This window comes from Gigantopelta aegis, chromosome 15 (genome assembly GCF_016097555.1).
Source record: "Gigantopelta aegis isolate Gae_Host chromosome 15, Gae_host_genome, whole genome shotgun sequence".
Taxonomy (NCBI): domain Eukaryota; kingdom Metazoa; phylum Mollusca; class Gastropoda; order Neomphalida; family Peltospiridae; genus Gigantopelta; species Gigantopelta aegis.
In genome coordinates this window covers 1,666,564-1,735,667 of record NC_054713.1, presented here as the reverse complement: position 1 = coordinate 1,735,667, position 69,104 = coordinate 1,666,564, and the positions used below count along the sequence as shown (strand labels likewise).

Here is a 69,104-nt window from a genome sequence, read left to right as displayed (position 1 = left end):
GAATGGCCAATACAGCACAAATTGAAGTTTAGAGTAAAATTCGGTGTCCATGATATTTGTATTTGTATTTTTGGCACAGTTCTTTACACTGTTTTTGTTTAAACATTGAATTTTTATATTGATGTTGATCATCACGTTATTTATTTGCATTATCATAGTTTGACACCCAATAGCCGATATATTTTTCGTGCCGATGTCGTTAAACATTCATTCATTCATTCATTCATTCATTCAGTGCAGTATCACCCTCTCGCACCATGATAGTCGTAAAGCGTAAAATGAGTTTCCACTTATTACGATGTGTGGTCTTTTGTCGAGCAGTCAATGCAGTCTTTCAAAGTTTCAACGATTCAGAGAGGAAACATATATTTTACTCATTAAAAAAAATATCCCTATTGACAACAGCTGGTGAACGGCGTAATGACACGTGAAGTGGTGATCCGAACTTCCGGTTGAATGAGTCTCCCGTGATGGTCCGTTGACACAACCTTTTCTTACTACTAACATTTTCGGACTATTTTTTTTTAAATATTTAATTTCCAAAGCCGCACTTCAGCTAGCATAAAGTTTGATGATTCGTGAAAATTTAATAGTGCATTTAATGGGGAAATGATTTTAAAATGATTTGCCCTTTGATGCGGAAGAAAAAAATATAATGAAGCGCGATAATAGATGACGTATACAACAGTACACATCATTAAATAGCTTCTTGTCAAAATGAACATGCATGACTATAATCATATATATATATATATATATATATATATTATTTTTGCAGTTGTTGCAGTCACAGATATTTTATAGGTGATAATGACAAAGAATTCCATAAGTGTATCCCGGTGTAATGTAGCATTCACTTGAAAACGTGTGTGCTTGTTTGGAGCACTAAGCTTTTTCGAACACCTGGCAGTGATTAACCGCGCATGTCATCACACGCTGTAGTTATTTCAGTGAGCTCCATCCCGTGCTAGTTTTGATTTAATAAAATAGTCTGGGAGTGGCAGTCCTCTTGCGGCGGTGCAAGAAGGATGTGTTGTCCAGTAAAGGTTTTCCTCGGTAGTGGTTGTCCTCCTGTAGGCGAGGCACTGGACAGAGATTCAAGGAATGAACCACTATTTTGCGAAAAGCCCATTTGACGCCGAATGTGCAGATATACGGTTATGTTCGCGAATAAAGGTTTTGTCGTTCAGATTCACATTTTAGACAAACAGACAGACATATAGACAGACAGACAGACTGGTAAGCAGTCAGTCAGGCAGGTAGGCAGGTAGGCAGGCAAGCATACAATTATTCAGACAGACAGACAGAAAAATAGCTATATAGATAGATAGATAGATAGATAGATAGATAGATAGATAGATATAGACAGATAGGTATATACATACATAGATATATGAAAAAAGTAAATAGAGAGTGAAAAGAAAGAAGGAATAAGAAACAAACACACAGAGAAATAGAGAGGAGGAGCAAGATAGAGAGAAAGAAATGGAGACACATAAAAGTACACACAAGTACACAGCCACGTAGGCCTACCCATAAACACACGCACATACAAACGTACACACAAGTATACATCCACGTAGGCCTACACATAAGCACATGCACATACAAACGTACTCACAAGTACACACCCACGTAGGCCTACACATAAACACACGCACATACACACGTGCACACAAGAACACCCACGTAGGCCTACACATAAACACAAGTACACACCACGTAGGCCGACACATAAACATACACACGTACACACAAGTACACACCCACGTAGGCCTACACATAAACACACGCACATACACACGTACACACAAGTACACACCCACGTAGGCCTACACATAAACACACGCACATACACACGTACACACAAGTACACACCCACGTAGGCCTACACATAAACATACACACGTACACAAAAGTACACACCCACGTAGGCCTACACATAAACACACGCACATACACACGTACACACAAGTACACACCCACGTAGGCCTACAAATAAACACAAGTACACACCACGTAGGCCTACACATAAACACACGCACATACAAACGTACACACAAGTATACATCCACGTAGGCCTACACATAAACACAAGTACACACCCACGTAGGCCTACACATAAACACAAGTACACATCCACGTAGGCCTACACATAAACACAAGTACACACCCACGTAGGCCTACACATAAACACAAGTACACATCCACGTAGGCCTACACATAAACACAAGTACACACCCACGTCGGCCTACACATAAACACACGCACATACAAACGTACACACAAGTACACACCCACGTCGGCCTACACATAAACACACGCACATACAAACGTACACACAAGTACACACCCACGTAGGCCTACACATAAGCACAAGTACACATCCACGTAGGCCTACACATAAACACAAGTACACACACGTAGCCCTACACATAAACACAAGTACACATCCACGTAGGCCTACACGCACATACAAACGTACACATCCACGTAGGCCTACCCATAAACACACGCACATACAAACGTACACACAAGTACACATCCACGTAGACCTACACATAAACACACGCACATACAAACGTACACACAAGTATACATCCACGTAGGCCTACACATATACACACGCACATACACACCTACACACAAGTACACATCCACGCACACATAAACACACGCACATACACACGTACACACAAGTACACATCCACGTAGGCCTACACATAAACACACGCATATACACACGTACACACAAGTACACATCCACGTAGGCCTACACATAAACACACGCACATACACACGTACACACAAGTACACATCCACGTAGGCCTACACATAAACACACACACATACATACACACGTACACACAAGTACAAATCCACGTAGGCCTACACATAAACACACGCACATACAAACGTACACACAAGTACACACCCACGTAGGCCTACCCATAAACATACACACGTACACACAAGTACACAACAACGTAGACCTACACATAAACACACGTACATACACACACACGTACACACAAGTACACACCCACGTAGGCCTACCCATAAACATACACACGTACACACAAGTACACAACAACGTAGACCTACACATAAACACACGCACATACATACACACGTACACACAAGTACACATCCACGTAGGCCTACACATAAACACACACACATACATACACACGTACACACAAGTACACATCCACGTAGGCCTACACATAAACACACGCACATAGAAACGTACACACAAGTACACATCCACGTAGGCCTACACATAAACACACGCACATACACACGTACACACAAGTACACACCCACGCACACATAAACACACACACATACAAACGTACACACAAGTACACATCCACGTAGGCCTACACATAAACACAAGTACACACCCACGTAGGCCTACACATAAACACACGCACATAGAAACGTACACACAAGTAGACATCCACGTAGGCCTACACATAAACACACACACATACATACACACGTACACACAAGTACAAATCCACGTAGGCCTACACATAAACACACGCACATACAAACGTACACACAAGTACACACCCACGTAGGCCTACCCATAAACATACACACGTACACACAAGTACACAACAACGTAGACCTACACATAAACACACGTACATACACACACACGTACACACAAGTACACACCCACGTAGGCCTACCCATAAACATACACACGTACACACAAGTACACAACAACGTAGACCTACACATAAACACACGCACATACATACACACGTACACACAAGTACACATCCACGTAGGCCTACACATAAACACACACACATACATACACACGTACACACAAGTACACATCCACGTAGGCCTACACATAAACACACGCACATAGAAACGTACACACAAGTACACATCCACGTAGGCCTACACATAAACACACGCACATACACACGTACACACAAGTACACACCCACGCACACATAAACACACACACATACAAACGTACACACAAGTACACATCCACGTAGGCCTACACATAAACACAAGTACACACCCACGTAGGCCTACACATAAACACACGCACATAGAAACGTACACACAAGTAGACATCCACGTAGGGCTACACATAAACACACGCACATACTAACGTACACACAAGTACACACCCACGCACACATAAACACACACACATACAAACGTACACACAAGTACACATCCACGTAGGCCTACACATAAACACAAGTACACACCCACGTAGGCCTACCCATAAACACACGCACATACCCACGTACACACAAGTACACACCCACGTAGGCCTACCCATAAACACACACACATACACACGTACACACAAGTATACATCCACGTAGGTCTACACATAAACACACGCACATACACACGTACACACAAGTATACATCCACGTAGGCCTACACATAAACACACGTACATACACACGTACACACAAGTACACACCCACGCACACATAAACACACACATACACACGTACACACAAGTACACACCCACGCACACACACACACGTACACACCGCGTACACACAAATACACACACACACACACACATACATACGAGTACACACCCACGTACACAGAAACACACAAACACACACACACACACACACACACACACGTACATACATGCAAGTACACACAGCTACACGTACACAAATACATACACGTACACACCAGTACACACATACGTACGCACAAACAAAAAACCACACATGTGTACTTGTGTGTACGTGTGTATGTACGTGTGTTTATGTGTGGGTCTACGTGGATGTGTACTTGTGTGTACGTGTGTATGTGCGTGTGTTTATGTGTAGGCCTACGTGGGTGTGTACGTGTGTATGTGCGTGTGTTTATGTGTAGGCCTACGTGGATGTGTACTTGTGTGTACGTGTGTATGTACGTGTGTTTATGTGTAGGCCTACGTGGATGTGTACTTGTGTGTACGTGTGTATGTACGTGTGTTTATGTGTAGGCCTACGTGGGTGTGTATGTGCGTGTGTTTATGTGTAGGCCTACGTGGATGTGTACTTGTGTGTACGTGTGTATGCGCGTGTGTTTATGTGTAGGCCTACGTGGATGTGTACTTGTGTGTACGTGTGTATGTGTGTTTATGTGTAGGCCTACATGGATGTGTACTTGTGTGTACGTGTGTATGTACGTGTGTTTATGTGTAGGCCTACGTGGGTGTGTACTTGTGTTTATGTGTAGGGCTACGTGGATGTGTACTTGTGTGTACGTTTCTATGTGCGTGTGTTTATGTGTAGGCATACGTGGATGTGTACTTGTGTGTACGTGTGTATGTGCGTGTGTTTATGTGTAGGCCTACGTGGATGTGTACTTGTGTGTACGTGTGTATGCGCGTGTGTTTATATGTAGGCCTACGTGGATGTGTACTTGTGTGTACGTGTGTATGCGCGTGTGTTTATGTGTAGGCCTACGTGGATGTGTACTTGTGTGTACGTTTGTATGTGCGTGTGTTTATGTGTAGGTCTACGTGGATGTGTATTTGTGTGTACGTGTGTATGTACCTGTGTTTATGTGTAGGCCTACGTGGATGTGTACTTGTGTGTACGTGTGTATGTGCGTGTGTTTATGTGTAGGCCTACGTGGATGTGTACTTGTGTGTTCGTGTGTATGCGCGTTTGTTTATGTGTAGGCCTACGTGGATGTGTACTTGTGTGTACATGTGTATGTGTGTGTGTGTTTATGTGTAGGCCTACGTGGATGTGTACTTGTGTGTACGTGTGTATGTGCGTGTGTTTATGTGTAGGTCTACGTGGATGTGTACTTGTGTGTACGTGTGTATATGCGTGTGTTTATGTGTAGGCTTACGTGGGTGTGTACGTGTGTATGTACGTGTGTTTATGTGTAGGCCTACGTGGGTGTGTACTTGTGTGTACGTGTGTATGTACGTGTGTTTATGTGTAGGCCTACGTGTGTGTGTACGTGTGTATGTGCATGTGTTTATGTGTAGGCCTACGTGGATGTGTACTTGTGTGTACGTGTGTATGTACGTGTGTTTATTTGTAGGCCTACGTGGATGTGTACTTTTGTGTACGTGTGTATGTACGTGTGTTTATGTGTAGGCCTACGTGGGTGTGTACGTGTGTATGTGTGTGTGTTTATGTGTAGGCCTACGTGGATGTGTACTTGTGTGTACATGTGTATGTACGTGTGTTTATGTGTAGGCCTACGTGGGTGTGTACTTGTGTTTATGTGTAGGGCTACGTGGATGTGTACTTGTGAGAGAGAGAGAGAGAGAGAGAGAGAGAGAGAGAGAGAGAGAGAGAGAGAGAGAGAGAGAGAGAGAGAGAGAGAGAGAGAGAGAGAGAGAGAGAGAGAGAGAGAGATGGAGAGAAGGAGAAGAGACACAAAAACATAATCATATTATTGATGTTTATTTTAAGTATACTCGGTATGAGCTAAATTAAGTTCACCACTGTGATATGTACATTAAGTGTACCCGTTATGAGGTATACATTAAATATACCCGCAATTTAATTTAAAAAATGCATTATTATAGTGTATTTTGTTCTGTAATGTTAAAGTTATACTTAATACATGGTAAATGACCCGCAACAGTGCGTCATTAATAAAAGACAACACTTGAATAGTTTTTATAATTCTCTACTTGTGCTAGCAAGATTTGTCTTTACGGCAGTACCAATATCCGTTGTTGCTCCAACACAGTGAAAGACAGAAAGAACTGTTTTAATTAACGACGCACTCCACAGATTTTATTTACAATTATATTGCGCCGGGCATATGGTTAAGGACCACACAGATATTGAGAGAGGAAACCCGCTGTCGCCACTTCATGGGCTACTTTTTTTTTATTAGCAGCTAGGGATCTTTTATATGCACCATTCCACAGACAGGATAACACATACCACATACCACGACCTTTGATATGCCAGTCGTGGTGCACTGGCTGGAACGAGAAATATGTTAATGGGCCCATCGACAGGGATCGATCCCAGACCGACCGTGCATCGAGCGAGCGCTTTACCACTGGGCTACGTCTCGCCCCTCCACACAGTGATGCTTTATACATCAGTAACTGTTATAGTCGCTTAGATCTATACATTAATGATACATGGTATGTGCTATCCTGTCGGTGGGATGGTGCATATAAAAGATCCCTAGCTGCTAATCATCAATGGTACTCACTATGATCGACACATAAATTATATTCGCTGTGAGTTACCCATTAAAGACACATACTGAATGGTAAGGGACTTAGATCAGTCGTAAACCACTCGCCTGAGTTGCTTCCGTCGCAGGATCGAACCACCTCGGTGGATCCATTCAGTTAATTAGCTTTTTTCTCGATCCATCCAGTACACCACAACTGGTCAAAGGCCGTGGCATGTGCTTTCCCGTTGGTGGGAAAGTGCACATAAACGATCCCTTGCTGCCAGTGGAAAAACCTAACGGGTTTCCTCTGATGACTACGAGTCAGAATTACCAAATGTTTGACATCCAATAGCAGATTAATTAACCAATGTGCCCTAGCAGTATCGTTAAAAAAAGAGAAAAAAAAGAGAAAAAAGTAAATTTAAACAATGTATACATGTTATTTACTAGGATCGCTAAACACATCTAGACCACATTGATCTACTAATCATCAGCTATTGGATGTCAGGCATTTGGCAAGTTTAACATAAGTCTTGGAGAATAGAATGGATGTTTAAGGACACCCCCATCACGAAACATACATCGGCTATTGGGTGTCAAACTATGGTAAATGCAAACAAAGTGATGATCAACATCAGTATATAGTGGTAGTGAGGAAACCCGCTACATTGTTCCATTAGTAGCCAGGGATCTTTTATATGCACCTTCCAACAGACTGGATAACTCATATCATATTGTTTGATATACCAGTCGTGGTGCACCATCACTAGCGGCCACCTGTGTTAACTATCCCTATTTGTTTTCCTCCCAAATCATGTAACATAGTATACTAAAAAAAAGAAAGAAATGTTTTATTTAACGACGCACTCAACACATTTTATTTATGGTTATATGGCGTCAGACATATGGTTAAGGACCACACAGATTTTGAGAGGAAACCCGCTGTCGCCACTACATGGGCTACTCTTTCCGATTAGCAGCAAAGGATCTTTTATTTGCGCTTCCCACATGCAGGATAGCACAAACCATGGCCTTTGTAGAACCAGTTATGGATCACTGGTCGGTGCAAGTGGTTTACACCTACCAATTGAGCCTTGCGGAGTACTCAATCAGGGTTTGGAGTCAGTATTTGGATTTTAAATCCCATGCCTCGACTGGGATCTGAACCCAGTACCTACCAGCCTGTGTATACATTGGACATGGCTGTGTTGAACACACCACTAAATATTAAGCTCACGTATATGCCCGTTGTCGTAACACAGTCAATACACGACTTGTATATATGCATAGTCATATTGAGCATTTATTCGATACCGCACTTTTAAATAAACACGTTTCTTTGCTATGTCGTCTAGCGTCATTAAAGACACACATACACACACTTGATGATACAGCTGTGTGCGCGATGCGAATGGTCCATTAGTGACAGGTGTGATGCAGCCGCTGAGCGTGTTTCGGTTACCTCCAGTGGAGATACACCAACCAGCCTTCAATACAATCGAACAACGGAGTCTGAGAAGTAAGCGATGCTTAGGTAATGACATTGTAGATTAGCCGTAGATTAGTATAAAACACGATGGTCATGTTGATAAAATGATGATGATGTTATTGATGATGATGATGATGATGATGACGATGATGACGATGATGATGGTGATGATAATGATGATGATTGTAACAACTTTCATGACGGTTGTGATGTTAAAAGTGATGCTGGTGATGGTGATGAAAATGATGGTTGTGATGATGATGATGATGATGGTTGTGATGATGATGATGATGATGTTGATAATGATGATGATGATGGTTGTGACGATAGAGGTGGTGATGATGATGATGATGATAATAACGGTGATGATGGAGACGAAGTAGAAGAGGATGATGATGATTATGGTAATGATGATGATGATGATGATGGTTGTGACGATAGTGGTGGTGGTGGTGATGATGCTGATGATGATGATGGTTGTGACGATAGTGGTGGTGGTAATGATGATGATGATGATGATGGTTGTGACGATAGTGGTGGTGATGATGATGATGATGATGATGGTTGTGATGATGATGATGATGATGTTGATAATGATGATGATGGTTGTGACGATAGTGGTGGTGATGATGATGATGATGATGATAATAACGGTGATGATGGGGACGAAGTAGAAGAGGATGATGATGATTATGGTAATGATGATGATGATGTTGATGATGAAGTAGTGGTGATGATAATGAATACATTGATCTTGCCGACCATAGTAATGGTGGTGGTACTACAGGAGTGGCCGTTATATATTATCTGTCTACCAACGAACTCTTTTAAACACGTATTTCACAAGTGGAAGTGACTTGGATACATTTTTAAACAACGAATGAATGAATGAATGAATGAATGAATGTTTAACGACACCCCAGCACGAAAAATACATCGGCTATTGGGTGTCAAACTATGATAATGCACATAAATAAAGTGATGATCAACATCAATATAAAAATTCAAGGTTTAAACAAAAACAGTGTAAAGAACTGTGCCAAAAATACAAATACAAATATCACAGAATTTTACGGACACCGAATTTTACTCTAAACTTCAATTTGTGCTGTATTGGCCATTCTCAAAGAGAATGTTACACCCCTGCACCACGGTGAGGTTACAGCACGCGCAGGGGTTTTAAACAACGAGTTGTCCGATACATAATATCTAACAGACAAGAGTGCTGTAGCATTCTAGTTCTAGCATCCTCAAATATCTCGTTTAAAATAAATTTAAATATCTTATGTCTTCCTACTAAATCTTTCACGTCCCATAGCAATCAACTTCGGTCGCGCTTATTTCATTGGATGGTGTGGCTTTGGCGTTCAATTCTTCACTATGGAACAGTCAATCGTATGTATTTAACTCGACAGCACACATGTGTGTTATTGTCGCATGATATCATAAATAACATATGCTGTTCTCACCAATGGTTGCTTAACAAATTCAAATTTATTTGCTTCAATCATTCACTGATCTTCTTTAAAGAAACAATTTTATTATTAGAGATTAAGTCTCAGGATTTCAATGTGTTTTATTTGTTTGTTTGTTTGTTTTTATTTTGTTTGTCACCAATGGTTGCTTAACAAATTCAAATTTATTTGCTTCAATCATTCACTGATCTTCTTTAAAGAAACAATTTTATTATTAGAGATTAAGTCTCAGGATTTCAATGTGTTTTATTTGTTTGTTTGTTTGTTTTTGTTTTGTTTGTTTTTGTTTTTGTTTTTGTTTCTTGTTAGTTTGTTTTGTTGTTGTTTGTTGTGGGGTTTTTACATTTAAAAAAAAGAGTAAAAAAAAAGTAATATAACTTTCGCAGCTTTTAAAAAAGGTCTTTAAAAAAGTCACAGATAAATAAATCATAAATTCATCACCAATACCATTTTTAGACCACATAGGAAGACAGCCATTAATAAAATACCACCGTTTGTCGGTGAATCGCATTGATCGACACATTGTAATGGTAAAATAATGACAGGAATATGTTTCTCCAAAAGAATGTCCTGCATGGATGATTTGTGCCGGACTTTTACTGAATAAAATGGCCCAATGTCTCGTTTCTCGGAGCGATGGTAGCGCCAAGATCACCTTAAGTGCATGAAGACCACTCCGTAGAACCAGACCCTGGTCTCTATAGGTTGTACTACCCCAAATAAAATCCCATAGGCGACCATGTTAACTATGTCCCATAAATATCAGTACTACAACCCCTACCTCAAAGTAATAAGTGAAGAAAATGGTACCTTTCAAGGCTCATTTTCGGTATAACCAGATGTTTTTACAACAGCCCTAGATTCGCACAAAAGTTGAGTGCTTTTTGTTACAGTCACCACATACATGTTTCAAGAATAAGGCTGCTTGACACAGTGGTACTTGATGAAATGAAATTGCATACATTGTTTCGTTCAGAAGAAACATGTTGTTTTATTGTTTTGTTTTTACAACCAACACAGTCACATTTATCACCAATGACAGGATTTGTAGTATTAACTGCTCTATGAAAAGTTCGGTGCACCTCGAACTTTGACCCAGCGGATGTTATTTGGGTTAGTACTACCTATAGTCACGATCTTAAATTTAAAGAGACGTACAACATATTTTTTCCCCCGAGAAACATTCATGCAATTGTTTTGTCGGTGATTAGCTGAATACAAATGGCGAAATACTATTGATTAAATCAAAAGGATTGCAAACAACAACAGTTAGTTAGTATGCACATCACTGCGATTGTCTACTAAATTTGAATTGTTTCCTAGCTGCACAACGTCAATATTGATCAGTATTATTATTTCAGCTACCCTACAACTTAAGCTAATTTTATTTTTATCTTTCGATATGAAAACCTGGCTAAAATTTTATGTTGCTAACATATTACTTATTGGAATTTCGCTAAATTTTTAAATCGCTAATGTTTTATGATTTACAATATAGGGTGTGAACAGACTATTAAAAAGGGACAGGTTTCTTTTTTTTTTTTTTTTCTTTCTTTTTTTTTTTGGGGGGGGGGGGGGTAGGACCCCGTCGGTATCATTTGGTACACTCCTTGTTTCATAGTATGATCAGTGAAATCTAGCTAGTGTGTACACAGTTTGACCACCTGAAAACTTTCTCTTTGAAATTGCCTTTCTTCCGCGATGTCTTGTGTTGAGTAATTCCCGAGGGTGTAGAAGTATTTGTAACGTGTTCATCTGTTCGTGTGTTCTGTAACTTAATAGTCCAACAGGTGAAATATAAATATTTTGATATCACAAGTATCTGCTAAGGTCAGACGAGGTCAAATTTCTTCTTTCTTGCAAGTTCTAAAGAAGGCTGGCGGAGAGGGGAGGTGAAGGCGAGAGCAATTTACCGTAAACCCTAAAACAATTTGCAGAAAACAGAAGCTTGCCTCATTAATAACATACGTGTAAATAAAGATGTATTTAATGTTCTATTTAGTAAGATAGTTTTCATAATCACAGCAGTTTACAACCTTAGTAACATATGTGTAAATAAATATTTATGTAGTGTTCTATTTAGTAAGATAGTTTTGATAATCATAGCAGTTTACCACCTTAGTAACATATGTGTAAATAAATATTTATTTAGTGTTCTATTTAGTAAGATAGTTTGATAATCATAGCAGTTTACCAACTTAGTAACATATGTGTAAATAAATATTTATTTAGTGTTCTATTTAGTAAGATAGTGTTGATAATCATAGCAGTTTACCACCTTAGTAACATATGTGTAAATAACGGATTTGAAATATGTTATTTTGTAAGATAGTTTTCATATTATAAATCACAGTAGTTTTCCACCTTAATAGTATGTGTGTAAATAACGGATTTGAAATGTGTTATTTTGTAAGATAGTTTTCATATTATAAATCACTGTAGTTTACCACCTTAATAGTATATGTGTAAATAACGGATTTGAAATGTGTTATTTTGTAAGATAGTTTTCATATTATAAATCACAGTGGTTTACCACCTTAATAGCATATGTGTAAATAACGGATTTGAAATGTGTTATTTAGTAACATAGTTTTCATATTATAAATCACAGTAGTTTACCACCTTAATAGTATATGTGTAAATAACGGATTTGAAATGTGTTATTTTGTAAGATAGTTTTCATATTATAAATCACAGTCGTTTACCACCTTAATAGCATATGTGTAAATAACGAATTTCAAGTCTATTATTTAGTAAGATAGTTGTTATATTATAAACCACAGCAATATACTACCTTAATAGCATAATATGTGTAAATAACGAAGTTCAAGTCTATTATTTAGTAAGATAGTGTTTATATTATAAACCACAGCAATTTACTACCTTAATAACATAATATGCGTAAATAACGAATTTCAAGTCTATTATTTAGTAAGATAATTTTTATATTATTAATTATTGTTCAACGCGTATTACGAATATACGTATTCTGTGATAAAAATGCTTGAATCGTATCTCTGCTCAAGGCAGAGTCAAAGGAGAGAGAGAGAGAGAGAGAGAGAGAGAGAGAGAGAGAGAGAGAGAGAGAGAGAGAGAGAGAGAGAGAGAGAGAGAGAGAGAGAGAGAGAGAGAGAGAGAGAGAGAGAGAGAGAGAGAGAGAGAATCAAAGAGGCAGACAGCTAGAAAAATAGAGAGATATCCGTCTGTATACTACACCCACCCATACCACCCTGTGACCCTGGTCCTAGATCTCGGTGTTGGCGATTCGTGACGGAACAGACGTAAGCGTTATTAATTAACACAACACAGATCCGTGCAGACAGTGTTATCTTTGTTCGCGTATTACTTTCCTCCCTCACATCTTTGATCCTGTCTCGCAGATTTTAAAAGGCATCATTACGGTACCTGGTGGAGCGGTCTCGCACACGACTTCGCAAAATCTCTCTGTCTTATAAACACACTCTGCTTGATCAACATTGTATTTTTCTCAAACAAGCGTCATCACTGTTTTAATGTTTTCGGGTACATGGGTGTACAAGGGATACTATGATTATGTTTAATGTGTTCAGGTATGGATGTAGGTTACTATAATAAGTATATACAGGAGCGCCGGAAATTTTGACTTGAAATGTAATACTTTATATGTATGTTGGGGGGGGGGGGGGTGCGGGATTTAGCCAAATCTGTTGAGTGTTCGCTTGAGGTGCACGCGTCGCAGGATCGAACCACCTCGGCGTATCCATTCAACCGATTGGGTTTTTCTCGTTCCAACCAATGTAACACAATTGGCCAAAGGTCGTAGTATGTGCTTTCCTGTCAGTGGGAAAGTGCATATAAATAATCCCTTGCTGCATTAGAAAAAATGTAGCGTGTCCGAATTATCAAATGATCAAATGACTGATTAATTCATGTGCCCCAGTGGTGTCGTTAAACAAAACAAACTGTATGTGCATGTTGGTCGAGGGTCATTCGACAACTGCTCAACGCAAAATGTAATATGTTACACCACCTCGCTTGAAACTCGGTCGGTCTGGGATCGATCCCAGTCGGTGGGCTGATTTGGCTATTTTTCGTCACCACGACTGGTATATCAAAAACTGTGGTATATGCTATCCTGTCTATGGGATGGTGCATATAAAAGATCCCTTGCTGCTAATCGAAAAGAGTAGCCCATGAAGTGGCGACAGCGGGTTTCCTCTCAATATCTGTGTGGTCCTTAACCACATGTCCGACGCCATATAACCGTAAATAAAATGTATTGAGTGCGTCGTTAAATAAAACATTTCCTTATTTCCTTATGTTACACCCCCTCCCCGTGTAACGTTTTGTATGACCGAGGTAACCCACTTCTTAAGTTACGTATCACCTGTAAACTGCCCATTACTTGCATGCCACTATGACGCAACTTGATCAACACTATCAGATTTTTCTCTTTGTATTTCTGATTTCTCTTCTTTGCTAATAAAGGATAGGAATACTCTGTTAAAAATAAAATGGCCTTAAATGGTTGCATATGATTTTATAAAACTTGATTTTTTTTAACGTCACCGCCTGAGTACATTGATTTGTTAGTCATCGACTATTGAATGTCAAACATTTGATAATTTTGATATATAGTATTAGAGAAGAAACCAGCTACATTTTCCCATTAGTAGCAAGGGATCTTTTATATGCACCATCTCACAGACAGGATAGCACAAAGCACAGTCGTGTAGCACTGCTGGAACGAAAAGTAGCCCGATGGGCCCAGACGACTTTGTGAACACAAAAGAGCCATTGCTTTGAAAACGTTACGCTTGACAAATACTACCTCCCCCACCTTTTGACGCCATTTGTCGTAACGAACGGGGGTGAGAGGGAAGGGGGGAGGGGGGACCACCGGGGACGATATTGTTGAGTCTGTTTGAGACGTAGACTGAAACATTTCACAATAATAATTTTTTTTTTAATAATAACAACAGCAACAACAAAACAACAATAATAAAACTACTACTACTACTACTACTACTACTACTATTACTACTACCACTACTACTACTACTACTTCTACTTCTACTACTATTACTTACATACTACTACTACTTATATACTAATACTTATATACTAAAACTACTACTACTTCTAATACTTATATATTACTACTTATATACTACTACTACTACTATTACTTATAAAGTACTATTACTAAAACTACTTATATACTATTACTACTACTTATATACTACTACTATTATTACTTATAAATACTACTACAACTACTTATATACTATTACAATTACTATTACTACTACTACTACTATTACTACTACTACAATAATAAAATCCAAAAAGAAAACCCCACACGCCTTAAAAAAGAAGAAAAAATTAATAGAGACACACAACAAAACAAACACACAACCACAGAGAGAGAGAGAGAGAGAGAGAGAGAGAGAGAGAGAGAGAGAGAGAGAGAGAGAGAGAGAGAGAGAGAGAGAGAGACACACACACATACAGACACAAACACAGACGCAGTCAGGCAGACACACACACACACACAGACACAAACACAGACACAGTCAGGCAGACACACACACACACACACAGACACACACACACACACACACACACACACACACACACATGTATATATATATAGAACACGCCACCTTTACACAGCGAGAAAAGCGAATGGCAATGGCAATTGAACATAATTTTATGAATGACTTCTCCTGAAAAGTCGGCTAGATGTTTTTTTAAATGTTATAAATGTTCTGTCAATTGGGTGCAGTGGTGCGTGACTTGACCCAGGCCTAATACGTTACACACAGAATTCAACCATTGAGAGCGAGAGGAGTGGGTAATTATATTAATATGATATATTCGTTATGCCATTAAACGACGGATCGCTACCAATGTCGTGCGCAGGTTTAAACGTCTGAGTAACCACTAACAGTGTTGGGCCATTTCACTGTGTGTATTTTGTTGTGAAGCACCCGCGTGAACAAGAGTTGAATAAGAAGACACAGTCGGCGTAGAACGGGTACGCTTTACTCTTGTTTCTTCTTGTTTAATAATTGACTGTCCGTATCCAGTTATGGTTCGAGTACGCTGTCCTGGAGACATAGGTAACCAGTGGTTGTAGGTAGGTGCAGATTAATTTAATATTTTAACCTTTTACTCAAGGCGCACGTGGAAATGAAAAGAGAAATATATTCAGTCTATACAGTTTTTGTTTTGTTTTATTATTTTATTTTGTTTTATTATTATTTATTTTTTTAACTGTTTCTGTGTGTAGTTTTTAATTTAATTTATTTATTTATTTATTATTATTATTATTATTTTTTTTTTTTTTTTTTTTTTTTTTTTATTATTATTTCTTTTTAATGTTTTTTTTTTTTTTTTTTAAATTATTTTTATTTTATTTCATTTCATTTATTTGTTTACGCTATATCTGTATGGTTTCACTGTGGCACGTGACATGTTTACATAATCAAAGCCAAACACTCACTATTCCCTTGTGGTGTTGTTAACGAAAACACCGTGGAAGACCAGACTTAGAAGGTACAAACCATAAGGGCTAAATACAGAGGGCTGACTTTGTATGTCTTCACCGTGAGACCACTCAATGAGATTAACCTGTTTTATTGCTTTAGTCAAATATAGATAAGAACGCGTAAACTAAAACAAGAACTCGAGTATAAATCTATAAAATACTGGTCCGATGCTATTCAAAACAATGATTTTAAACTCAGAACATACAGACAATTTAAATCAGCACCTGTTCTGCACACCGAATTTCAAACAACATAGACAATTTACTAAAATGAGAAGCTGTGTATACAATGTTCATCTTGAAATTAGGCGATTCTGGAAATATAGAAACCCGATTGTTTGCAATTTCCAAGCTGTGGAAGATGAAACACGTTTTATTTTAGACTGTCCTGTTTATAGAAAGGTAACAACTAGTCGTACTCTTTTACTAACTTTTCTACTCCTAAATTTGTATAGTTATTATGGTTCACAATAATGGTGACATTGAAATGCTTAACCATGTATTAATATTTATTGATACATGTATTTCTAAAATTAAACGACATGTTCCGTCTATCAAAGGGGCAATAAATTAATTATTTTATGCCACTGGCGTAGGAAGCGGGGGGGGGGGGGGGGGGGGAGCAGCGATGGTTTTTGTTATATATATATATGTGTGTGTGTGTGTGTGTCTCTTTGTGTGTTCGTGTTGTCGTTATTGATGATTATGTTACATAATTCCAGGGGCGTAGACTGGGGGGGGGGGGGGGTTGGGGGGGGTCGGACAACCCCCCTCCCGCTGAAGCAAATAGGTCCGCTTTCAGAACTAAAACATACAGGTTTTTGCATATGGAGTTTCTGGTGGTGCATTATGGTATATTGGATGCAAAGCATTTAATGATTGTGATCTATGGTGTTCATGTAAACTTCCTTTTCTTTAATATACTAACACAGCGTGGTTTTAATTTATTTATTTATTTATTTAATTAACATTTAATACATCTGTATTACATATGTTAAATATTTAAAAAAAAGAAAAGAAAAGTTTTTGAATGTTAATGAATTTGAATGAATGAAAAGAAATCTCAAGTTGGTGTTGTAGGTTCGTGTATTTTACTTTCCAAACATGAAACATGATTAACAAATTACCAACATGGTGATACAGATACAATATATATTATCTAAGCTCTTAGATGAACGATAGAGTTGACACTGCGACTGAGACCTCAAGGGTCTCCCCTAGGTCTCACCTCCTCTCTCTGTCTCTGGGTATCTATATTCTTCTGTTTCTTTCTGTTTTTTCTTTTATAACACTCAGCTAAAATGGTTACGTCTTAATGTTCCTTGGGTATTTATTTCGCGTCAATAGCATTTCCCTAGGCACAATATCCAGAGTAAGACCTCTTTGTGAATTGTGTCACATGATAAATTATAACAGTTAACTGCCGACATAAGAAGTAATACTTAATTGTTGGCAGACCGGGTATTAGCTGGGGACATCAATTAAAAATCTGCAGTGTCTTGTTTGCAGTGATTTAGTTTCAAACTAATTGGTCTGATTGCTAGCCCCTTAGTAAATAAAGTCCAAGTTATTGCATAATCGACAGGTGACACCCTAACAATTAATTGAATCGTATATGAACGCTAAAAATATTTAAAGTACATTTGAATATAGTTGCAAATCGTCCACTGTAATAATGCAATTAAAACAGGATTAATTAGTTAATTAACTAGAGCACACTGGAGGCAAATAAAGGAACAAAAAACCCTAAAAAAACCCCTAAAAAAACCCTAAAAAACCCCTAAAAAACCCCCTCACAACACATCTATAAAAAAAAAAAAAAAAAAAAAAAGGAAAGGAAAAGAAATGTTTTATTTAACAACGCACTCAACAGATATGCGTCGGACATATGGGTAAGGACCACACAGATGTTGAGAGAGGAAACCCGCTGTCGCCACTTCATGGGCTACTCTTTACGATTAGCAGCAATGGATCTTTTATATGCACCATCCCAAAGACAAGATAACACATACCACGGCCTTTGATATACCAGTTGTGATGCACTGGCTGGAGCGAGAAATAACCCAATGGGCCCACCGACGAGGATCGATCCCAGATCGACCGCGCATCAAGCGAACGCTTTACCACTGGGCTACGTCCCGCCCCCCCCCCCCGAAAAAAAAATCCCCCAAAACAAACAACAACAACAAAACAAAACAAAAAACAACAACAACAAAACAAAACCAACACCAAAAGCCTGCAAACAACAACTACAACAAAGAAAAAATATTCCCCCACCCCACCAAAATCCCCAACACAAACTCCACAAAAACAAAAGTATAACCTAGAGAATATTCATAAATGAATCATCCGATATTGCAATAATAAAAAATGGCAATTTTGACACATGCAGTATTCAATATCGGAATTCAACTACATACAGTAAAACCTGTCATAGCGGTCACCTGTCTTAAGCGGCCACTTTTTTCCTACCAAAACAAATATAATGTAAATGTACCTGTAATAAGCGGTCACCCGTCTAACGCGGCCAGCGACCACCTAAATCGGATCCAAATCGCTAAAATACCTGTATTAAGCGGCCGCAGTAAATGTTTACTATTATACAAAAGGGATATTTTAACAATAGCGATAAGGTGCAGCAAACAACCGATCTTCACACCTTCAGGAATACTAGTACCTATTCAGTCCCGACATCTCCACTGTGTATCAACTAAGAAAGACTCTGCAATGCATTTAATTGCCTCTGGGCAGGCTACGCTTGACATTTGTAGATTCACTTACTATGACAATACATCGCATGAAGTCGGAATTAAATAATTAAATAGAAAAAGAAAACTACCGTGTTGAGAACGGTTAATTTAATACATTACATTTGCATTATTTCTGAAGGAGACATGTCATAAGTTGATTTATCTGTGAAGCACAAATCCGTTGATTAGCAGTACAGACGGAAACACAAGAAACAACAAATGTCTTAAAGACTATATATGTGGCAACCTGTAATCAGCGGTCACCTATCTTAAGCGGCCACTTTTATCTACTCTCTTGTGTGACCGCTTAAGGCAGGTTTGACTGTATATATATATTTTTTTTCCCATGTGCAGCAAGGGAACGTTTATAAATATTGTACTTCAGGACGGTCGAAAATAAACAGCATGTCAACATGCTCATCCCGTGACGTCAATTTGTTATTTTAATGGCATATATAGGCATTGGAAGCGAGTCAAGCGGTTACCACAATTACCACATCAAAAACGTTACACTGAAATTTTTTGAATTAACCACTCCGTCGCTCAACAAACAGGTTATTATATGAACACATCGGGAGGGGGGATTAGGGTGACCTTGACCTACACGCTAGAGGGTATGAGAACTCCAGTAGTGACTGACGTCTTTAATGCGTTCAGGTTGGATTGCTGCATCTGATCTTCGTCACCTTTTGTGAGATCTACATCTACATCAACATTAATCATTATTTTCATGTGCCACTCCGCTATCACCGTCCTGCGGCTCACGGTATGAGATCCCAGTTTTGTGGAGGAGGAGGAGGGGGTAAGGGCAGGCTGATGCTTGACCGATTTAAACCAAAATGCCTGAATCTGGATTACATTTATTCATATTAGCATTTCAGCCGAACAGGTATATAGGGTTGCATACGAATTGCCATACATTTTTACATGGATTCAACTAATATTGTGGGTGGAATGGTAGACATACAGTCATAGTGAAAAGTTTTCAGGCCATGTTGCCCGAATTTGTCTATCGTTTTTGTCCGAATTTGAGGATTTTCATCAGGACCAGGAGGGGGGAGGGAAGTTGCACTATTGTTTGTTATCAATATTAATCATTATTTACATCTATATCTATCCTACTACCGTCCTGGATAGTTCACTATCATTTTATATCAATATTAATCATGGTTTACATCTATCACTCACCTATCACCATCCCGGGTAGTTCACTGTCTTTTGTCATCAAAATAGTGAAACGGGAAGGGGTGGGGGTGTATATAAAATGTTTGTGAACAGAAATCCGAATTCACAATGGTATTTATTCTAGTGATCTCTGTCCGGCCGGTGATAGTTTTGATACAGTAAGCTGGTCGGGGAGTGACAGTCCTCTTTATGACAATGCAAGAGATGCAATCTCCAATAAATGATCTCTCCACGAGTGGCTGTCCTCCTATAGACACTGGATAGAGATGCATAGAGTGACAATCCTCTTTGTGACAGTACAAGTGATGCAATCTCCAGTAAATGATCTCTCCACGAGTGGTTGTCCTCCTATAGACACTGGATAGAGATGCATATAGTGGCAGTCCTCTTTGTGACAGTACAAGAGATGCAATCTCCAGTAAATGATCTCTCCACGAGTGGTTGTCCTCCTATAGACATTGGATAGAGATACATAGAGGGGCAGTCCTCTTTGTGACAGTACAAGAGATGCAATCTCCAGTAAATGATCTCTCCACGAGTGGTTGTCCTCCTATAGACATTGGATAGAGATACATAGAGTGGCAGTCCTCTCTGTGACAGTACAAGAGATGCAATCTCCAGTAAATGATCTCTCCACGAGTGGTTGTCCTCCTATATACACTGCATAGAGATACATAGAGTGGCAGTCCTCTGTGTGCGTTCGCTGTTTTCTGATAACCGTTGACGTGTGTTTGGTTGAATCATTGTTCACACTGACTATACAGAATTGTCCTATATTATGCCAAGTGACACTATATGTATTAAGATACAATCTACAAACAAGGAGCTACCTTTCTATCAAATAAGTCAAATCAACCATTTTCAATTTTGATCAACCATTCTAAATTATGCGTCAAAATGATCATAGAGAAATTACTCAATATTTTCTATTTGGCTTTAATCCTACGGGACATTTGCAAATTCAATAGCCCGCTACCGACCCTGGTCAGGCTGCTTGTGGTCCCTTGCACATGCCAGGGCGGGTGACCCCCTTTCCCACCCATCAGAAACCTTTTCCTGTCCTGGACGGAGGAGCCGGCGAAAGTCGACACCTGCGCCCATGACAGGCGTGTGTTTACAACAGTTCTGAATGTGCATGTTAAAGCCTATAAGCTGACCTGACCTGACCTACAAACAATATTATATTAACATACTTTGTGTTTACTTCTTTCAGGGTCTTCCAAAATGAAGGCTGTGAAGACGTGTCTCCACAACACTGTACACAATCGTAAAATGAGACGATACAGCTTCTGGCTCGTGTGTGCGACACTGTTCTGTCTGGTCCTGTTCTTTAACCACTTCACCATTCACAGCATTTCAAAATACATCACAAAGTACGATGCTTCTAAAGTGGTGGAAAACACAGACGGAACAAAAGACAGAGTGCGACACCAGCGGTCAGTAGACATGCCATCAGAGTTATCTCTACCTAAGTTAAACATTGAATCACAAAATGCTTACCAAGATTTGCGGTCGGACCTGTCTCCGTCTATTGTTCATTACATCTGGAGTAAACGCGGCTATTTTGAATTCAGACACTATCTGGCACTAAAACGAGTTATAGACATAGTGAATCCGGATGCAGTTTTTTTTCATTTTACTTATCTTCCGGAGACGGATGCAGAACAATATTACATGTGGTTTAACCGGATACAGAAGGAAGTTTCTCATTTTGTCATGCACAAGATCAACACAACTAACGAACTCACTCCTCTAACTCGGGTTCGTCTGGCAGTGATGCTGGTGCACGAATACGGAGGAATTTACGTCCCGGAAAGTTCTATTGTCACGGGTCTTCCCGTTTCTTTACGAAGCTTCTCGTTCGTCTCCGGACTGAGCTCAGCAGACATAGCCGTCGGGTTTTCTGACGGGTTGCTGATCGGGAAGAAACGAGGCTTCGATAGACCGGAAACAACCGACCAGGTGATGTCTCTTCTGGATCTAGAAGACGAACATCACACGAGAGTCAGATCCTGCTGTTCGGAGCCTCAAACCACGGATGGATTCAACGCCGGCGCAGTCTGTATAAACATACAGAGACCGTTACACCCTAAAGACATCTGGTTTAACGACACTCAGATCGCGTTGCTGGGGAAGCTGACGATGTATGGAGTCTCGCAGGTGAAACCGGCACACGATGCCAAGCGGCCGATCCCGAGAATATCTCACTACGTCTGCGTGAGCGCCTGCCAGATCACATTCCTCGGTTACCTCAGCATGCTGAGCGCCGTATACGTCGCAGGGTTCAGCTACGTCTACATCCACGGGCCGGTGACGCCCTCTGGCGACTGGTGGGAGAGGCTGTCGAAGCGACCGCAGTTCGTCTATCTTTACCGGGAGATTCACGAATCCACACGAGATGGTCGGAGCATTTCGGAAAGTCTCGGCACGAATCTCATGCGACTTCACATCCTGCTCAAATACGGCGGCGTGTACCAAGACGCGAACACTTTATGGACTCAGTCGATCCCCGACGATCGTTTCGAGTACGAGGCTGTTGTCTCCCCTGACTGGCACACGCACGGCGCATGGCCGGAGTCCATTAACCACGGGGTGATGATGGCGAAAGAAAACTCCGAGTACATCCGCCAACTGCACACGATGTTCGTGACACATCGGGAAGATCCGCCGTGGTTCGTCGATCACTACCTGTCGTACAGGATCATAGAGATGCAGCCAGAGTTGGTGTTCATCGACCCTCACCTTCAGGTGAAATGTCTCAACCACAACTGTCATCCCACCTGGCAGCCAGGGTACCGGTCCACTCTGCTTCAGAACAAGCCCGGTCAGGATTTCACGTGGCAGAACGAGACTATTTCCGTCCACTGGGTTGACAGTTTTCCTGACCTGAACACGGACATGGTCCGCTACACGAGCGGACTAGCTATAGAAATATCCCGGTTTATACTCGCATCTGCGGGCGTGCCATTAAATTCTATTTGATTTAATAAAGTAGCTTTAGTGCTAATTTATAGATTCGAAAGGTTCAAGCACGTCTGTCCTAGAGTGTGCCTACCACAGACGTGCTTTAACCATCAGGGGTTGCGAGCACGTGATTATTAGATTCCAAAATTAATGGAAAGAAGATTTATTTTAACAATACCCAGGGCTCAAACTTAAAGACGACACCGTCAGCAATTGCCGTCGTTGAGATAAAAATTGCCGTAGATTGAGAGCATCACCAACGGCACTTTTGTGCCGTCGGTAAAGCTCCTCAACAACGGCAAAATATATACACCTGGTGTACATTATCTGGTCTACATACAGTAAATTAACCTATCAATCGTTTTTATTTTCTGCAAATGTCACTTTAAAAAAAATTGTCATAGGCAGGCTCCAAATTGCAGTCGGTGGGCTGTTTCACCAACGGCAATTCTTTAAAAAATTGCCGTGGGATGCAAACTCTTAAGTTTGAGCCCCGAATACCGTATTTTAAACTGCGTCTAATTTGTTTCCAAAACCTTTTTTTAAATGCTTGTTATCGGACAAATAGACAGGAATATCTGTTATATATAACATGTTTTAAATTGTGGCAATTATGTGACCAGCACTGAGTATTTTGTACAGAGCGAGACAAGAAATTACCAACATATATACGCTGCTTCTAACTAAATTCAACAGGGGATCCACTATAATACATGTCCTCACAGACAGGACAGTACATACCACGGTATTTGGTTTGACAGCCATGGAAAACTGATGAGGGCGGTGGAAATACACGATTCCACCGAGGACAATCGACCCCAAGCCCGCTCCACCAGTAAGCTAGATCTCGCCTGTAATAAAGTTAGTTAAAGTTTGTTTTGTTTTAACGACGCCATTTACACATTTACTTATTAATCATCATGCTGACATATATTTCCAAATGTGTGACATCCAGTAGCTGATGATTAATAAATCAATGTGCTCTAGTGGTGTCGTTAAACAAAACAAAAATTGTTCATTTTTGTTTCCTTTCGACATTTAGTCTTAGAGAGGAAACGCGCTACATTTTCCTATTAGTAGCAAGGGATATTTTATATGCACCATCCCACAGACAGGATAGCACATACCACGGTCTTTGATTTAGTTACGCAGAGGTAAACTGTGGAAACATAATAAAACAAAATACGTGTAATAATGCAAAGTAATAAACATATAAATAAATAAGGAAGGAAGGAAGGAAGGAAGGAAGGAAGGAAGGAAGGAAGGAAGGACATGTTTTATTTAACGACGCACTCAACGCATTTTATTTACGGTTATATGGAAGGAAGGACATGTTTTATTTAACGACGCACTCAACGCATTTTATTTACGGTTATATGGAAGGAAGGACATGTTTTATTTAACGACGCACTCAACGCATTTTATTTTTATATGGAACGAAGCACTCAACGCATTTTATTTACGGTTATATGGAAGGAAGGACATGTTTTATTTAACGACGCACTCAACGCATTTTATTTACGGTTATATGGAAGGAAGGACATGTTTTATTTAACGACGCACTCAACGCATTTTATTTACGGTTATATGGAAGGAAGGAAATGTTTTATTTAACGACGCACTCAACACATTTTATTTACGGTTATATGGCGTCAGCGGTTATATGGTGTCGGACATATGGTTAAGGACCACACAGATATTGAGAGAGGAAACCCACTGTCGCCACGTCATGGGCTATTCTTTTCAATTAGCAGCAAGGATCTTTTATATACACAATCCCACAGACAGGATAACACATAAAACGTCCTTTGATAAACCAGTCGTGGGGCACTGGCTGGAACGAGAAATGGGGCCCACCAACGGATATCGACCTCACACCGACCGCGTATCAAGCGAGCGCTGTACCACTGAGCTACGTCCCGCCCCCATATAAATAAATAAATGCAACCACCCTCCAAAAAAAAAAAAAACCCAACCCAACCCTACAACCGCTCCCCCCCCCCCCCCGAAACAACCACTAAAAATAATGAAATAAAAATAAAATCTATAAATAAATAAATAAATATAATTCGAATTACTCATTTGCTGCCACATGTACAACCTTGTATGCAATCCGCCATACCCACCCCGTGTCTACGTTTGTCAAAGTAAAGTTAAAGTTTGTTTCGTGTAACGACAACACTAGATCACAGATACATTAATCATCGGTTATTGGATGTCAAATATTTGGTAATTTCGACATTAAGTCTTAGGGAGGAATGAAGGAAATGTTTTATTTAACGACGCACTCAACACATTTTATTTACGGTTATATGGCGTCAGACATATGCTTAAGGACCATACAGATATTGAGAGAGGAACCCGCTGTCGCCACTTCATGGGCTACTCTTTTCGATTAGCATCAAGGGAGCTTTTATATACACCATCCCACAAACAGGATAGCACATACCACGGCCTTTAATATACCAGTTGTGGTGCACTGGATGCAACGAGAAATAGCCCAATGGGCCCACCGACGTCTTAGAGAGGAAACCCGCTACAATTTTTCTATTAGTAGCAAATGATTTTTTTATATGCACCATTTGTTGGAACGAAAAATAGCCCAATGGGCCCACCGACGGAGATCGACCCAAGACCGACCACGCATCAGTCCCCTCTAGCCTTCCCCTACAACATATCAGTAAGGGAAGGGCCAGGGGGGGATTCGAGCTACTTTATGACATATTCCTACCGATTAAAAATTAGTTAGAAAGATGATGTTCTTAGGCTTTTTATAGACATTATGGCCCTTTGATAAACAAGTACAATTTTACTAATTAAAACCATTTGGGTTTTTCTTACAACCCACTTCGATGCACCTATTCGTGGTTTTCCAATTCCAGCTCCACGACTGTTATATCATAAGCATATTATATAGTATCATCATCGTGTTGCTGCTAATCGTCGAGAACACGGTTATAGCATTAAGGGAGATAATCGCCATCACAAATTATATTAGAAAACATAGTAAGAGTTGTGCCCCTTTAAATGATAACCAATATAACGTTTAATTCTCTATAAATTGAAAACAATATTGAAAGAAAGAAAGAAATGTTTTATTTAACGACGCACTCAACACATTTTATTTACGGTTATATGGCATCAGACATATGGTTAAGGACCACACATATTTTGAGAGGAAACTCGCTGTCGCCACTACATGGGCTACTCTTTCCGATTAGCAGCAAGGGATCTTTTATTTGCTGTTCCCACAGGCAGGGTTTGGATTCAGTATCTGGATTAAAAATCCCATGCCTCGACTGGGTTCTGAACCCAGTACCTACCAGCCTGTTGACCGATGGCCTGCCACGACGCCACCGAGGCGTGTGTGTCAGTATCACGACCTTAAACTAATATCCACTGTCAGTTTTCAACATCTAGTGTCAGTATCAATGTCATATATCAAGATCTAGTGTCAGTGTTCAGGACCTAGTGTTAGTTATCTACAATCTAGTGTCAGTTATCGAAACCAAGTGTCAGGTATCAAGTCCTAGTGCCAACTATCAAGTGTCAATCTAGTGCCAACTATCAAGTGTCAATCTAGTGCCAACTATCAAGTGTCAATCTAGTGTCAACTATCAAGTGTCAATCTAGTGCCAACTATCAAGTGTCAATCTAGTGCCAACTACCAAGTGTCAATCTAGTGCCAGTTATAAACAGCACATTGATTAGTCAATCATCGGCTATTGGATGTCAAACATTTCGTAATTATGACTTGTAGTCATCAGATGATTTGACCAGTTTTGGTGCATTGGTTGGAACGTGGAAAAAACCCAATCAGATGAATGGATCCATAGCGGTGGTTTGATCCTGTGACGCAAGCTCCCCAGACAAGCGTAGTATCAACTACCAAGACGATGAGTAAGTTATCACATTGTGGCGTGAGATTCCACTGTCTAGCGTTAGATTCCACTGTCTGGTGTGATATTCCACTGTCTGGTCTGAGATTCCACTGTGTGGTGTGAAATTCCACTGTCTGGCGTAAGATTCCACTGTCTGGTCTGAGATTCCACTGTCTGGTGTGAGATTCCACTGTGTGGTGTGAGATTCCACTGTGCGGTGTGAGATTCCACTGTGTGGTGTGAGATTCCACCGTGTGGTGTGAGATTCCATTGTCTGGTGTGAGAGTCCACTGTCTGGCGTCAGATTTAACTGTCTGGTGTCAGATTCCACTGTCTGGTGTGAGATTCCACTGTCTGGCGTCAGATTCCATTCTCTGGCGTCAGATTCCACTGTCTGGTGTGAGATTCCACTGTCTGGTATGAGATTTCACAGACTGGTGTGAGATTTCACAGTCTGGTGTGAGATTCCACTGTCTGGCGTCAGATTCCACTGTCTGGTGTCAGATTCCACTGTCTGGTGTCAGATTCCACTGTCTGGCGTCAGATTCCACAGTCTGGTGTGAGATTCCACTGTCTGACGTCAGATTCCACTGTCTGGCGTCAGATTCCACTGTCTGGTGTCAGATATGAGGAGCTAATGCCAGATGTGAATCTCCAATGTTAATCGTGTGTCTGACACTCAATACAAGCAAATTAAGCCATGCACTGGGTCGTTCCAGTCAGTGCACAGCAACTGGTATATCAAAGGCCGTGGTATGTGCTGTCCTGTCTGTGGGATGGTGCATATAAAAGATTTCTTGCTGCATTATAAACAACATATCGGGTTACTTCTAATGACGACGTGTTAAAATTACCATATGTTTGACATGCAATAGCCGATGATTTATCAATCAATGTGCTCTAGTGGTGTCATTAAAGAAAACAAACAAACAAACAAATCATGTGCTGGGGTGTTGGTAACCAGCCACTTATCTCCTTTGCTGTGTTAGGAACGCCATCAAACGCTGTTCTTGTTATTAATTGGAAAAAAAGACGAAAATAACAAAAAGAAAGAAAGAAAGTACCACAGTAATAACTTTTGCGACATTTATTCTCCAAAGTCACACGAAGTAAATACGAAAATAGTGCTATTAATCCGGAGCCGTTATTAGATTGAGAATGATATTCGATGAAGCGCTCACCCGAAGGTGACATCCACGCCATTCTTTATTGCACAAAGCGCCTCCTACAGGACGTTTACTTAACTCGCTGCGTCATAACTGGATATAGTTAACATGCGGTTTTCCGGTGACGTGGCTTTAACGCCACACCGCACAGCGCTAGTTACGATCGAAGTGTACCGCGAGCAACAGAAAGGATTTGTTTTTTTTTTCTCTCGTGAAATAGTCATTACGACCGCTAAAGGGTTAACGAAGCATATACACCACTTCACTTCGTTACTGTATTAGTTTATACAGTGTGAACGGTTTAAACGTTTCGCTCACGTCGATAAACTCAGGCGGTGTTACCGACGGAAGCCCTTACATTTCCATACGTACAAGTCCATGTGAACGACAAACCCAACATCTGAACAGAACAGAACCGAACAGAACAGAACTTTATTACTCTCAAGTTCACCATTCGGTGACATAAGAATTCACTTTTAAAGTTTGTTTTGTTTAAAGACACTAATAGACCTTTTTACGATCTATTTCCATTATCCCTCCCTCAAAATCAGTTGTAATACGTGTAAAAATGCGTAGTGATTCATTTGCAGCCCTATATAGCTGTTTGGTAGTAATGCTAATAAATCTTGTTATCCAGATTTGGGCATTTTCGTTTAATTCGGGCAAAACTCTCTACAAAAATGGGAGCTTGTTCTCCTATGTTAATTGATTTATTAATCATCGGCTATGGGATTTGGTATTTGCATTTGGTAATTTCGACATACAGTCATACATACAAGGTAGCACATACAACGGCCTCTGATACACCAGTCGTAGTGCACTGGCTGGCATGATAAATAAACCAAATGGGTCTACCGACGGGGATCGATCCCAGACAGACCCAGCTACAAGCGAACGCTTTGTATATATATATATATATATATATATATATATATGTGTATATGTATATCTATCTATATATAACACAAAATGTATATGTATATGTATATGTATCTATATATAACACAAAATGTATATGTATATGTATATATATCTATATATAACACAAAATGTATATGTATATGTATATCTATCTATATATAACACAAAATGTATATGTATATGTATATGTATATGTATATCTATCTATATATAACACAAAATGTATATGTATATCTATCTATATATAACACAAAATATATATGTATATGTATATCTATCTATATATAACACAAAATATATATGTATATGTATATGTATATCTATCTATATATAACACAAAATGTATATGTATATCTATCTATATATAACACAAAATGTATATGTATATGTATATGTAGATCTATTTATATATAACACAAAAAGTATATGTATATGTATATGTATATCTATCTATCTATATATAACACAAAATGTATATGTATATGTATATCTATCTCTATATAACACAAAATGTATATGTATATGTATATCTATCTATATATAACACAAAATGTATATATATGTATATGTATATCTATCTATATATAACACAAAATGTATATGTATATGCATATGTATATCTATCTATATATAACACAAAATGTTCAGTCATAATACAGACAATACATTGAAAGCGTTACTACAACACACACGATGTAAACGCGCCTTTAGCAAGCCTCTGATCATGACCAGAGCGGAATACGTAACGCAGACAAGTGTAGTGAGAACAATTTGCAAGCAATTTTGCGTTCGAGAGCAATTTTCCTGAAACAAGGCAATAAGTTTTCCGGCAGGAATTACGCGGGGAATTTCGTCGACCGGCCGAGGGTTAATCACTATAAACAGATTGAAAAAGAAACCTTAACTATGAGAATTTATATGTCAGTCTCTCAGAGAATCGGTGTGGGGTGAATTAAGTAATCTGCCGCTAGATTGGATTAGGACTCTCTTAACACGGTGCTCTTCTTGACGGGAGGAATTTAGGAAAATGGTTTTGTTTCCATGCCGTCCTCTGGCGACATTAAAAAACACTATATTGCGATAAACGCTGCATGTGATCTGACCATACATTGATTTTGTGTTTAAGTTTTTCACCTCGTTTTTTGTTGTCGTTGTTTTTATCAACACGTGAAGTTAGAAACTAAGAATATGTTATTTATTTAAATAAGGACACTTGTATATCAAAGCTGCACTAGGTATTAAATACAATTAACAAAAAAAAAAAAAAGAAAAAAAAAGAAGAAACAACCCACCACCCAAAAAACAAAACAAAAAACAACACAAAAAACAACAAAACAAAAAACCCCAAAACAACTAAGGATTTCAATATTCCTTAAACGTGTGTTTCGTTTTTAACTTTTTAAAAGACATCATCTCGGTTTTCAACTTCAACATGTGTTTTTAATGACGAGGAATGAACACGATTTCCACTTTATAACACACAATCACTGTTATCTTCCCGCAGAAGTATAGTCCTACTTTAAAAGTGCCTTTGACTGATGTTCAATCAAAGGAAAGACACTGCAATTAATGTCTGTTTAACGACACCACAGCACATTGCAAACCACGAGTATTTAATTTAGTACGGTTACTTCGACATTTAGAGAGAAGGGGAGGGAGAAAGAAAGAGAGGGAGAGAGAAAGAGAGAAAGAAAGAGAGAGAGAGAGAGAGAGAGAGAGAGAGAGAGAGAGAGAGAGAGAGAGAGAGAGAGAGAGAGAGAGAGAGAGAGAGAGAGAGAGAGAGAGAGAGAGAGAGAGAGAGAGAGAGAGAGAGAGAGAGGGGAAGAGAGAGGGGAAGAGAGAGGGGAAGAGAGCCATGAAGAAATTGAGAAAGAGGAAGATAAAGAAAGGGAGATAAAGAAAGATAATAAAGAGAGAGAGATAGGGAGAGAAAGAAACAGAGGAAGGAAGAGAAAAAGATGGAGAGAGAAAGAGAGAAAGAGAGAAGGAAAAAAGAACGAAAGAAAGATAGAGAAAGGATAGGGGTGGGGTGTCAGTCAGTCAGTCAGTCAGTAGGTCAGGAAACCTACCGCTGCTACTGTTAACAAGGCAGCAAACAAGGTATGTTTTGTATACATTTTTTCCACAAACTAAACAACTTGCTAACATTTTCGACTGAACAGAATGTACGTTATATATTGGTTTGGGACAGTCACTCTGTGTAAACCGGCACATTTCTCTCTTGAACCCAGGTGTAAACGAGGTCAACTGTAAGCCACATGTTCGCGGAAGTTTATCGGCGATATAAAACGGATAACCGCATTTCTTGTTCTTCCTTTTTCAGTAATCAATTGAGCGAATAGATTTCTCAAGAGACGTTTGCTAAAATTACCATAATTTTCACTATTACCGATGTGAAGATTAAAGAAAATGGTCTTGTGGATACGAAAGAATATTACAGTTTGTATTTCACCCAGAGCGAAACTAGGTTTTCAGAAGTTAGATTGGTGGAGGGGAATGAGAATGTTATCTCTTCCAAAGTCGTGCCTAACCTGGTGGTGGTGGTGGAGGAGGGGGGAGGATGGGGGAGGGGTCGAAATTCAATAATATATGATCTGTTCCAGTAAATATAATAAAGCATACTTGTAAATTATAGAAACTGTTGCACCCCTATGCCCGTAGTCTTGGCTCTGCCTTGTAAAAAATAACTGATATTTTTTTCCCAGGTGCATTTCCAAATGACCACATAAAGATAGTCTCCTGAGTTGTCTGCAATAGTAACACGTTGGATCCTTCTATATATAATATATATATATAATGGGAATGGGCGTAGCATGAGACGTAGGGTACAAGTACTAAGTATATATATATATATATATATATATATATATATATATATATATATATATATATATATGCAAAGTTTACATACTCTATCCTTTCTCTCACTATTTTTATATATTCCAGTTTCTATTGCAAGACTATGCGCAGATAGTTTGTACTTACTGTTTGTTGATAATTATTTTGAGGACATTGAGAAAATCTGAACGACAAAATCGTAATACATGGTCAGGACCGTATTTCTGCACAGTGCAGAGTTCAATTGTCATTTAGCAGATTAGTGGTTGATTCTATGAATCTCTATCTCGTGCCTCGTCTATAGGAGAACAGCCATTCCCGATGAGATCCTTTACAGGACATTTTTTATCCCTCTTACACAACCAAAAAGAGGACTGCCACTACAAGACAAGTTTACTAAATCAAAACTAGCAGCAGGCAGAGCTCTTCAGAGTAGATACAGCTGTGGTGACATGCACTCACAAATTACTGTCATGACAGTGGTGATAGCAGGTATTCGCGAAAGGTGAGCGTACCCTGTCCCGTTGTTAACACCCGTCATGAGTACTTTTACAAAAGCTGCCAAGTCTGTTTGAGAAAGATTGGTTGGTCCAACTACCCATTGCACGTCACACAACGTTCTATTCAAATCAGAACTAAAGTTAAAGTCTGTTTTGTTTAACAGCGCCACTAGAACATATTAGTTTGTTAATCATCGGCTATTGGACGTCAAACATTTTTTTTTTTTTTGTAAATTGTAGATATGCAAATACTGTGATAGTTGTATTGAGATTATTGCTTATTGAAACATGTTTAGCAAGATGTATTGGAAACACCACCAGGATGTATATGGAGGCTTTTTGTTTGATCCCAAATGACTAAAGGTGCAGAATGGAGACAATTCAAGGTAACATTAAATATTTTCACCTCGATGGTCGCGTTAAAGGCACATGGTCAGCAAGTCCAGATGGTTGCGTTAAAGGCATTTGGTCAATAAGTCCAGATGGTTGTTTTAAAGGCAAATGGTCAATAAGTCCAGATTGTTGCGTTAAAGGCACGTGGTCAAAAAGTCCAGATGGTTGCGTTAAAGGCATTTGGTCAATAAGTCCAGATGGTTGCGTTAAAGGCATTTGGTCAATAAGTCCAGATGGTTGCGTTAAAGGCATTTGGTCAATACGTCCAGATGGTTGCGTTAAAGGCATTTGGTCAATAAGTCCAGATGGTTGCGTTAAAGGCATTTGGTCAATAAGTCCAGATGGTTGCGTTAAAGGCACATGGTCAATAGAAATGTCTTGCTATAACTGTTATTCGACGTAGCTGTGATGGTGTAGAATCATATTATTGTGATGTGATTTTACAGGTTTTTTTTTAAAACCGATTACAGACAACAATGTCAGGTGGATACTGGGTACCAGGGTGTAATCGAGCGAGGGTTTTTAAAAACCGATTACAGACTACAATGCCAGGTGGATACTGGGTACCAGGGTGTAATCGAGTGAGGGTTTTTTTAAAAAACGATTACAAACTACAATGCCAGGTGGATACTGGGTACAAGGGTGTAATCGAGTGAGGTTTTTTTTAAAACCGATTAGGGACTACAATGCCAGGTGGATACTGGGTACCAGAGTGTAATCGAGCGAGGGTTTTTAAAAACCGATTACAGACCACAATGCCAGGTGGATACTGGGTACAAGGGTGTAATCGAGTGAGGTTTTTTTTTAAACCGACTACAAACTACAATGCCAGGTGGATACTGGGTACAAGGGTGTAATCGAGTGAGGTTTTTTTTTTAAACCGATTACGGACTACAATGCCAGGTGGATACTAGGTACCAGAGTGTAATCGAGCGAGGGTTTTTAAAAACCGATTACAGACTACAATGCCAGGTGGATACTGGGTACCAGGGTGTAATCGAGTGAGGGTTTTTTTAAAAAACGATTACAAACTACAATGCCAGGTGGATACTGGGTACAAGGGTGTAATCGAGTGAGGTTTTTTTCAAAACCGATTAGGGACTACAATGCCAGGTGGATACTGGGTACCAGAGTGTAATCGAGCGAGGGTTTTTAAAAACCGATTACAGACTACAATGCCAGGTGGATACTGGGTACAAGGGTGTAATCGAGTGAGGTTTTTTTTTAAACCGACTACAAACTACAATGCCAGGTGGATACTGGGTACAAGGGTGTAATCGAGTGAGGTTTTTTTTTAAAACCGATTACGGACTACAATGCCAGGTGGATACTGGGTACCAGGGTGTAATCGAGCGAGGGTTTTTCTTCGCCTCTGATGTACCCGGTATGGTAAAATACTCTCATTAATACACGTCGTCTCCCAGTGATCTTTCTACACAAGTTTTTTTATCTTTTTTTTTTATCTTTCCTTTATTAAAAAGGCGAGATATAAAATTTTGACATGTAGTTTTAGAAAGGAAAGCTACTGCATCTTGTTCAGTTAGTAGAAAGGGATCTTTTATATGCACCATCCCACAGACAGGATGACACATACCACGGCCTTTGATATACCAGTTATGGTGCACTGGTTTGAAGGAAGGAAATGTTTTTATTTAACGACGCACTAAACACATTTTATGTACGGTTATATGGCGTCGGACATATGGTTAAGGAACACACAGATATTGTGAGAGGAAACCCGCTGTCACCACTTCATGGGCTACTCTTTTCGATTAACAGCAAGGGATCTTTTATATACACCATCCCACAGACAGGATAACACATACCACGGCCTTTGGTATATTACTCGTGGTGCACTGGCTGGAGCGAAAAATAGCCCAATGGGTCCACCGACAGGGATCGATCCTAGACCGACCACGCATCAGGCGAAAGCTTTACCACTGGGCTACGTCACCGTGCCCATCTCAGAACAACGTCTCGCCCTTGTCCTTATCGTTTCAATGGTCAGATGGTCACATTGTTAATGTAATAACTATTGATGATTTACTAGCACAGCTCAATCTGTTCGGAATGGGGGGTTATGGACTCGATTAATGTGAATCAATATTAATCATGGTCTCTGAGAAATATTATCAAATCTTGAACGGTCATTGTAGATAGAACTATCTTTGTACACGACTGGATGAGCTCGTCAGTGCTTTATTTAGCACGGTGTAATTCAGTGTCAGAGGTCTGTAGGGTCGCCGGATCGATCAACTGCATGGAACATTTCTTTTCATTTTTTAAAATTACTATTTATTTTCTTCTTCCTGGCATATCAAAAGCCATGGCACGTATTGCCCATATTATTGCCAAGTCTCTGGGAATGATAATATGAAAGGTCGTCATCCATCATTTCAAAATACATGGAAGTGTAAACTATGTTTTTGGTAATATAAATGTAAAAGTTGTTGCATATCAAAAGCTATGGAATGTAGTGCCATGTCTTTTATAATATAAATTTGAAAAGTAGTGTTTTCCCTCTACCATATTAAAAGATGCGGAATGTACTCCAGTGTCTTTGGTAATGTGAGGGGCGTGCTGTAGGTGGATCTATTGTCTATTTCTCGTACCAGCCAGTGCACTACGACTGGTATATCAAAGAAAAAGAAAGAAAGAAATGTTTTATTTAACGACGCACTCAACACATTTTAATTACGGTTATATCAAAGGCCGTGGTATGTGCTATCATGTCTGTTGGATGGTGCCCTCTCTAAGATTACGTCAAAATAACCAAATGTTTGACATATAATAGCCTATGATTAATACATCAATGTGATCTAGTGGTGTCGTTAAACAAAACAAACTTTAACTTTTCGGGTAATTTTTGTTTCCCCCTAGCTTATCAAAAGACGTGGAATGTCATTTCTTTGGGCATGTTATATTGTTAGGTATATCCAGGCCCGTAGAAACGATATCTGGAGGGGTGGGGGCACAGTTTTTAGTGGGTTAGATGGGGCACAAGCCATATTTTAACCTTTTAACTCTGGCTGAACAAGAAAATAAATTGGACCATCGAGAGGAGTCGATCCCAGGAATCACGGTACGAGCGTTCGACCACTGGACCACACTGTGCGGCCATGATCGTTATTGAATTCCACTACCAATCAATGTTTATGTCCAATGATCGGTAAATTTGCGAAAGGTCAGAATTGTATGGAGACAATATTTACTCGATCTGGAGCCTTTGATTGAAAACTGACATAATTCATTAACGATTGGTCGTAAAGTACCGATGTTGACACTAAAATTCTGGTTCCGTTTTAATTTCCATAAACAATCGATTTTGTGGCACAAATTGGACAAAGGGTCATAGTTGTTTTCAGGGTATCACTGGAGACCTGTCACTAAGTCTTGTGCATATCTGTAAACCACTAAACACATCGTGACAAGGGCGTGATCGATAGAGCGTTCGCCCGAGATTCTTCAGTCGCAGGATCATCAATGGACCCATTATCGGATTGTCAATACTCCACGACTGTTATATCAAAGTCGGCCGTGGTCTCTTTGAAACTGTAATGAAAAATATCTTTCTGCAAAAATATAACGGGTTTAGTCTAAGTCTATAACGTCAGATTTACCAAATATTTGACGTCCAATAGTAGGTGATGAATAAACCAATGTGCTCTAGTAGTGTTGTTAACAAAACAAACTTCAACACTGTAACAATAACCTACTAAAACACTGCATCGATGTGACCTATACAAGTTTAAGTGTACAGATGTGACCTATACAAGTTTAAGTCTACAGATGTGACCTATACAAGTTTAAGTCTACAGATGTGACCTATACAAGTTTAAGTCTACAGATATGTCCCAACACGATTTGCTAAGTCTGGAATCACAAAATTGAATACCCTGCTGGTTGACAAAAACGAATTATTCACACAATAATTCCCTCGCCAAGAAAACATTATATTGGACGAACCGTAACAAGCTGAGAACGGCATGGCTAGAGGCGGGTCAAGATCAGATTCAGGCACCATCGATCTAGTCCTAGGGAGTGGCAGTCCGCCCATAGAAGAAAAACCCCCCCATCATAGTGTTTTGTTGTAATCCCGATTGTAATTTCAATCCATATCGTCATTTTAACCCTTATTGTAATTTCAATCCATATCATATTTTCAACTCTATTGTAATTTTACATGCTATTGTAATTTCAATCCCAATCGTACTTTCAACCCCTATTGTAATTTCAACTCATATTATAATATCGTAAGTTCAACCCCTATTGCAATTTCAATCCGCATTGCAATTTCAACCCCTAGTCGTAATCTCTACCACATTCATATTTAAACTGAGGTAACTGTGATTTGATTGAAAACATATTGTATTGCATATAATGTGTACTAGTCTATAGAAAAAGATTGGGAACGGTATCCAACTTAACGAGGTTCTCTCGTAATTACAGACATTAAATAACGGCGATCGTAATTTTTTAATTAGTAAATAAATATATTAAAGGGACATTCCTGAATTCCACTGCATTTTAATAGAACAAGGGCAGTTACATTTTACCATTTATTTTCTACAATAGTAATTAATTAATCAATCAATGTGTTGTAGGGTTGTTGCTACAGAAAAAACGTTTTTTTTCTAACACTTTTGTTTGTTGAAAACGTCGGGGCATTGAAACCGACAAAAAAAAAAATCCTTAAATAATGAAACATTATATCCTAGAAAAAAAACTTAAAGGAACATTCATGAGTTTTCTACATTGTAAGATGTTTCCGACTAATAAATATTTCTACGATTAAACTTACATATTAAATATATTTTCTTGTTTAGAATACCAGTGTCTGTATATTCAATGTGTTCCTGGTCGTCTTAATATTTGTCAGAAGCCCACACTGGATTTTGTCTTCAAATAATTTCGTACGTACGAAAAAAATATATTTTAGGAAATAAAATGAAATTTAACCCAGTAAAAATATTAGAACGATCAAAAACATGTTTAATATACAGCCACTAGTATTTTATGCAGAAAAATATATTTGATATGTAATTACAATCGTTAAAAAGTCTATGTTAGTCGATAACATCTTAAAAATTGCAGCCAACTCAGGAATATCCCTGTAATAAAACAAACATTTGTGAGAAACGATTGAATAAACTGTTTGATATGCATGTGCAACGTTGGCATGCATGCATAACCTCGGTAATCAGCAATTCAGTAAATATTGCCGCGGTGTTTTAAATTTTTCTACGGCATATACTTTGCTATGGAACGTTCAATTTTCTATATCACTTTTCTTAGTTAATTATTTATTTTTATAACACTGAAAAATTAAACTCCTCTGTTACATATTAACCACTAATTTGCCATTCTTTATAGGAGGGGGGGGGGGGGGGGAGGAGGGAAGGGCGGGGCGTAGCTCAGTGGTAAAGCTCTCACCTGGTGCGTGGTCAGTCTGGGATCGCCCTCGTTAGTGGGCCCATTGGGCTATTTCTCGTTCCAGTCAATGTACCACGACTGGTATATCAAATGTTGTGGTATGTGCTATCATGTGTGTGAAATGGTGTATATAAAAGAACCCTTGCTACTAATGGTCGTACGCTGACATACGCTGGCGCGAAGGTGTACCGTACAGCTAGCGTATTGATAGCGCATTGATAGCGCACGAGTAACGTACTTCTAACGTATGTCTGACGTATCTGCAACGTATGCGCTAGCCATACGCAGAGTACGCTGGCCATACGCTGGTCACACGCTGGTCACACGCTGACATACGCTGGTCATACGCTGTCATACGCTAGCCATACGCAGAGTACGCTGGCCATAGGCTAACATTTCCTGACATTCGCTGGTCATACGCTACTCATACGCTACGCATAGGTTAAATACGGTAAGTATACGCACTATTCTACATTTTCAAGGGCTTCTTGTGCGTATGAAAACTATTTTATGAATTTTCATACGCAACTCATACGCTATAGTGTGACAGGGCCATGATGCATGTGCAAACTATGGAATGTGTTTCGGTGTGCTGGTAAACAGACCTGAACGTTCTTTACTAGAACGTCTGTGGTCAAAACATATCTTTTAATATTTCAGGTTCCACTACGGTTTTTTAAGAGTATATATTATTTTTGACCAAGTTGTAGGTTTCTCCATGTGATGGCTAATATCAGCTTTTTTTTATATGTGCGTGTGTTTGTATGTATTTGTATTTGTGTATGTGCGCGCGTGTAAATGTTTGTGAATGTATGTATTTGTATATGCTTATGTATATGTATGTGTTTGTTTGTATGTGTGCGTGCATGTGTGTTTGTGTGTGAATGTGGTTGTGTGTGTGAATGTGTGTGTGGTTATGTGTGTGTGTGTGTGTGGTGTGTGTATGTGTGTGTGGTGCGTGTGTGTCTGTGTGTGGCTGTGGCTGTGTCTGTTTGTGTGTGTGTGTCTGTGTGTTTTTGTGTGTATATATGTGTGTATGTGTGTGTGTGTATTTGTGTGTGGATAGATGCAGGTGTTTCTGCATGATCTATGGACGATACGTTTGGATTGACCCTAACTACACCCTCTCTAAATGCACACACATTGATCATCTGAGAAATAGCCTTGTTGATTCACCATCTAATTAATCCCCCGAGCCACTGCTAGTCTCTGAACCATGACTGTTTGCAAACCATGTTCCATCATTTATCAAAGGACCCGTATGTAGCCTGCGTCCTCCGACTCGGATCTGCGGCACCGCGGTGGCGGAGATTACAAATTGGAAAGAAAACAGTTTTTATTATTCACGCTAACAAGGCGGATGGATACATCACGGTGTCAGACTACTTCGTCTTTTGAGAAAATTGAGTTCCCGAGGTGACACGCGCAGTTATAACTCGCAGATTTATCGCAAATAGTTATCCGCAAACCGACTCTCGACATTTATCAGCGAAACCAACAATATATGGTTTCAAAGAAGCAAATACTCTTAGTTAGTCCATTTCATGTACCAGAACAGAACTGCGGATGCTGTAAACCTGAAATAAATAAATAAATGAATAAATGAATAAATAAATAAATATATAAATAAATAAATATATAAATAAACAAATAAACAAATAAATGTATAAATAAATAAATGAATAAAGTTATAAATAAATAAATAAATAAATAAATAAATAAATAAAAATAAATAAATAAATAAATAAATAAATAAATAAATAAACCACGATTACTTACTACTACTACTACTACTTCTACTACTATTACTACTACTACTATTGCTGCTGCTGCTGCTTCTACTACTACTACTACTACTAATAATAAACACTCACCCTTCAACTAAAGAAAGTTTAATGTTTGTCTTTGTTTAACGACACCACTAGAGCACATTGATTAATTAATGATCGGCTATTGGGTGTCAAACATTTGGTAATTATGTATCGTAGTCACCAGAGGAAACCCGCTACATTTTTCTATTAGCAGCAAAGGATCTTTTATATGCACTTTCCCACAGACAGGACAGCACATACCACGGTCTTTGATCAGTTGTGGTGCACCACAAAGTAAGCAAGTGCTGAACCAACTGAGCTAAATCCTGTCCACCAACTACAAAAACACCAACAACACACAAATAAAAGACAAACAAAGAAAAGAAGTCCCGAACAGAACATTATCATTATGTAAAATTGTATCTATGTACAAGGTAGTCAAAAGGAAATTTTGACAATATAACTGCTCCCGTAAGTCTCAATCTAGTGTTTGGTCATTAGGAAGACTGCCAATTCAAAAGAAGATACAAGATGGGGCAGATAAGAAGCGAAGGAAGGCAAAAAGGAATGTTTTAATTAACAACATACTCATCATATTTTAATTACCGTTATATCACGGCGTCGGACGCTGATAGACGGTAAGAGAGAAACTGAGCCTAGACACTTAAAGAATAACTTTTCTGTCTTGCTTTACCTGCACAGGTTAGATGTTGACGTGTGTGGTGGGGGATGGTGGTGTGGAGGGGGGGGGGGGGGGGAGTACTCATCCAGATTCATCATCAACGTTTGTGGACTTGCAAGGGAGACGTATCTTCATCATGAATACATCTGATCTCCACTTTCAACCGAATAACATCCGTAACTGAACTTCAGCAACAAAATACTTGACTTTGAAACGGTTTTAAAAATCGAAGTGCAATAAATAATACTGTGTAATGTTGTCAAAGCTGCGTTCAATAATATTACTATCAGTTGATCACTTGGAAAGTTTCTCTTTTTTATTTGAGGAAGATTCGTTTCATGAAACCCAGCCAAGATCTTAGAACGTGAAGGAATGAAGAATGTGGATTTTGAGTTTTCGGTTAATCAGGCTCAAGAAGAAAATGAGATTGATTTTTTTTTTTCGTGTATACGATTGACGAAATCCGACATTACTGCATCTTGATATGGCAGCGATAAGAAATGTGGTGATACGAAATTTAGTTTGTAATTGCAGTTAATATATTTCTAATCTCATATTAATTGGAATATTTGTTTTATTATTCTATACTTGTATTTTTATTTATTTATTTATTTTTGTATTTGACACTAACGTATTTGTAGATGCAGCGAGCATGTTCTAATAGGATGACGTACTTTCAAAAGAGAAAGAAAGAATGACAGAAGGAAATATATAAATAAATAAATACATATATACATTTGCAATAGGTTGAAAAAAGAAAATCAAAAGAGAAAGGTAGAAAGAGATAAGGACAGAGAGAAAACAAAACCACGGTCTTATTCCGTAGGCTGAAACGTGAAGTAAATTCAAAAGTGAAAGATAGAAAGAAAGAAAAAAAAAAGAAAGAAAAAACAAATCACTGTCATTTTCAGTAGGTCGAAATGAGAAGTCACTTGTTCCGTTTTCTCTGACAAATCGATCATTGATCTTCGACAGTGTCAACAACAGGATATTTTCAATTTCATTCTATAATTTCGACTGTATTGCGTTTGTGTGCGCTCGCTCTGTTCATCTAAACTCATTGAACCGTGGGCACATCTGCGTGTTTCCGAATAGCTTCGGTGGGTTTCTTACTATCAAACCGCGATGTCGAGTCGGCCTCTTCCGGTTTGCCGCTTATCGCACTGCGCATGTTTGCCAAAGTAAACTCGCGTGAAACGCTACCGGATATGGCAGGAGATTGTATGGCTTGTGATAAAAACGGAATATTTGCCAAACCGGTTTGGGAGCGCAAGTTGATATGAGATAATTTTTGTGTGGATAGATCAAGCATAAAGGCTTGTCAAGAGTTCGGTTTTCTTTTCAATAAGCGATAGTTTTACTGTTATTGCTTGTGTTTTTGTAGCAGGGCTATCGAATTAAAAACATATAATGCGGTAAAATAGTTAAATTATTAGCAACATCATGGAAGGGAGATACGTTGCAGACGCAGATGTACAAAACTCTACAGGGGAGTGTGTGCATGTTTGTTTGTTTGTGAATGGCGAATGCATCGAGGCTCTGCCGAGCTGCATTCGCCATTCGACCTGAGCAGGATAACGCCGATATCTTAAGACAGTAACCAGTTATTTCTTTTATCCTGCAATCCTACAGGAATAGTTGGAAAATCATTATTTATTCCAATTTTGTGTATGCAAATCGAGTATCGTCAACCTAGCAAGGCTTTTGCCGTTTGACGTCATACAAGATACATGACGTCATTCTTTGTAAGACGCTAGCTACATTCTGTCACATTAAAAAAGCTTTGTATTGTTATGGAAAACTAAAATTTATTTGCATTTATTGTACTAAAACAAATGATTTAAAGAGTATGTTTACTGAAAATCTAGTCTGAAATACTCGAGTCGAGTCGAGTTTATGTCACGCGACCTATATTTTTCGTCACTGACCAAAAATATAGATATTTATCCAGTCATATCTTGACAATGAATACAGTGTACAGTGATTGCGGGATAAATAAATATATATATATATATATATATATATATATATATATATATATATATATATATATAGAGAGAGAGAGAGAGAGAGAGAGAGAGAGAGAGAGAGAGAGAGAGAGAGAGAGAGTGTGTGTGTGTGTGTGTGTGTGTGTGCATGCGTTAACGGGGGTGGGGGCCAGTTTGGACTATGATAAGCGAAAATTTACATTAAAAAAACAATTTTGTTTGGATCAGGGGTTCTTGACCATCCAGCCCCTCTACACGCCAGTCCGCATTTGGAAGCAAATTATGTATTGGTTTAGCTGACGAGAGTTTCATGTTTAAACTTTGGCTGTCTTTCCTGAGTTTGCTACCCTTGCCAAATGCTTCTGACTAATTATAGTCTTTTTCGGAACTAAATTTACCTGATATAAATATATTTTCTTGCTTCTAATATCAGGGTTTATATACCCAGTGTGTTTATCGTTGTGATAATGTTGCTTCTAATGCTTAAATATAATAAAGTTTGGGCTACTCACTGGCACATCCAGGATTTTATATTAAAGACATATTGTCACAGACCACTGACCTATTTACTGGTCTAACAAAGCATTACCTGAACAAACATAATTTGATTTGTCCCTAAATGTACTTTATTCAACCATCTTCATAACCACCATACTCCATTTATTAATGATATTTTGTAAAAATAATTGAATTATAGCAATGGTCCATAATTCAAAAACTAAAATTGCCGAGAGAGTTGACATGGATTTCACTCCATCATGGTTCATTTAAGGTTTTGCGATAGCTAGAGTTGGTTTCCAACAATTAATGTAATTTTTATTTATTATCGAGAAATAAGGTCCTTAAATCCGTGACAGTATGCCTTTAAAGGGGCCACTCAAGATATCTCTGAGTCTCGTAGGTTGTCAAATACACATGGGGTAAGGAGAAAACAGTTCAATCGTAATTACTGTATTTAAAATGCATATATAGACGATGATATACTAAAGAAGTGATATAATTTAAAATGTAATTTTAGCCCTTAAAAAGCTGAGCTAGGCAGAAACGTGATAATATGGCAAATAATAATAACTCAAAGCAAACAAAATTAAACTGTGATACAATCTTCATAAAGAACTGCCACAAATGAAGGCATTCTTGCAGAAATATGTCTTAACGGGAAGTACAGAATTACAGAAAACTGTGTTATTTTCAATTACTTCCGAAGGTTTGTTGTTGTGCGCATATTTTAACTCGAAAAACCAACCAACTTTGAACTGGGTATCTCGATCATGTAACATGACTCTATTGTGAAATCCTTCAGCGTAGCACACCGCACATCTGACGTGCCAGTTTTCAAAGCGAAGTAACTTTATATTATTAGAAGATAGCATTTCTATTACTCCATCCATAGATATATTGCGGTGATTCCATTCTAGTTCGATAATTCATCGCGTTTTATTTTTGTTACGATAAAAACGATTCCTTTTCATCTGTATAAAAGATCTGACAGTTTTCAATGGAATTTGATGTGTAGGTGACCTTTCGGTTATGAATAATTATTAAACTATCGACCGGTAATAAGTTTCACAATACATTAACCTGGAGTTGGATAAGCAGGGCTTCAAAACGGATGATGGTTAATTCTATTTTTCGTTTCTTCGCTGAGGTCTATTACATCTAGAATTATTAAAACATCTACAATTATTAAAACATCTCGAATTATTTCAACTTGCATTTTTGTTCTTGTGTGTTTTGCTTTTGTTATTTTTTACTTGTATGTTTAACTAAATGCACGGTCACCTGTGCATTTTACTAAAACTGTCATAGTGCAACATTCCCAACTATATTAAATAGAATAGAATATAATAGAATAGATGTTTATTTATATATTTAGCTGTGCATTTATGATTAAATTAATTATTATTGTCACCTGCCATTTATGCAGTAACTTAGTATTTAGTTAATTAGAAGCTAGCAATCAGACCAATTAATGTGAAACTAAATTACAGCAGTCATGGACATTATATATTTTAATCGTGCCCCCCCCCCCCCCCCCCCCCCCGCCCCCCTCCAGCTTAACAGCTAAAGGTTATACACTAAGGCAATTACGTGTAAACAAATATACGTGTATCTTATAAATATTCGTTTTCTATACACAAAAGAGAGACCCAAGGAGAGCAGCTCTGCTGTTCGTACCCATGAGGGTTTCAGTCGCAACATGAACTCTATCGGAGACCTGTGTGTCATTCACCCAAGAGCTGAGACCTATATTATTATCTGTATTACCACGTTGTTAAAAATGTTTCATGTTTGAAAAGAAAAATAAGAACCTTCAGGCCAACTTGTGACTTCTGTCATTCATGTAACATTCTGGTAAAACAACACGAAGAGAAACCTACACTGTGCTAATATGTATGCATGCGCCATGGGATGGTATTTTTAACAATATTCAGACCACCCTATTTCAGAAAGATTCCAAAAGTATCCGCCTCTCTGTATCCGTATCCGCCTCTCTGTATCCGCATCCGCTTCTCTGTATCCGTATCCGCTTCTCGTTGTTTGATTCGTCAAATGAAGTTTGACGTTTGTTTTATTTAACGACAACACCAGCACTCATCGGGTATTGAGTGATGTCAAACATTTGGTAATTCTGACGCATATGTTTAGTGGAAACCCGCTACATGTTCCATCTTCTTGAAGGGATCTTTTATATGCACTTTCCAACAGACAGGACAGGACATACTACGGTTATATATATATATATATATATATATATATATATATATATATATATATATATATATATATATCAGTCGTGGACATTGGTCGGGATGGCAAAATAAAACTCAATCGGAAAATGGATCCACAAAGAAGTTTGACCTTACGACTGAAACACACCGAGAGAGCGTTGGACTAAATACCGCCCTCGATTGTCCAAATAAAAAACTACCCGAAACTTAGTATGTGCTGTCTTTGTCAAACATGGGAAAGTATCATTCCCGTATAAAAGTGACTTCGCCCTATAATTTGGATCGCGCGTGAGACCCTAGTACACACAGGGAATTGTGAGAGCAGGGACCTTATCGCTGATTGGTGTTTTCCGTCCAGGGCAGATTACTCTGTTTCAATAGAAACTGACAAATGGTTAAATACTGAGAGTTAAAACGTTTGTTTTGTTTAACGAGATCACTAGAGCACGTCGATTTATGAATCATAGGCTATTGGATGTCAAACATTTGGTAATTTTGAAATATTGTCTTAGAAAGGAAACCCGCTACATTTTTACATTAGTAGAAATAGATCTTATATATGCACCATCCCACAGAAAGAATAGCACATATCATGGTGCACTGGCTGGAACGAGAAATAGCCAAATGGGCCCAACCACGAGGATCGATCCCACACCGACCGCGCATCAAGCGAGCGCTGTACTACTTGGATACGTCCCGCCCGAAATACAGAGAGAGAGAGAGAGAGAGAGAGAGAGAGAGAGAGAGAGAGAGAGAGAGAGAGAGAGAGAGAGAGAGAGACCGGCCTCAGTGGTGTAGTGGTTAAGCCATAGGACATAAGGCTGGTAGGTACTGGGTTCGTGTCCTGAAACCGGTTCCCATCCAGAGCACGTCTAACGACTCAGTGAGTAGTTGAAAGACCACTACACCGACTTCTCTCTCACTAACCACTAACCCACTCACTTGACAGTCCAGATAGCTGACGTATGTGCTCAGGACAACGTGATTGGACCTTAATTGGATATAAGCACGCAAAATAGCCATAAATGAATGAGTTAATTTAATGGAATATGTCATTCATGCAATACTTCGTTAAATGTTCCACTGCATTTTAATAGAACAAGGGCAGTTACGTTTTACCATTTATTTCCTACAATAGCAAATAATTACTTAATCAATGTGTTGTAGAGTTGTTGCTATAGAGAACTCGTTTTGTTTTCTAAAACTGTTTGTTGAAAACGTCGTGGCATTGAAATCGACCAAAAAAATCCTTAAATAATGAAACATTATATCCTAGTAATATCAAAGAAATGAATAGCAAACTATGGAAGCCAAAGAATGCTTGTCATTACTAAAATATACGTAAGATATTAAGACCCCCCCACTCTAATTGCAACAATAAGAAGGGATTGTTCAACTAATTAAGAAGATAATGAAATTCAAAACCTCAGGCATGCTATAAACACAATCATACAATTTTAAGAAACAAAAAACGTGATATGTAATATGACGTGTGATATGAATTAGTTCAATTCTGTATGAATCAGTATCAAATACCCAACTAATGAGGTAGAGAAAGTGAGTTTCATTTGTCATTGAAGAATGCAGAGTTAGCAAAAACGACTTTTCACAATGAATATGATTAGGGGGAGGGGATAAATAAAAAATAACAAATATTCCAACAAAACCCCCATGCAAATCATGGTATGCTATATTAACAATGTTTTGAACACACTCACATTATAATATTCGGTGTCTAACCCCCATGTTCAGGTATGTTCAAAATATGAGTGTTTTTGGCCATTTTTCAGGTTAGCGTTGCAATGCATGTTTTTGTCTTTTGTTTGTATCACTGATAATATTGCAGCATTTATTACATTTATTTGTTTGTAAGAAATATCTGACGTAATGCCTTAACAGTCTCGTCACATAAGGACATCTAACAAGCGCGTCAAAGCAGAGTTCTACAGTGCTGTCGCCAAATTCATCAGCTCAAACCACTGCTCAAAGAACCAGGTCGTTTCTGCTGTCATAACAGTGGCCAACGAGATGTTTGGAACACAATGGAAGCATCACGAAGAAGATTCTGCTAGCACTGATGTTGATACATCTCCAAGCAACAAAAGCATTGGAGAAACAGGATGGGCTATTGAAACCTATACGCTCAAGTGCATCGTTGATGAGATCATGGCGTCTGATGAGATTGATAACGTATCATGACGATGGCTAAAAAAAAAAGTCGGTTCTTTCATGGTGTAGGGTGTAACCATCAATGGAAAATTCTGAGCCGTTCCATGACTACCAATAAATAGAGCAAAGTAAACCTCGCCAACCTGAAACTTGCTATACTCAACATATTTACAACGTGTGGTGTTGATTCCAAAGTGTTGTTTTGGTTTTTTAAAATCAATTTCAGGATGATTGACTCAACTGCACATAACTTTGGTGTTGATGAACAAGTCTTGGTTGAGCGTGAGACAGATCATGTTCCAGATGAATTGTTGTGCTCTACCCATCCAGTTCTGACGATCAACATCATTATCGGCGTAATTGAAGCAGTCAAAATTGCGGTTGGAAAAGACAAGTTGTCCGCATAGATTATGGTGAATGCGACAACATATGGTACTATCACAGACCAAGTTCTGGACATCAAGATGCGTTTCATCAGCAAGGATTTCGACCACAAACCATGGAATTACTCTGAACAGTTTGCAACACATATTGCCCCGAAGAATAATGTTTAGTAACCCTCCTGTTGGCAGTATCAATCCTACGAGTTCATCTGGTTGAACCGTTTCTTGCACTGACGTGACATATCGAGAGCTTATACCTGTAATGCAAAAGCTCTATAACAATCTAACGACCACTGATGCAGAGATATTTCTGAATCTATCAAAACCTGTGTTCAGCATTGTAGATGAAAGGTAATTCAAAGCAAGGCTTTGGTCCAAGAAGCTGCTGGATACGATTATCTTGGCATCAGAGCAGAACTCTCCCCAAATTGGCAGAAGGATGGCATCGGTGACTTCAACCAAAATAGTACAAAGCTCCTTCTCAATATTGACCCTGATGTTCTGGACAAGGCCCCAATAAATAACATGGCCATCGAAAGACAGGTGGATGACATCAACTATGAACACAAGATCAGAGGAATGAAGGGACTTAAATCTGCATCATCATCAAACATCAAAGCTCAGTTACGAGCTAGTCGAGTTGAATGAAAGAGTAAAGAAAGTTGTCCAAGACAAACGAGCTGATGAAAACATGGAACGAAACAGAATCAGCTGGTATATGCCGGACTCTCCAAGAAAGAGTCTGGGAACTTGAAATCGACAAATGCCGAAATTACAATCTAGCTAAATCGAAGGGCATGAGTGCCCATTTTGTTTCTACGCCAGACGTTGAGGCGTATGTGGCCAGAGTTGACATTGATTCAAAGTAGATATACACTCAACAGTACTATGATGTACGGTATGCTCGAGACTGCTTTCTTTCTCTGTACATGTCCAGCGACATATTTCGACTCAAGCGTGCCTACAAACACCTGAGTTTGGAGGAATACTGTACGAACTTCAACATTTATTTTGAGAAGGTGGAAACAAATGTTTCAGCTACCCGGATGGACTTTCTAGCTGCGCTCGAAACGTTGTTACAATAAAATACCAGGTGTACCAGTAGAATGAATGAATGAATGAATGTTTAACGACACCCCAGCACGAAAAATACATCGGCTATTGGGTGTCAAACTATGGTAATGCAAATAAATAAAGTGATGATCAACATCAATATAAAAATTCAAGGTTTAAACAAAAACAGTGTAAAGAACTGTGCAAAAATACAAATACAAATATCACAGAATTTTACGGACACCGAATTTTACTCTAAACTTCAATTTGTGCTGTATTGGCCATTCTCAAAGAGAATGTTACACCCCTGCACCACGGTGAGGTTACAGAACGCGCAGGGGTGTACCAGTAGAAAGCATATCAGAGACTTACCCTGAATGTAGAACTTCTACCCTGTTTGTCTGCCACACTCTGACAAAGTTACTAACCAAACTTAGCTGTATATATTAAATACATAATGTTATTTCCCCTGGACCTTACAAAGATCATTATTGCTACATGTTAAAGAAATTAAAAGAATAATTATTAATAAATACAACTTGTATCCGATTTATCATCTGTCTGTTATTTCGACTATTTGGTTCAGTTTGGGTACTTACCTTCAGACCACATGTACATGGGGGTTAAGATGGAAATAAATAAAAATCCTTTTGGGATATGTTTTATGGTATGCTGTACCATCTTTTTGAAGGGGGTTTTAAATTTTATTAGATTATCCCCCTCCCCTAATATGATTAACAATTACTTACTTGAAGTATTTTGACTATTTTTTACAGAGTGTAATATACTGTTTTATTACTAAAGTTTGTTTTGTTTAACGACATCACTAGAGCACATTGGTTTATTAACCATAGGTTACTGGATGCCAGACATTTGGTAATTTTGACATATAGGTTTAGAGAAGAAACCCGCTACATTGTTTTTATTAGTAGCAAGGGATATTTTATATGCACCATTCCACAGACAGGATGACACACACCACAGCCTTTGATATACCAGTCGTTGTTCACTGACTGGATCGAGAATCACACCCAATGGGTCACCAACGATTCCGACGGGGATCAAACCCAAACCGACAGCGCATCGGGCGAGTGCTTTACCACTGGGCTACGTCCCGCACCGTTTTATTATCATTATTATTATTATTATTATTATTATTATTGTTATTATTATTATTATTATCATTTGTTTGAATTATTATTATTATTATTATTATTATTATTATTATTATTGTTATTATTATTATTATTATCATCATTTGTTTGAATTATTATTATTATTATTATTATTTTATAATTTTTTTAAACAACAACAATAATAATAATAATAATAATAATAATAATAATAATAATAATAATAATATCTATGAGATAGTGCATATAAAAATGTAGCAGGTTTCCACTCTTCGACTATATGTTGCAATTACCGAATGTTTGTCATCCAATAGCCGATGATTAATAAAACATGGTGCTCTAATCGGTTAAACAAAACCAACGTTCAACTTTTCATTATTGTTATTATTTATTTTCAATTTATAAGTATGAATTGGACCCGCTCATTCCCCTAGAAAGATACATCAAATTGAATCGTTGGACAGGAGTTATTTGTTCATCGATTACCCAGCATATTGTAAAGCATTATGTGTGTATGCTGAGGTAATCAATAACTGATATTTGATCTGGATAACGGCAGATGAAACCTCGATGTTCTACTATCGATCTATCACCCACCACTATGGCTAATGGCTTATTGTAAATGGATATTGCATTTTTATAATAAAACTCTCATTTCTTGCAGACATATGTTTCTTTAGTTTTCTCGACCTGCATTTTGCAATGGTATTAATTTGTTGGGTTTTTAAAATCTTATTTCTATTTCTATTTTCTCAGTTCGAACTTGAGATATTTTATGTCAGATTTGATGAAGAAAAACACGATGTTGGACGCTGTAACATGATAACAATGGATGCATCTGAAATGCAGTATTTAGTTTTTATTGTAGAATTATGCTGTGACTGATACTTGATCCCTGGATATTCTGACTAATCACTAAGTCGGTAATACGATACCGCCTGAATTGAAATGTGAGGGTGATTATGGAAAGAAAGAGAGAGAGAGAGAGAGAGAGAGAGAGAGAGAGAGAGAGAGAGAGAGAGAGAGAGAGAGAGAGAGAGAGAGGGGTGCAGTCAGGATAGGGTAATCTCAATGCTTGTTACATCATCTGTTACTTGAATCTAGGTCAACGAGTCGCACCTTCAAGCGATCAAAAGTGAAGGTAATACCAATTAGTTCACAAATACCTGGTTGGTAAGAACCATCTGCGTCATTATACATCATCATGGCGGACATTCTCATTCCTGGCAATAAGTGACAAGTGCCCTAAATCACCATTCCTGGTTGGTGAGGAACCATCTGAGGCATTATACATCATCATGGCGGACATTCTCATTCCTGGCAATAAGTGACAAGTGCCCTAAATCACCATTCCTGGTTGGTGAGGGAACATCTGAGTCATTATACATCATCATGGCGGACATTCTCATTCCTGGCAATAAGTGAGAAATGTGTGTGACATGGTGAAACAGCAACCGAAAATTAGGGGTAGGGGAAAACTAAATTTAACATAACATGACCATATATCAATATACCGTGGCATTTTACCTATCAAAATGAAGCTAGTAGGGTCTGCTACACCATACACTAAATACATGTTTGATTGGATAATGTTTCTTCCATAAATTCTTGGACAAAACTCAAGGGTGGATGTACATTTTGTTTTAGGAACGGGATGCACTGTTAGACACGGACACATAAGTATCCACAGAGGGGTGCACTGTTAGACACGGACACATAAGTATCCACAGGGGTGCACTGTTAGACACGGACACATAAGTATCCAGAGAGGGGTGCAATGTTTATTGAAGGCGCCTACATTAGTCAAAGGAAATGAAATGTTTTATTTAACGACGCACTCAACACATTTTATTTTCGGTTATATGGCATCAGACATATGGTTAAGAACCACACAGATATTGAGAGAGGATACCCGCTGTCGCCACTTCATGGACTACATCCCACAGACAGATAGTACCTAAATGATTCAAATGTACACCAAGCCGACAGTGACATTACACGAAGCTTACCACGCTGGAACTAAATCCATTGTACTGATCCTCTAAACACTGAATTATTCGGGGCTTTTTGAAATTCGTGTGTTTGTGTGAAGGGAGGGGTGGGGGTGGGGGTGCGGATCCAGAGACTGAATACTATGATCATACGATTTCCTAAAACGCTATTTATTTGGACTGAATACTATGATCATACAGAACAGAACAGAACAGAACTTTATTACACCCAGGCCGTTAGACAACGGCATATGGGGAAACATGAATAATTACATAATATAATATGTGACATGTCAGGACAGGGTTTACAGGAGAACATTAAATAGTCAATAATATAGTATATGAATAGTTAAATTATATAAATACATGTATACAGAAATACAACGAGTGGACATAACAAAAATACATATATACAATAAGTCAATAATATCAGGTATAGTAGAATAATTGAAGTTCATTATATAATTTGTTATACATGTACTAGTATATTTCGATTTATTAAAATAGGGATATCAGTGATATAATAATAAAGCATATTTAACTCGAGTGATGTGGTATATGTTGATACAAATAGCTATGATCTTTCAAATTTATCATTAATTTCTTTAATTAATTTGCTGACTTTTCTTAGGACACCCTATTTTATTACTAGTCATCAACTCTTTAAATTTTAGGGTACTGGGGTTCACACAATAATATTGTTTTAGAAGTGTTTTTCGAGACTTAGTAAAGAAGGCACAAGTGAGTAGATAATGATATTCATCACCAATATCGTTCGAATCACAAAGTGTGCATAACCTATTTTCTACTGGTGTATTATTCCACCGTCCTATTTCAATCGGGAGATGATTTGGTGTTCTGAATTTAAGAATAATGATCCATATTTTTTCAGGCATTATGGTGAGGTATTTTTCAAAAATTAACTGATTTTTAAAAATTGTATAATGTTTTCCTCTGGACGATGATGCAATGTTATTTGAAGGTACTGGTCATGCTGCCTCAATTTGATATATTCAAAAAGTAGTTTTTTTGTTGAAAATCTTCTTGACAACTATATATCAGTCATACCTAGGTTGTTAAATAATTGTTTGATATGTTGAATCCAAGTGTAGTTGTGTCCATTTACGGACGAGTCCAGTAACATAAGAAAGAAAGAAAGAAATGTTTTATTTAACGACGCACTCAACACATTTTATTTACGGTTATATGGCGTCAGACATATGGTTAAGGACCACACAGATTTTGAGAGGAAACCCGCTGTCGCAACTACATGGGCTACATCCCACAGACAGATAGTACCTAAATGATTCAAATGTACACCAAGCCGACAGTGACATTACACGAAGCTTACCACGCTGGAACTAAATCCATTGTACTGATCCTCTAAACACTGAATTATTCGGGGCTTTTTGAAATTCGTGTGTTTGTGTGAAGGGAGGGGTGGGGGTGGGGGTGCGGATCCAGAGACTGAATACTATGATCATACGATTTCCTAAAACGCTATTTATTTGGACTGAATACTATGATCATACAGAACAGAACAGAACAGAACTTTATTACACCCAGGCCGTTAGACAACGGCATATGGGGAAACATGAATAATTACATAATATAATATGTGACATGACAGGACAGGGTTTACAGGAGAACATTAAATAGTCAATAATATAGTATATGAATAGTTAAATTATATAAATACATGTATACAGAAATACAACGAGTGGACATAACAAAAATACATATATACAATAAGTCAATAATATCAGGTATAGTAGAATAATTGAAGTTCATTATATAATTTGTTATACATGTACTAGTATATTTCGATTTATTAAAATAGGGATATCAGTGATATAATAATAAAGCATATTTAACTCGAGTGATGTGGTATATGTTGATACAAATAGCTATGATCTTTCAAATTTATCATTAATTTCTTTAATTAATTTGCTGACTTTTCTTAGGACACCCTATTTTATTACTAGTCATCAACTCTTTAAATTTTAGGGTACTGGGGTTCACACAATAATATTGTTTTAGAAGTGTTTTTCGAGACTTAGTAAAGAAGGCACAAGTGAGTAGATAATGATATTCATCACCAATATCGTTCGAATCACAAAGTGTGCATAACCTATTTTCTACTGGTGTATTATTCCACCGTCCTATTTCAATCGGGAGATGATTTGGTGTTCTGAATTTAAGAATAATGATCCATATTTTTTCAGGCATTATGGTGAGGTATTTTTCAAAATTAACTGATTTTTAAAAATTGTATAATGTTTTCCTCTGGACGATGATGCAATGTTATTTGAAGGTACTGGTCATGCTGCCTCAATTTGATATATTCAAAAAGTAGTTTTTTTGTTGAAAAATCTTCTTGACAACTATATATCAGTCATACCTAGGTTGTTAAATAATTGTTTGATATGTTGAATCCAAGTGTAGTTGTGTCCATTTACGGACGAGTCCAGTAACATAAGAAAGAAAGAAAGAAATGTTTTATTTAACGACGCACTCAACACATTTTATTTACGGTTATATGGCGTCAGACATATGGTTAAGGACCACACAGATTTTGAGAGAAAACCCGCTGTCGCAACTACATGGGCTACATCCCACAGACAGATAGTACCTAAATGATTCAAATGTACACCAAGCCGACAGTGACATTACACGAAGCTTACCACGCTGGAACTAAATCCATTGTACTGATCCTCTAAACACTGAATTATTCGGGGCTTTTTGAAATTCGTGTGTTTGTGTGAAGGGAGGGGTGGGGGTGGGGGTGCGGATCCAGAGACTGAATACTATGATCATACGATTTCCTAAAACGCTATTTATTTGGACTGAATACTATGATCATACAGAACAGAACAGAACAGAACTTTATTACACCCAGGCCGTTAGACAACGGCATATGGGGAAACATGAATAATTACATAATATAATATGTGACATGACAGGACAGGGTTTACAGGAGAACATTAAATAGTCAATAATATAGTATATGAATAGTTAAATTATATAAATACATGTATACAGAAATACAACGAGTGGACATAACAAAAATACATATATACAATAAGTCAATAATATCAGGTATAGTAGAATAATTGAAGTTCATTATATAATTTGTTATACATGTACTAGTATATTTCGATTTATTAAAATAGGGATATCAGTGATATAATAATAAAGCATATTTAACTCGAGTGATGTGGTATATGTTGATACAAATAGCTATGATCTTTCAAATTTATCATTAATTTCTTTAATTAATTTGCTGACTTTTCTTAGGACACCCTATTTTATTACTAGTCATCAACTCTTTAAATTTTAGGGTACTGGGGTTCACACAATAATATTGTTTTAGAAGTGTTTTTCGAGACTTAGTAAAGAAGGCACAAGTGAGTAGATAATGATATTCATCACCAATATCGTTCGAATCACAAAGTGTGCATAACCTATTTTCTACTGGTGTATTATTCCACCGTCCTATTTCAATCGGGAGATGATTTGGTGTTCTGAATTTAAGAATAATGATCCATATTTTTTCAGGCATTATGGTGAGGTATTTTTCAAAAATTAACTGATTTTTAAAAATTGTATAATGTTTTCCTCTGGACGATGATGCAATGTTATTTGAAGGTACTGGTCATGCTGCCTCAATTTGATATATTCAAAAAGTAGTTTTTTTGTTGAAAATCTTCTTGACAACTATATATCAGTCATACCTAGGTTGTTAAATAATTGTTTGATATGTTGAATCCAAGTGTAGTTGTGTCCATTTACGGACGAGTCCAGTAACATAAGAAAGAAAGAAAGAAATGTTTTATTTAACGACGCACTCAACACATTTTATTTACGGTTATATGGCGTCAGACATATGGTTAAGGACCACACAGATTTTGAGAGGAAACCCGCTGTCGCAACTACATGGGCTACATCCCACAGACAGATAGTACCTAAATGATTCAAATGTACACCAAGCCGACAGTGACATTACACGAAGCTTACCACGCTGGAACTAAATCCATTGTACTGATCCTCTAAACACTGAATTATTCGGGGCTTTTTGAAATTCGTGTGTTTGTGTGAAGGGAGGGGTGGGGGTGGGGGTGCGGATCCAGAGACTGAATACTATGATCATACGATTTCCTAAAACGCTATTTATTTGGACTGAATACTATGATCATACAGAACAGAACAGAACAGAACTTTATTACACCCAGGCCGTTAGACAACGGCATATGGGGAAACATGAATAATTACATAATATAATATGTGACATGACAGGACAGGGTTTACAGGAGAACATTAAATAGTCAATAATATAGTATATGAATAGTTAAATTATATAAATACATGTATACAGAAATACAACGAGTGGACATAACAAAAATACATATATACATAAGTCAATAATATCAGGTATAGTAGAATAATTGAAGTTCATTATATAATTTGTTATACATGTACTAGTATATTTCGATTTATTAAAATAGGGATATCAGTGATATAATAATAAAGCATATTTAACTCGAGTGATGTGGTATATGTTGATACAAATAGCTATGATCTTTCAAATTTATCATTAATTTCTTTAATTAATTTGCTGACTTTTCTTAGGACACCCTATTTTATTACTAGTCATCAACTCTTTAAATTTTAGGGTACTGGGGTTCACACAATAATATTGTTTTAGAAGTGTTTTTCGAGACTTAGTAAAGAAGGCACAAGTGAGTAGATAATGATATTCATCACCAATATCGTTCGAATCACAAAGTGTGCATAACCTATTTTCTACTGGTGTATTATTCCACCGTCCTATTTCAATCGGGAGATGATTTGGTGTTCTGAATTTAAGAATAATGATCCATATTTTTTCAGGCATTATGGTGAGGTATTTTTCAAAAATTAACTGATTTTTAAAAATTGTATAATGTTTTCCTCTGGACGATGATGCAATGTTATTTGAAGGTACTGGTCATGCTGCCTCAATTTGATATACTGAAAAAGTAGTTTTTTTGTTGAAAATCTTCTTGACAACTATATATCAGTCATACCTAGGTTGTTAAATAATTGTTTGATATGTTGAATCCAAGTGTAGTTGTGTCCATTTACGGACGAGTCCAGTAACATAAGAAAGAAAGAAAGAAATGTTTTATTTAACGACGCACTCAACACATTTTATTTACAGTTATATGGCGTCAGACATATGGTTAAGGACCACACAGATTTTGAGAGGAAACCCGCTGTCGCAACTACATGGGCTACTCTTTCCGATTAGCAGCAAGGGATCTTTTATTTGCGCTTCCCACAGGCAGGATAGCACAAACCATGGCCTTTGTTGAACCAGTTATGGAGTACTGGTCGGTGCAAGTGGTTTACACCTACCCATTGAGCCTTGCGGAGAACTCACTCAGGGTTTGGAGTCGGTATCTGGATTAAAAATCCCATGCCTCGACTGGGATCCGAACCCAGTACCTACCATCCTGTAGACCGATGGCCTAACTACGACGCCACCGAGGCCGGTCCCTGTTACATAAATGCATGCAATAGAAAGGACAGTTTTGTTTGTTTTCCTGATACAATTGTGGCCCAGAAATGTATCATTCTTTGTTGAATAATTAGTTTAATCGGTCTGCGTCCTAGTTCTCGTATAACATAAATATCGATGTACCTTTTTTAACAGGGAGCAGGCGTCTCATGAAATTTACGTGTGTTTTCAATGATGTCAGTGTTTTCATAACCCCATAATTTGAATCCATACAGAAGAATAGGTAATTTTAACTTACATTCTATCAATTTTAACTTACATTCTATTGATAGATTGTTATCTTTAGATTTAGATAAAACGAAATAAATTGCTTTTGTAGCGTGTTGGGATAAAAAAATTCTTGTTGTGTTGATTTGCTTATTAAAAATTAAACCTAAGTATTTATATTATTTAACGTTTTCGAGAACCTTATTTCCGATGGTAAATGTTTTCTTGTAATCAATGGTTGTGCCATTAAAAAATAATAGTTTTGTCTTGTTGATGTTGATTTTAAGCTTACATTTATTACAACAATTGTGAAACATGTTAGGGGTATGTTGTAAATCACGCAGGTTCGTTGCTAGGAGGGATATGTCGTCCGCATATAGCAGGGAAAGGAAGCAAATACCAGCTTCAAGAAATATGTCGAGATCATCGATAACAGGAGAGACTCCAGTGCAGTTTTGGCTAAGAAGATACGTTTCCAGGTCATTTAAGTATAAAGAAAATAGGACAGGTGACACATTTTTACCTTGCACGCCGATGTTACATGAGAATAGTTCCGAGTATATATTGTTAGTGCAAATGCAAGATTTAATACCTTGATACATTTGGTGGATAATTTAGAAACATTTTCCATTTATATTATTGCCTAATAATTTTTGCCACAAGCAGGTTCTGGGGATCATATCAAAGGCCTTTTGAAAATCGATAAAAACACAGTATAGTTTCTTTTTTCTTATTTTTAAAAATTTCTATTAAAGAGTGAATACTAAATAGATGGTCGGTAGTAGAATAGCCTTTTCGGAATTCTGTTTGGGATCCGCTCAATATGCTATGTTCGTCAATAAATTAATTTAGTCTTATGTTTAAAATTGTGGTAAATAATTTAGAACAGCAGCATAACAACGTTATTGGTCTATAGATTCCAGGCATCAGTCGGGTTCCTTTATTTTTAAAAATCGGTTTAATAATTCCTATTAACCATTCATTAGGGAACATACTATGGTCTAGCATAAGGTTAAATAGTTTAACGTAGATCGGGATCATCAGATCGATCGAAGATCTTATATACTCGTTTACAATGTTATCTATTCCAGTTGCTTTGCCATTTTTCAGTTGTTTAATTGCATTTCTTACTTCGCCTTCTTCAATTTTTCTGTTTAAGATATTATCGTTATTTATATCGATATCGTCAAGATTTAATTCGTTCTCGTGATCAGATTCAGGCGGCTCTCCTTCATTGAGGTTTTTATAAAATTAAAAGAAATCTTCTATGGGCGGTAGGTTTATCTCCTGTTTCTCAGGTTTAAGGATTTTATAAAAAGCTTTGGGTTCGTTTACTCTCAGATTTCTCATTTGCTTTTTTATTTTAAATTTCTGAGCGGATTGTTCAGTTGTTAAAGGAGCTCAATCACGGATTTAGTGGGCCTTGTTTCTCTAAATATGCATTATAAATGGAAATTACATTCATTTGGAATACCAAACCTAGTTACTGTATGATCCAAAACATTTTAATCGAACTACGATCGAGGGAATTCCACGACACGCTTCCATTTTTAAAATTTGGAAGTCTTCTTGTAAAAAGTCATAAAAATACGGAAAAACAGACTCGTAGTGATGAGGCTATATATACGACAACCGTACAATGTATTTGTGGATTTTATATAAACGATCGCCATGTATAGATACTTGGCAAATGAGGGCCGGCTATATACATGGCAAATAATAAAAAATATATTATTTCATGACGAAAATAACCGCGAATACGCTGAAATAAAATTATAAACAGTCGGAACATGAACTCACCATTTATTATTATTATTATTATTATTATTATTATTAGGCGCGTGTGCGAATTATTTTGACTGTTCGCAAAGTGGTATTTCGTTTTTAATGTACAGCGTAAAAAAACCCAGTGTACTGTTGCATGTTTTGTCGTCCAAAGGTTGGCTAATTATTACTTAACCCAGATGAATCCAGTTCTACGTGCAGGGACAAGTTCAGCCTGCCGTTTGTGCGTGTGTGCACGCTCGTTATTCTTGCATTTGTATTAGTGGTGTAACGATACACTCGAATATTCGGTGCACCGAACAGCGACCTGTATCGTAGTTGTATTCGTATTCGCGGCTGCTTGAACCGAATACACGCGAATATTATAATGTATCTGCATGTCGTATGTTTAAGCATACGCCAGTCACGCTGTTTGAATTGAAATTCAACAGAAATTATTTTATATCAAACGCAGACATGTAGGCTTACAATATATACTATTAAGACCATCATGACAATTATTAGACTGGAGTCTGGACCACTGTTACGCAAGTCTAAAATTGAACATACGTAGAGGGTTTAGTGACAGTCTAGTTCTCTTCGGCTGTTTCCGCTGCATTCGCAAGGAAATGAGGTTAGCGTTCTCGAACTTTCTGTGGCGTCCCATTTAATAATGTCCGAACTAGTGGACATTGCTGATGCCCCTGCAAAATTAAAATCAATTGTATGGAAATATTTCGTTTTTCCCAAATATAAAAATGGCGAGACAACAATTGTAAAAGAGACAAGTACTGTATGCAGACAGTGTCAACACGTCATAAGGTTTGTTGCCTACATGTATTTTTTTCCTAAAACACGATAATGGCTCTGATGCTTGTGGAATTTTTTTACTGTCCCAAATAAAATAATGATATATGGATCACACGATCAATTATGGTAACATATATTGTATATGTGTCCCCACAAAACGAACCACCTTTCTGCCAAAAATCACGTGTACAATTCACAGATCTAATTTTAGTAATTGATGGCTTTATTGGTTCATATTAAATTATTATAATTCATGGCATCATCTTCGATAGCTAAGGTATACCATTCCATCTGTTAATTGATTCCATTTTGAAATAAATCAAAGGTAAATAAAAAATGGAATGATTAGCTGGCGAAGATACAGAAAGTCAAATTATACGCTGCTGGAAGTGAACTCGGAAGAGACCATCACGAAACGAAATCGATAGAGGTTTTTCGAGGTACATTCTAGTCTTTTTGAAGAAAAACATTGTAATTGATTAAAGAATAGACCCTTTTGCTTGACATTATCAATACTATTTGTGGTTGTTCACTGTTTATGTTGTATTTTGATGTTTTAAGCACAGAGAACTGCACTTTATTTTGAATATATATATATATATATATATATATATATATATATATATATATATATATATATATATTTGAAAAGATAAACTGTGCAAACTGAATAAGCAAATGCATCATAACACCATGTTATAATTATTATTTGTGAATTTCTCACTTGTCAGCACGTTTTTGCCTATATGCATTGTATTCATGAATAAATAGTTGTATTCGTCACTTTATATTCGTGATACGTATCGTATTCGCCACTCTGTGTATTCGTTACACATCTAATTTTTGTTTTATAGCCAAAACTCCTCCAGATAAAACACCGCCCCTCCACCCCAAAAAGGTAGTAGTAGGCTAATAATAATAATAATAATAATAGTAGTAGTAGTAGTAGTAGTAGTAGTAGTAGTAGTAGTAGTAGTAGTAGTAGTAGTAGTAGTAGTAGTAGTAGTAGTAGTAGTAGTAGTAGTAGTAGTAGTAATAATAATAATAATTGTGTATTATTATTATTATTATTATTATTATTATTATTATTATTATTACATGTATTATAATGTTAGTAAATTCACGTCGCGGTGGGGTGGGGTGAGTGGGGGCAGTTGTTACAGAAACGTTACACAAATTTAGAGGCGGACCCGGTAGTGCTCTAAGCTCTACTAGTAGCCTATAAAAAATATATTTTGAGTTTTATTGACCCTTGCAATTTTGAGCATTTGAAATGTGACTAAATACAGCAAAATAACCTTTTAGTCATATTTATTTACGGTATTTACGTGACTCAAAATAATACGTCACACCTCTGCTTTCCAAATAGCCGTTATTTTTCTCAGAATTATGGACCGTACCCATAATTCAGTTATGTTTTATAAAATATCAATAATAAATGTTATATGGTGGTTATGTAGATGGTTCAATAAAGTACTTTTAGGTACAAATCAAATGTATATATTGTCATATAATATTTTTTTGGGTCAGTAATTATGTCAACCACCCGTGACAGAGCGCTTTCAAGCAATTTTTATATGATTTACTTGCATTAAGCAGACTAAGTTTATTTTCTAAAGTTATATTATTTGTATATACTTTCTTTGCCTGATGTTATTTACAACGGAGAAGTCGGCACCTGTGGGATTTTACAAATACTAATCGATTACGTTTAGTGTATGAAGACTGGTTTGCGTGCCGTGCTCGGGTTTTCCCAAAAGTGGATGCGGACGAGTCTAAAAATAGGTGTTTCATCGCGTCGACGGTCTGGTTCACACGTGCTTTGATATCAATAGATTGGTCATCGAGGATTTCGGAAATGTTTACAAGTGAGTCCAGGTCAATTTTGTTAATGAATTCGGTATACTGCTCGGGTGCCCATTTACGTAACCTTTCGTTCATTAATGGTAATCTATTTTCCGAACTACATATATCATTGTCTTTTGCGTGTTCCGATATACGAATACATAGTTCTACGATTTCCTAAAACGCTATATATTTGAACTGAATACTATGATCATAGGATTTCCTAAAACGCTATATATTTGGACTGAATACTATGATCATACGATTTCCTAAATCGCTATATATTTGGACTGAATACTATGATCATACGATTTCCTAAAACGCTATATATTTGGACTGAATACTATGATCATACGATTTCCTAAATCGCTATATATTTGGACTGAATACTATGATCATAGGATTTCCTAAAACGCTATACATTTGGACTGAATACTATGATCATACGATTTTCTAAAACGCTATATATTTGGACTGAATACTATGATCATACGATTTCCTAAAACGCTATATATTTGTCCAGTGTTCTACATATGTTTGCGAAAGTCACTAACCCTCACACGGCTAGTGGATTGGTGGAACCTTGTATTACTTCTGTTCCCCAGAAAATACAACATATATGTTGTGATATAGACGCAATTGGTTAATATTAAGAGGCAGACATCACAGATAGACAATATAAACGAATTGTGTAAATTGCGTTATATATTAAAGGGACCTTCCTGAGTTTACTGTATTGTAAGATGTTTCCGATTAATGAAATATTTCTACGATTAAACTTACATATTAAATATATTTTCTTGTTTAGAATATCAGTTTCTGTATATTCAATGTGTTTCTGGTCGTCTTAATGTTTCTAAGAAGCCCAAACTGGATTTTGTCTTCAAATAAGTTCGTACGTACGAAACAACTATATTTTAGGAAATAAAATGAAATTTAACCTAGTACAAATATTAGAACGATCAGAAACACGTTTAATATACAGCCACTAATATTTTATGCAGAAAAATATATTTGATATGTAATTACAATCGTTAAAAAGTCTCTGTTAGTCGATAACGTCTTAAAAATTGCAGCAAACTGAGGAATGTCCCTTTAAACAAATACTGTACAATTTTAAAATGGACACAGCATCTGTTAGGGGTCATCTCAAACCCATACAGTTTTAACATGAAGATATTCTATAAACCAGACGGACATATCACGATGAAAATATTCCGTAACCGACTGAATGTCGTTGTCTGTGATGACAACACCGTTATCAGCGAATTGCATTACATGGCGAAACGTAAAAAATAGCTGTGGATTTCTAAACATATTTTTATAGATACTTTGCTTTTCAAAACCTCTCAACAATCCTTACTTCAATAAATGTTTTGCAATATTCAGTTTTTCACAAAACCAGCTTGTTTGAAAGTTACCCAACTTGGTCTCAATTAAAACCCAGTGCACGAATACCGAGCCTCATTGCAGCCAAAGAATTTGCAAACCTGGTGAAAAAACCCAGAACACATTTAATTATTTATAATAACTCCTTGGTTATCACTAAGCTTAAAGGGACACGCCCTTGTTACGGCTAGTTGTTAACCATTACGGCGTTGTTTTTCGCTATTAAACCCATTTTTCACAAATAAAATTGCACTTTACTTACATTTTATTATTTAGAATACACATTTCCATTCACCTGAAGTGCTATTTGGTAATCCTGGTAATCCTGATGTTTGTAAAACCACGAAATGCATTTTTTGTATTTCTTAACAACAGGCGTGCACTCGAGAAAAAACCGTTAAGCAAGCGAGGTCCAATCTATTTTTAGAGCGAATCTTCCTGTGTAAACGTCACAGTCGTTGGTATACCACGTGGCCGTTATCATTTTTGGTTCGGTTTGTTTTGTCGTGCACGGTTCGCGCAATCAACATCCGATTTGTTGTCGTTTGCTTGTTGTTCATTTGTGAGATTTTTCTTCACAGTTCGTGAACATTTTCAGTAACAATAAAGTTCAGACAAGTAAGTGTCTCAATACAAAACGTTACAAACCCTTAAAACCAATAATTTTGCTAAGTCTTACGATATCTGGAGAGGGGATACAACCAGGATAGAACAGTTGGAACATGTCCAGGAGAGGTGAAAAGAACGCACCCCAAGTCTGTGCGCACTCTGTGGAATTTGTCGTGACGTAGGCATTGTTATGCTTCGAGCGACATCTACCGGTGACATCAGAATACTAACTTTCAAAAGTATTTCAAGCAATTGAGACATAAGGATTCCTATGGTATTTATCGATATAAAACCTGCTTTTTCACTCCATTTGATAAAAAGGTGATCTAAGTGTGTTACAGGTTTGTAGATTAACCAAATTATAATTTATTTTCGCTGGACTTCAAACATGGATTAATGCAAAAACAATAAGCGAACTCTTTTCGCGACATGGTGCACAAGGGAGCTTGTAGTTTCCTGCAGTCGATTAGAGGCTGTGATGAGGTTTTACTTCCGGTACCTATGGCCGATAACACAGTAGGTGGTGCCACATATACTTTATGACGTACATGAAATATCTGTTATAATGTCAAAATAACCACACTCTTCACAGGTCGCTAAAGGCACTGTCATAAGTTCGCAGCCATTGCAAGATGTTTTCCATTAATAAGACCTTTTTAACAACACAAACTATCCTTTAAATAAATGATCTTGTTTTGAATGTCAAATGTTTCTATTTCCAGTGTGTTTCTGATCGTCCGAATGCGTATCATAGATTAGTGTCATTTTTATTTCCTAAAGTATATTTGTTTCCATACGTACAAAATTAAACACACACACACACAAACACACATACACACAGACACACACGGACACGCAACGAAAGAGAGAGAGAGAGAGAGAGAGAGAGAGAGAGAGAGAGAGAGAGAGAGAGAGAGAGAGAGAGAGAGAGAGAGAGAGAGAGAGAGAGAGAGAGAGAGGGAGGGAGGGGGAAAGAGGACAGAGACAGAGATATATTCCTGACTATCTTGGACAGAAACTCCAGTTAGTACCACAACAATAGAAAAAAGTCCTGTTCTCGATATTGATATAGTATGTAAGTTGTCTTCCTTTAGGCAATAATGACATAATTAATTGCAAAGTATGATGGAAATCTCACGGAAATGAGTTTTGGTAATGACGCAATTGGACAAAAATACATTCAAACCTATCAAAAATCCGATGTATGCCTACTGGTAACGTGAAAATAGTTATGGATACCAGTCAATTGTGTAAGAGATGTGGCTTTCTGGTTCACAATCACAAGGATATATAATGGACGGGATTGTCAGATGTGTCTGCGATACCCGCGGAAAGCATTACAGATAGGAGATGGGAATGGATATCTATTCTAAAAAGCACAGCGAGAAAGGAAACATGTTTGTTTATAAACGTAACGTGTCAGTTGATAGGATTCGGATCGACTGTACCGACTCGCATGTCATATCACAATCGAGATATCTGTTTCACAAAACATCGTAAACGTAATTCTGCACGTCAACGCAATTTATTTACGACAAAAGCCCAATTCGTATTACTATTAACTGTACCACCAATGAGTTTGAAATAGACATATTTAGTTTTCTTTTGTACTTAGACTGCACCACCTGCCATAATAATATGATTTTATGAGTGAAATAGACGCCAAACACATGTAAATGTACGACCGGTACAACTGCTAGTCGCAAACGTAAACTTACGATGTTCAGTTAAAAACATTCAAACCGACAGAAAAATCCCTAAATAATGACCTGGACTTTAACCGCTCGGACACCGGACACTTTCGCAGCCGGGACAGGAGGAGGAAAGAGGTCATGCCCCATCACCCCCTCCCCCCCCTCCACCACAAACATTTGTATTTGTCTTTCACCCCATAAAGTGTATCACAGTATGTACCCCATCCCATCCTCACCCCCAGTACAACATCCTGCTTGTACCTCCCCATCCCATCCTCACCCCCAGTACAACATCCTGCTTGTACCTCCCCATCCCATCCTCACCCCCGGTACAACATCCTGCTTGTACCACCCCATCCCATCCTCACCCCCAGTACAACATCCTGCTTGTACCACCCCATCCCATCCTCACCCCCAGTACAACATCCTGCTTGTACCACCCCCATCCCATCCTCACCCCCAGTACAACATCCTGCTTGTACCTCCTACCATAGGGACTTTCACACACAATTGAAGCCTGTACTGTCGTACACACAGTTCGAAAGTATTGTAAGTATTTTGATTTAGTATTCCGCAGTTTTTCACTAATAACATTCTCGGAGACTAACAGCACACAGGCAGAATATACCAGTAAATACACTATTTTAAAAGCACAGACTCAGAAGGATTCAAGCCTACTGCTCCGTATGTTACATACGTTAGACATTAGCTGTAGTTTGAAACAAATATTTGTTTTCCTTCAGGTGGGGCAGGATATGCTCAGCTTTTGCGAACATCTGATATCATCACTGTTTTGATAGTGATTCATGGGTGTATGTCATCACAGCTGTACTTATACCAATGAGTGCCTGAAACGATTTTGGATATAGACAGGTTAATAAAGTATCTTAATCCAATATCAATGAGCTCTGCCCTCAGCTCGTTTTGATTTAGTGAACATATTTGAGATTGGCAGTCCTCTTTATGGCTGCACAAGAAGGATGAAATCTCTAGTAAAGAATCTTCTCGGGAGTGGCTGTCATCCTAGAAACGTGGCACTAGCTAGAGATTCATGGAATCAAGACTTCGATACATACACCTTGCGGGTGGGACCGTTAGGCTATTTCTCGTTTCAGCCAGTTCATATCAAAGGCCATGATATGTGCTATCCTGTCTGTGGGATGGTGCTTATAAAAACTCTTGCTGCTAATGGAAAAAAATGTAGCGGGTTTACACTCTAAGACTATTTGTCATAATTATCAAATGTTTGACATCCATTGGGGATGATTAATAACTCAATGTGCTCTAGTGATGTCGTCAAACAAAACAATCTTTAACTGTGTTAAACCTTGCACGTCTGTAAACTATAACCTATAATATGTATATAGTCTGCCAAAGGCTGTAATGTGTGTTATGTAAGCATCTTAATATTAACCAATTATGGCAATGTGATTGTAACGAGGTTATATTTTCGTGATTATAACCTTTCGCACTGCACTATACACAAACACTCATGCATGCATGGATTTTTAATCAGTGGGTGTATACTTTGGGTCAGTAACTGTAGCTTGGGATGGTATATGACTGTTGACCATTGACATGTGACACCGACCAGGGCTCAGCTATAACCTCTATTAGAAATTCGCGAGAAAAAATAGGCAGAGTTACGTCCCCTAACCACTAACCACTTCCGGCGCGTTCTGGTTACTTCCGAGATAGCCGATGGCCACAGTTGTTTGTGAATCTTCAGCTGAGATTTATGCATGCCAGTCCCTGGCATCATAAATGTCCCCACCTATGCTTTGAAAATAAGGAATGATACATAAGATATGAATCTAGCAAGCTGTCACACACCCTGATTGTTTTGGTTTTCTTGCATGGACATTTTTGATGTTTTGTTTCAAAGCTGCAATCTCGCCTCACATTAATTATCATAATTTCATTTAAACATACAAACACACCTGCAGTTTTAATGAATTGTGTGTGACAGTAACACATATAGATAATAGATAATAGAAACATATGTTTATAGTGCGTCCCACGGGGAACGCATTTTTTTTTTATACTCTGGAATTTACTACACAATTTTTTTTTCTGAGCCGCTTGTTTTCTAAATTATACACAAAAATAGTATATTTTTGTTATTTCCAAAAAACCTTTTATTTTTATTTTTACGTCAAACCAAACTTAAATTATTTATAAAAACAACAAAACATTTTTGTAGGAGGATGGGACGGACTATATGTAATATTCCGATCAGAACAGTCCCCTTCCCCACGTGCTATATTATGTTGTTGTTTTTCAGTGTATTTCTGGGGACGCACGACCCGACCCCTCCCCTAAAAACACCACTAGCCAGTCTAGACTTCTTCTACACAATTCCCTGCACATGCGCCTGTTTGACTAAATATTTCGTTTGCTGTAAATTATTTAGGCCTATATACATTGCATTATAAAGTGTAAATTTTGCTGTAATAACAGCTAAATATATAATTTAATAAAAAAACATCTACCTATAGTAACAGTGCTTGTTATTTATGTTAGTCTTGCATGCCGATTATTCAAGGTTAAATGTTAAAATGAAGACATTGTTCTATATACATGATTATAAGT

The 69,104-nt window shown here is 37.8% G+C and overlaps 1 protein-coding gene across 4 annotated transcripts; it reads left to right on the top strand.

Annotated features, from left to right (window-relative positions):
* The first annotated feature begins 8,556 nt into the window (after positions 1 to 8,556).
* On the top strand, positions 8,557 to 23,583 carry LOC121390690. 4 transcript variants are annotated; one of them, XM_041522571.1, is made up of 2 exons: positions 8,557 to 8,699; positions 21,810 to 23,583. In XM_041522571.1, exons 1-2 carry the CDS (start codon positions 8,600 to 8,602, stop codon positions 23,576 to 23,578), a joined length of 1,869 nt encoding a protein of 622 aa, XP_041378505.1. In that variant the 5' UTR covers positions 8,557 to 8,599; the 3' UTR covers positions 23,579 to 23,583. The 4 variants fall into 4 exon arrangements, with proteins under 4 accessions (XP_041378505.1, XP_041378506.1, XP_041378508.1 ...); XM_041522572.1 differs by having other exon boundaries at positions 8,583 to 8,684; XM_041522574.1 differs by lacking the exon at positions 8,557 to 8,699 and adding an exon at positions 15,981 to 16,148.
* The last annotated feature ends 45,521 nt before the right edge of the window (positions 23,584 to 69,104 follow it).

Bases quoted from the DNA above. Each gene is read 5' to 3' on its own strand.
- LOC121390690 (XM_041522571.1), top strand. From the start codon at position 8,600: ATGCAGCCGCTGAGCGTGTTTCGGTTACCTCCAGTGGAGATACACCAA. The intron at 8,700-21,809 runs GTAATGACATTG...TACTTCTTTCAG, and splicing joins GAGAAGTAAGCGATGCTTAG to GGTCTTCCAAAATGAAGGCT.